Source organism: Sesamum indicum, linkage group LG8 (assembly GCF_026168435.1).
Source record: "Sesamum indicum cultivar Baizhima isolate 11 linkage group LG8, ASM2616843v1, whole genome shotgun sequence".
NCBI lineage: Eukaryota > Viridiplantae > Streptophyta > Magnoliopsida > Lamiales > Pedaliaceae > Sesamum > Sesamum indicum.
Genome location: NC_142664.1, coordinates 6,481,307 through 6,553,395, shown reverse-complemented (window position 1 = coordinate 6,553,395; position 72,089 = coordinate 6,481,307). Strand labels below are relative to the sequence as shown.

The 72,089-nt window shown below is 35.2% G+C and overlaps 3 protein-coding genes, 2 long non-coding RNA genes and 1 pseudogene across 6 annotated transcripts; 4 read left to right on the top strand and 2 right to left on the bottom strand.

Moving 5' to 3' along the window:
- Window positions 1-14,895: 14,895 nt before the first annotated feature.
- CICDH (cytosolic NADP+-dependent isocitrate dehydrogenase) lies at window positions 14,896-18,890 on the top strand. Its single transcript, XM_011087630.3, has 16 exons — window positions 14,896-15,144; window positions 15,643-15,686; window positions 15,771-15,880; window positions 15,984-16,021; window positions 16,129-16,206; window positions 16,304-16,357; window positions 16,437-16,538; window positions 16,692-16,783; window positions 16,873-16,976; window positions 17,187-17,255; window positions 17,366-17,481; window positions 17,637-17,671; window positions 17,907-18,049; window positions 18,183-18,305; window positions 18,419-18,509; window positions 18,616-18,890. The coding sequence occupies exons 1-15, from the start codon at window positions 15,096-15,098 to the stop codon at window positions 18,498-18,500; spliced, it is 1,239 nt and encodes a 412-aa protein (XP_011085932.1). The 5' UTR covers window positions 14,896-15,095; the 3' UTR covers window positions 18,501-18,509; window positions 18,616-18,890.
- A 1,100-nt stretch (window positions 18,891-19,990) lies between these two features.
- LOC105167816 (uncharacterized) lies at window positions 19,991-30,066 on the bottom strand. Of its 2 annotated transcripts, none has more exons than XR_016066702.1 (3): window positions 20,436-26,645; window positions 20,180-20,357; window positions 19,991-20,113 (listed from the first exon to the last, which is right to left on the bottom strand). It is a non-coding gene; the product is annotated as an uncharacterized LOC105167816 (long non-coding RNA). The 2 variants fall into 2 exon arrangements; XR_016066703.1 differs by adding an exon at window positions 29,891-30,066 and having other exon boundaries at window positions 20,080-20,357; window positions 20,436-21,729.
- A 627-nt stretch (window positions 30,067-30,693) lies between these two features.
- LOC148787149 (uncharacterized) lies at window positions 30,694-32,948 on the top strand. Its single transcript, XR_016067030.1, has 3 exons — window positions 30,694-30,940; window positions 32,201-32,268; window positions 32,480-32,948. It is a non-coding gene; the product is annotated as an uncharacterized LOC148787149 (long non-coding RNA).
- Window positions 32,949-33,176: 228 nt separating this feature from the next.
- LOC148787148 (uncharacterized) lies at window positions 33,177-34,597 on the top strand (annotated as a pseudogene).
- Window positions 34,598-50,936: 16,339 nt separating this feature from the next.
- Window positions 50,937-51,302, bottom strand: LOC105167820 (uncharacterized). Its single transcript, XM_011087638.1, has one exon. It carries the CDS (start codon window positions 51,300-51,302, stop codon window positions 50,937-50,939), a length of 366 nt encoding a protein of 121 aa, XP_011085940.1.
- Window positions 51,303-56,619: 5,317 nt separating this feature from the next.
- Window positions 56,620-57,663, top strand: LOC105167821 (uncharacterized). The gene has a single exon (XM_011087639.1). The coding sequence runs from the start codon at window positions 56,620-56,622 to the stop codon at window positions 57,661-57,663; it is 1,044 nt and encodes a 347-aa protein (XP_011085941.1).
- The last annotated feature ends 14,426 nt before the right edge of the window (window positions 57,664-72,089 follow it).

The window sequence follows — 72,089 nt, the reverse complement described above, 5'->3', positions numbered from 1 at the left end:
GTACATCAATGGCAAACGCCGTCCTTAGCTCACCTTACTTCTAGCTGATTAGCCCAATTAATCCAAAGTCATATACTAAAATTTTTATAATTTTTTGTAAAATTCTTTTGGATAATTAATTGTGTGTCTATATCTATCTATCTATATTATTAAAAAAAAAAAAAAAACTCTTTTATCGTACAAACTTTTGAATACCTATATTTACCCTTTAGTTTAGAGTAAAATATACTTTGCCCCCTTGAACTATTCCCCATGTAACAATTACCCCCATAAACTAATAAATATAACACTTACCCCTCACAATTAAATTTTTAGACAATATTGTCCTTATATAGTATATATTTTTAGTTCAAAGAATTTTTTTTAGTAATTTTGCATTTTAAGTTTGATTAAATTTTCTTACTTGTAAAAAATATCTTTTACTTATAATATAGGAAAATATAATTAATGAGTTAAATAGTTAGAATTTAATTTTTTTTTACAGACTCAAAGTTAATTAATAAATGATACAATAAATACACTAAAATAATTCATGAAAATATTTTATTTAATTTGGTAATAAAACTAAGTTATTAACTATTTATTCTTTTTGATAAAGTTGAATAATAAAATATCAATTTTTTAACATATTTTCTTTAAAAAATATAATAAAATATATTTATTTATTTTTTTATAAAAATATTTAACCTTTAGTTAAGTATATATATATTTATCAATTCCTTTTAACAAGTATATATGAGTTGTTGGTTATATTATATTTATTATGTATCTACTATATATATATGTATATATATATATATAAATTTATACTCCACTCTTAATGTAAATTCTTCATTCTTTAAAAAACTTAATTAAAAAATAATTTGATGATGATATAATATGCAAAATACTAAGATATAATGAAAATAATATAATTGTTCAAGGCATGAGGGGTATTTTTGTCTAACCAAGGGGGTAAGTGTTATATTTGTTAGTTTAGGGGGGTAAATGTTACATGACAAATAGTTCAAGGAGGCAAAGTGTATTTTACCATTTAATTTATTTCTTCAATTAAATTTTTTTTTCTCATAATAGTAATTTTAATATTTTTGAATGATCTCATAATTATATTTTCTTGGTTTAAATATACTTTGTACCCCTAAACTTTGCATAAAGTGCATTTTCACCCTTAAACTATAAAACATAACAAAATAGCCCCTCATGATATACACTAATTTTTTATGATGAAAATGCCCTTAATTATTGACACCCCTGAAATATCTCTACAACCATTCTCCTAAATATAATCTGAATTATTATAAAAACTTTTATTTAAAATAAATACTATCTCAAATTTATAATTTTTATACTGAGTATAGAATCTGTATAAACTCCATAAATTTGCAAGTCTTATATTTTCGACACAACTAGTAAAAAGTTTACATAATCTTTGTCTGTTTTGTTATATATATTAAACTTTTTTTAATATCAATACAAATTTAAAATATTACATTGAAAATAGATACTGTAAAATATGCAAATGTATAATATATTAATATATAATATTCTATTTTTTTAAGTGATACATTTTTATTATGTGCACACATAATTGAATAAAAATTTATAAGTTATATAAAAAAAAATTCTATAATATTATATGCAGTATGTATTGACACATATTTACATGTATTTTTTTAACATAATTTGTTTATTTTGTAAAATATATTTTCATATAGTGAGCTTATAAATATTTTTTGTGTTACATAATTTATAAAAAAAATATAAATTATAAATATTATTTTTAAAATAAAATGTGAGTAAAATTCTAAATTATTAAAAATAGTTTAGGGGAGATAATTTAATAAAATATATTTTGGGTAGTAGAATAAAATAGTATAGGGATAAGTGAGAAGGGCATTTTAATCTTTTCAATACTAAATTATTTTGCCAGGGGTGTTTTTATTACTTTTCATACTTTAGGGGTGTAAATGAGATAAAATGCATAGTTTAGAGGTGCAAAGTGTATTTAGCCCTATTTGTTCTTTTCTTTCTCACAACCCACTACTCTATGTTTTTCCTCTCACATTCTCAAGATATTTTTTTTGCTCACAAACTTTTATACTTTTAATAAATCCACAATCACAGTTTATTTTTTTGTCTCTCACCTTACGCTTTCTCACTTTTTTCTTTTCACAAACTTATTTCTTTCTCCTCACCTTATACTACGTTTATATTTTTTTATAATTTTATTTAATCTCACACTATGATTCTTTTTTATATGCTCGCAGGAATCCCATACAACAATTACGAGTAACTTATAAAATTAAACCACCCCCCAAACCCCAACAATGTTTGCCACCCTTGCCCCCGAACTTCCAAACCCCGCCACCTCATGACCCCTTATTCTCTAAAACCTTACACATCGTTTTCTCCCACCCCTTGACCCCTACCTCCTAAAACTCATCGTCACTTGCCCTTTGAAATCCTACACACTGTTGTCGCCTACGCGTGTCCCCGCCCCTTAAAATTCCAGCCCCTGTCATGGCCCTCGCCCTTTGAAACCCTAGCCACCAGGCGCTGCCTAGCCCTTGACCCCCCTAATATATATATATATGTATATATATATATATATCTGTTTGTACAATTTTTGGTGCATTTGGATGACATATACTTAGACAAGGAATTTCTTTAATTTCTATTTTTAATTTTTTCACTAAATCTGTGTGGATTTGGGTCCAAGGAGGTGGTGGAGTTTTTAATCTCTCATATAATGGTTTACATATTTGTCTAAGATTTGGATAAAAATCTGAAACATAATTTAGACTTCCTAAGAATCTTTGTAATTGAGTTTTGTCTAAGATTTGATCTGGAAAATTTTCTCCAAAAGTTAGAGATCTTTGAATTGGGACAATGGTTCCCTGATGGATTTGGTGTCCTAAAAATCTGATATTAGTTTGGGAGAGTTTTATTTTAGGGGCTGATACAACTAATCCATTGTCTTTAATAAGTTTAAGAAATATTTGTAAATGTTTCCAATGTTTTTCTATATTTTCACTAAAGACTAAAACATCATCAATATAAACAATGGTAGATGAAGTATATGGAGTGAAAATTTCATTCATAATTTTTTGGAATTCTGAAGGAGCATTTTTTAACCCAAATGGCTTAACATTCCACTCAAATTGGCCAAAAGAGAGAGTGAAGGCTGTTTTATATCTATCTTTTTCATCAATTTGAATTTGCCAGAATCCAGATTTCATATCAAATTTAGAAAATATTTTTGCATTATATAGTTTTTTAAGAAGATCTGTTTTATTAGGTATAGGATACCTAATCCATCTTAATGCTTTATTCAAGGATTTATAATTTATAACCAGTCTAGGTGTCCCTCTTTCCAATTCTGCATTTTTCTGAACATAAAAAGCTGTACAAGACCAAGGAGATTTTGAGGGGCGAATCAATTTTTTATTAAGAAGATCTTGAATTTCTTTTTTGCAATATTCTAATAATTCTTGGTTCATTTGTATTGGCCTAGCTTTAGTATGGATTTGTCTTTCATCAAAATCTGTTTCATAAGGGAGAGTAATAACATGTTTTTTTCTTTCCCAAAATGTATTTGGTAGTTCTGAACAGATTTGTTTTTGGATTTGATTTTGAAATTCAAGAATTTTCTTTTGAATGAAAGGTGCAGAAATTTGTTCTTCGATTTTTTTATGAAAAATTTCATCTTTTAGGAAGAGTATTTGTTTTTCTTTATTACTAATTTCTTGAAATATAAAGTTATCTTGTACTACTTTAATATCTCTTTGGGTTACAGGGAATTGGAATTGAAATAGAAAATCTTTTCCCATGGTTTTAGTTCTAATCCCTTCAGAACTTACATTAATTGGATAGAGCATTTGGAGAAAAGGATTTCCTAAAATTATTGGAGTATTAAGATCTTTTACTAACACAAAACTAGTTTTCAAACAAATTCCATCATTGCACACATGGGCTTTGGAAAGTTTGAAGTTGATTTTAAGACTAGCTGAATTAGCAGTTGAGAGTTTTTCTTTAGTTTTTTCAAAATATTTAGTGGGGATTAATCCTTCTTGAATACAATTCATTCTGCTCCTGAATCCATTAAAGCTATACCATTTAATTTAAAATCTTCAATAACTAAATTAATTTTTACATATTATTTCTGATAAGCAATCCTGGATATTGTATTAACGAATGTTTCTTCTTCTTCAGAAACTTTAGATGGAGATATTTTATTAGAATTTTCTTTGGAAATTTGATTGGAGTTTTATGATTAAAATTTCCTGTTGTAATTGATCATGGTTTTCTTTTAAAGTTTTAACTTCCTTTTTAATTGTCTAACTTCATGTTTAAGGTCAAATATTGAAACTTTAGAATTAGAAGAATCAAACATATTCATAATTTCTGAGAAATCTGTTTTAGGAGGGAGCTTTATTTTCTGAAGATTTTCGTTTGAGATTAATTCTTGAAGTTTGTGGAGGTAAATTTCTTTATCTTCAGGATTTTGAATTTTATCAATAAGATCTAAGATTAAGGAAAATTGGTTAGTTAAGGTAGCTATTTGTTTATTACAAAGACATAATTCTGGTGAACAACTGGTACATTCATTATTGTTTTTTGAATTAGAGTTTTGTGATTCTTCTTCTGAGGAGGAATATCCTTCATCTGTTTGTATTTGATCTAATTGTTCTTCTAGGCTAGAATTATCAATTTCAAATATTTTTAAGTCTTCTTCATCTAGAATTCTTAATAATTGATTTGTTAATTCTTCTCCTAAACTTAATTCATAAATTTTCTTTCTCATTCTACAACTACTGGCATAATGACCTGGTTTTTGGCACTTATGACATATGACTGAGTTAGGGACACTAGAATACCTTTTCTTTTGGAAATTCTTCTTTTGAAAATTTGGTTTAGAAAAGGGTTTATTAGTAGATTTAAAAGGAGTTTTCTTTGTTGATCTATGTCTATGATTGTTATAATGTTTTGGCTTTGATGAAGATGATGGTGACCTTATTTTTTGAAATCCAAATTGTTCACACCAACTTCCTAATTCTTTTCTAGTTGTGAGATTTTATTTTTTCAATTGGGCTTTTAGGGTAAAATCATTACACAATTGTAATCCTACTAAATTAACATGATTTATAATTTCCCCATAAGAAAGGGATGCAATATTTTCGTATTTTTCTTTGATTTTATCACGAACTTTTTCTGCAAATGATTTTGGTAATCCTGAAATAAATTTTTCTTTCCAAAAATAACTATCTGCATCATTTCTTTCATAGATTTTGGACAAGAAGACATCTTTATACCATCTAAAATCATGGAGTTTTCTACATTTTAAATTTTGTAAAAATTCTGTATTCCTTTCTTGATATATTTGAGGATTTCCTATAAAATGAATAATAATTGTATATATTAGAGAAGATATTGCATTAGAAATGGGTCTCCCTTCATCATTATTAATGATATTTCCTTCTTGATCTTTTTTAACACTAGAAAGAATTTGATTTTTGGCTTCAGGTGTTATAGTATTATCCCACCAACCCTTTAATTGTCCATTGAATCCTAATATAAGATTTTTAGCAGCATCTTCATCTGTTAACCCTGCTCTTTCTTTATAAATATTTGATACCATAACCATTTGTTTACATAAGCTAAGAATTTGATATTCGGACAATGTATCTAGATTCCATTCATATATTGAATTTCCATTAAAAGACCTAAAATTTTGGACTTCCTCTATTTTTAGATCTGGGGGAGTTGGTTTATAATAATTTTTATAAGGTGATAAATGTTGGACAGGGTTAATAAAATTAAAATTTTGTTCAGTATCAGAATTTTCATGATTTTGTTCAATTGTATTAATGACTTTATCTTTTCCTAGGTCTCTCAATCTCTCTTGAATTCCTAAGAGAATAGATTTTTCTGAATTTAATTTTGGTATGTAATCAGAAATTTGGAAAGGGAGATTATTATCATTAATATGAAAAGTTTGATCTTTAGATGTTATTAGAGAAGATGATGAAGGCTCTTTCTTTTCTAAAGTTTCTTCAATTTTGTTTTCTATTCGATCTAACTGTTTTCCTATGGAATGGAGGATTAAATTTAAAAAATTAGTTTGGTTAATTTGTACAGTGCTTGCTTCATTAGTAGATGGTTCACTAACTGGAAGACTTTTGATGATTTGGCCTTTTATAGAGATACCGGATTCCTCTAAAGGTGAATGCTCACTCGAGATTATTGACCCATCAAGCTTTGTCCATTTTTTGAGAGTTTTTTGAATGACTGCTAGTTTGTCATCTCCATATGTTTGGAATAGATAGGTGAAAAAAGGAATATTTTGTTTAGTATATGAAATGTACTCATACCATTCAGATTTGATGTTTGCTCTTTGGGGTTCAGAGAAATTACTCATGAACCATTTTCTATTAGAAATATTTTCTTCAGAAAGAAAGTCTGTTTTAAGAAATTCTTTATCTATTAGAAATTCTTTGGTAATAGTAAGAATTTGCGATGGTGCAGAATTTGGGGAACCAGTTTCCTTATAATCTTGATATATTGGTTGTGCAAGGTTTTGATCTATTCTTATTCCTTGAAATTTTGAGGTAGTAGGTCTAATTGTTTCAGATGTTGAGTGTCTGGAGGGGGTGATAGGATGAGAGAAGGATGTTCTATTTGTTTTTAATGAATTTTGTCTACAAAATTTTATTCCTACAGATCCATCTTGATGTTGGGTAATTTGATCAATTTCAGAATTTTCTATGGGTTGAATCGGGGGAATAGATCCTGGTGGTAAATTCCATGTTTCTGGTAAAGTAACATTTTTCCATTCTATAGTTTTTGGAACTAAAAGATTAGATTTGGCTCTATTGATTTCCCAAAATACTGTTTGACCTGGTGATTTAGTGTGTGATATGGCTTGAATATCTAGGCCAGTATTAGTAATTTTGTAGTGTAGCCCATAGAATATTTCATAGATATGAGATCCAGATTTCATTTTATAATTGTAATTTTTTACATTTAAAGTTAAAATATCCAAAATGTGAGGATCGTTAAGAGAAATAGTAAAATTTGGAAAAGAATTGAAATAAATTGGACCATTACAAAGACTAGTTTCTACTAGACCGAGTAAGAAATCATAAAAATCTAAGTGTCGACAGTCTCTTAAGGCTAGAAACACACCGGTGTCTAATCCTTCTCTTGTTAAAGGTTTTATAGCAATTTGAACAAAACCAATATGTAGAAATTTATATCCATTTTTAATATGTTTAATAATAGAAGATTTTGAAAATAAATGTAATGTTTGTTGGTCAGATACTAAGGGTAAAACCTGTTCTTCTGTTTTTATAGTATAGGCTGACTTAAAATCAATAAATGATTTTTTATAAATTTCTTTAGTATTGATTTTGGGAGGTTTCCAATCGAATAGATCTCTGTCTTCCCACGGTGTCTCTCCTGTGGTAATTATATTCGAATTTTCTTGGTTGTCCCCTGATGATGAGGCTCCAGAATTCATGCTTTTTATGAATTTATCCATAGTATTAGATTTTCATATTTTGATCTTTCGAATCAGACAACGATTTATTGCGGCACAATAAAGTCAAGTAAGCCAACTTATAACGTGTCGAAGTTCGATTCACAAACTATGAATTTCTATATATGGATATGCTCAAGATTTGCATGGCTCTGATACCATTTGTACCAGGATATCACAAACCAAGAATAATTTGAATATAACAACCATATTTGAAACTATGTAAGGAAATATAAAGATCCAAAAAGATTGAATTATAACAATAAATTATATAAAGTAAGAAATTATACAACAACAGAATAAATTTATGAAGTAGAAATTAAGGCAATTATGAGTTCAAGGAAAACTTACTTGGATATCTGAATTTGTTTACAAAGAATCTACAGAAACTTTGTTGGATGTATAAAGATACTAATCATCCAAGACATCATATTTTTGTAAGAAGTGAATGAAGAGGAAATAGATGAAGTACAATAGAAGGAACTTGAAAGAAGATATGAAGAACAAGAGAGAGAACTTGAATGAAGCAAATGCTAGAAAGAGGGTGAGAATGGTTCTCAAGAATAAGTTGTATCCTTCTTCCCACAAATGCCTCCATTTACAGAAATGTTTGGCCTTCATCATATAGTTGAATTATTGTTGTTTGTGGCTGTCCATCAAACCTCCATAATGCCGCAAGTTGTCTGGAAAAGCTGATATGAATTTTCGGATTTTTTATTTTTGATTTTTTGATTTTTGATTTTTGATTTTTGATTTTTTTTTTCACATCATGATTACATCATTTTCCTAAATGGAATTTGTTACAACAATAATAATTTTTACATTAAACTAAACTTTTACGGAATTGGACTAAAAATGCCAAAACAATCATCTTCATTTTCATCTCCAAGGTGAATTGGTGGTGGTGAATCTTCCTTGTCACTTTGAATTTTCTCAAGAATTCTCTGCATTTCTTCAGTTGTTGTTGCTTTTGCAATTCTTGCGGACAAATTGTTTTTTCTCAATAAAAATTGTTCCTGTTTTGAATTGAATTCTTTGCCAAGAATTGTTGACGTTTTGCACATTGTAGGATTTTGCTTGAACCACTCCAATATTGTTGTTTGTTCAAATGTTTCGGTATTCATTTTGTCCCACCATTTTACACAATATTTTTTCCCTAAGGAAAATATGATTGTATCTTCATCAATTTGGATGGGCTTGAATTGGGGCTCAATTTTCAGAATCCAGGTCAGATTAAATTGGATATAGAATTTGAGTAAGTTGGGGAGATGTTTTCCTGGAAAACATACTGGTTTTGAGATATTCTTTGAAGAATTTGAATGCATCTTGGACTGGTTGAGGAAGAATATGTGGTTCTGGACCAAAATAGTACCACCATCTGACAAACCAGTTTGGAATTTTTTCGGGAGAAATTTTGGTGCCAAAAAGAAAATAGAAGGACATGGTATTTTTTTCATTTTGTTTAAGAAGGAAATGTTGGAAGGCTTTGATATAGTCCCAATAGGATATCAAAGGATATTTTTTATTTGCTATGTTTTTGAGCTCATAGGGACTTTTTCCCCAATCGGTCAAAGAAAGGATGGAGTTTATGAAAATTTTTCGGTAGCCAATTTGTGAGGAGTTGGCTGGGGCTCCTTTGGGAGGCATATTTTGAATAAAGATGGATCTGGTAGAGACAAGAATGTCTTCATAGAATTGTTGGGTTTTTTGAGGATCTTCATAAATCCTGTTGTGATCTTCATCAAGAATCATTGTTGCCATCAAGACAGGATTATCTTGAGTTTGGTCATTTATCCACTCATCCTCAATTACACAATCGAGGTGGAAATCTGTTTTCTCAAAATATGGGGAAATTGGCGAATTTGATTGGGAACTGGTAGGCCTAGCAGTAGAAGTACCTGCTATGTCTTTATAGGTTTGAGTAAGTTTGGAAGGTGCCAAAGGAATTGGTTTTTCCAACGGGGTAAATCTGTTGACAATTTGAATGGGGGTTTGTGATAATGATGTTGCTTTTTGAGTTGTTTGGGCAAGACTTTGTATTTTTGGTTGGAGAGATGGGGGTAAAACCCGTAATGATTTTGGATTTTGTGGGACTTGTGACTTTGAAATTTGAAGATTTTGGGGTCTCAATTGGGTCTTCTCTGGTGTTAGAGAAGGGTATTCTAATTTGAGAATTTGGGTGTTGGTTTTTGCTAAAGGACTTACCTTTAGCTTTGCATCTTCTCCTGATTTCGACATCCCTGCAAAAATTCTCTTGTCAAGTAGTCAGGAATGTGATTATGAACTCCTTTAATATATTCAATATCAAAATCAAATACAGATAGTAAAGCTTGCCATCTTGCAAAAATTTGTTTTGAAACTAGATTTTTAACATCTTTTGTAAGTACATCTTTTGCAGCTCGACAATCAATTTTTAGAAGAAATTTTTGATTTAAGAAATCATCTTGGAATTTAGAAATGCACAATACAATAGATAATATTTCTTTTTTTATTGTAGGATAATTTTTCTGAGCTGTAGTTTTCCAAACTCCAGAATAATATCTTATTATTGTTTCTTTATATATGTTATTTGTATACAATAGTAGTACTAATACTAATATATGTATAAATATATCCACTTTATTTTAATATTATATATTAATTTTTTATATTGATATTTATGTTGTTTCAATTTATATCATATAATTTTTTATTTAATATGTATAATAATTTATTCTAACTTGATAGCACTGTTACAAATAAATATTTGAAGAAGATATTTTAAATTTAATTTTTATATTAAAATTATTTTTTATTTTAATAATTTACTAAAAAATTAAGAATTTTTTTTTTTGGTATCGGTCTTATACTATGTGTTTAAAAGTATTTTCAAATCTTTATACTTTGTTCATATGTAATTTACTTTATTTTTTAAAAATTATAAAGAAACATATTTAAATTTAACAACTTTTTTGTATATTTATCTTTATAATCCTACATTTTAAATTATATTTAAATAGGCATATTAAAGACAACATATAATGGAAAAAAACACTAAAAAGAGAAATAAAATTCATATTGCTAATTGAGCTTTGTCATTAATATCAATTAGTACTCGAGTAATTGCAAAGAACTCGATTAATACCCAAATTTCACTATTAATCATATTGGTATATGAGGATTACAAATAACTCAATTGATACTCGAGTTTCACCATTGATATCACTTTAATATCTAATTAATATTTTTTATTTATTTTTGTATTATCTTTTTCATGTCAATGCCTATAAAAATGGGCTGGCCCAAAGAGGTCTAAGGGTCCAAAAGGAAGAAAGAGCCCAAAGGACGCAAGGCCAAAGGTGCCCTCCAGGAGGCCCAATTCGGGTAAGGGTACAACCCAGTCTAGGTAGAACACTTAGGGGTTCGATAGAAGGTGTCCCCAAGAAAATAAATTGGACAAAAGAAGCCCAACCGATCCAAGAGGACCTCATAGGCCCACAAGGAAGCTTAGGAGCTTAAAATCCTTCAACCAAAGTCAAAGTTCATATTAAGTCGAGTCCATTGGTAGCTTAAATAGCATTCATGTAGGACCTCTAAAAGCATACCCCACAGAATCAGATAAGAATCAATTGTCTCCTCAAGGACATGTGGCACCCCCAGCCAAAAGTAACCTTTAAACATTAAAAGTTTGGACTCCAGCTTAGGGAAGACGTCTCCTCAACCACCTCGCTGAACTTGGGAAAGGAATCCTTATCCCCAGAATATGCCTCATCCGTAGTAGACTTAATCCGCCCTCGAGAATCCTAGTTCCCCCAACCTTTAGAAAATGACCTTTAACTGAATCAGTGTGGGATTCAATTTATACTACTTTGAGATCATGCTATACCAAATTCATGAGACTCCTCCACCAAATTTGTAGTGTATTCAGTCTTCTCCAATCCATTGATAGTTGTCTATAGATAGAGAGTTCCCCCAGCAGGGGAGGACAACTTGAGCTTGATACTACACATTTTATCTTTACACTACAAGTTTCACCTTCATGCTAGAACTATAGCTGAAAGGAACAATGAACTTTATTTCAATCACTATCTTTTACACAAAAAATAAGAAATAATACTCGTAATTTCATTCAGTTACACTCGTTTATTTTCTAGCATTTTATTTCATTACTTTCAACCACAACTAAATCGGAGCATAATTTTTTGCTCGCATCAAGTGGTGATGCCTGTGAGAAGAAAGAACTAGGACTTGAGATAAATGGAAACTACCAACATTAGAGTTAATACCTCCTTAGATACCTCATTTGGGATGATGTTCCCTCTCCCACTGGAAGACTTCCAACAGATGCCCACTACCTCTGCTCAGGGCTTGACTTTAGTTGGCCCGCTATTGTCATTATCTAATGTTAGTGTCCCTATTAGCCCAATTTTTAATGTTAGGAACCTTGCGACATGATATCCCCACAATAAGGTGCCCCCAGAAGGATGCAGATTGATATGCTTTAGTGGGGACTTTTAGACCTGAAGATTCGTGTCTTAGGGGGCCCCCTAGTAGAGGAGGAGGGCCCCTCTTTAGCGAGAAAGACGTAAGATACAAGCTTCCTCTAAGAAATATATCTAGTATTTCACCTTAGTGGCCTTGGAGGTCCCTTTTGATGTACTAACATGTACCTTCTTGTAGGAATTTTAGAATGGATACTTCTCCAAACTCTAGTGAAAAGCCGTCATTCTTGGAGGCATCTTAGGCCTCCTCCATGGACACATGTAAGCCCATTCTTCAAAGATGTTCAGAAGCTCTAATCTATACAAACACAAAAAGTCTTGTCTTGCACAAAGGCAAAAAAGCTTTGTCTTCCACATAGGCACAAAAGCCTTGCTCTTGCCTGACACCTTATCTCTCCTCTAGAGGCCAATAAGTCCTGCTTCGAGCAGGCACTTTCAGAAAAGCCTGCTCTTTGCAACCATAAACTAGGCTTTTCTTTCTATAAGCATGTTTATGCTACTAATATTTTAATGCAGGAAAGCAAAAAAAGAGATGGCTCCCTCTTCGGGCCAATCTCTTGCCTCTACAAGACGAAGACACCTATTCTATAAGTGGCGAAGTCTCCAGCTATTAGAGTCGAGGGGGGGGGGGGGAGCGGGGGCTGAATGATGCCCAAGATTGTGGATTAGCCCAAAGAGGCCTTAGCATTCAAAAGAAATAAAGAGCCCAAACAAAGCAAGGCCCAAGATGCTATCTAGGAGGCCTAGTTTGGTAAGGATCCAAGGTTTTCCCAGAAAACCTATTCCAGGTAGAGGCTCTAGGGAATCTGGTAGGAGGTCCCTCCAGGAAATAAATTGGTTAAAAGAAGCTCAACCGACCCAAATATGAGGAGACCTAAATCTAAGAGGGCTACACGGGTCCACAAGAAAGTTTAGGAACTTGGAATCCTCTAATCAAAGTCAAAGCTCATATCACGTCGTGTCCACGGGTGTCTAGGTGGTATTCATGTAGGACCTCTGAAGGTACACCCTAAAGAATTAGATAAAGACCAATCGCCTCCTCAGGAACATGTGGCGCCCTCAGCCAAAAGTAATCCTTAAACCCTAAAAGCTTAGACTCTGGCTAGAGGAATGTGTCTTCTCAACCATCTAGTCGAAAATATAGAAAAATATCCTTAGGCTCAGAAGATGCCCTCATCTGCAACAAACTCCAACCGTCCCCTAGAATCACAAAACCGCTGACCACTAGGAGATGACCTTCTATCGAATCTGTGAGGGATTCAGCCTTATTCAACCACCTTGAGATCATGCTCCTGCAAATTTGTGAGAATCCTCCATCGAATCTATCGGGGATTTCGTCTTTCTCAATCGACTAATAGTTGTTTATAAATAGAGAGCTCTCCCAGTGGGGGAGAGAATTTGAGCTAGATATTACATATTTCATTTTCATACTACAAGTTTCACTTTCATGCTAGAACTTTAGCTGAAAGGAGTACTTTAATTTCGTACTCATAATTGAACTTTAATTTCAATCTCTACCTTGTAAGCAAAAAATTAGGAATAACACTTTCATATTTCATTCACTTGCACTCTTTATTTCCTAGTATTTTATTTCATCACTCTCTACCCTAACTACATCTAAGCATCATTTCTGGCTTGCATCATATGTAATGGCTATTTCACAATTAGATAATAAATATACCAAAATGAAAATAAATAAAATATAATCAATATATTCTGTCTTTATATGAAGTATCTGACTTTTATTTTTTACATTTTAGTATTATACCTGATAATAATATTTCAATAATTTATTATTCTCTATTCACTTTATTTATCAATATTTATAAGATAACTCGTTACATAATAATTAATTCTATTAAAAATCAAAACGCATTGCAACCATAGAGAAGTTGAATTTGCATGCCACATTTTGAAAATTTCTAATCCAAAATTGAAACTATTGAATCTAAATTTAAGTTTTGCAATCAAATTTTAATATCCCAATTAAATTATAAAAAGTATTTTTGACAATGAATTTATATAGCTTAGGACTTGAATATTAATATATAAGTTATTTGATGATGAGTTTTTCAATATATATATTATAAAATAAAGCTAGCAGAAAGAATAAAACTAGAAATAAAAATATAATAATCTTAATAATCAAATAAGAAAATGAAAGTTAATTGGTTCAAATAAAGATAAAATATATCGTTAGGAGTTTATGCAATTTTTGTATAATTTTTTATTTTTTATTTTAATATCTAAGGGTAAAATGGACATTACATAAAAGATAATATCAAAATTAAATTAAAAAATAATAAATTTGGTACCAAAGTGATATTAATATTGAAATTCGAGTACTAATTAAGTCATGTATAATTATTCAGGTACCAAAGTGATATTAATGACGAAATTCGTGTACTAATTGAATCGTTTATCTTAGGTACCAAAATGACATTAATGAGAAAATTCGGAGACCAAAATAAATTTTACTAAAAAAAGTTCAAAATAATTGAAATAAAGATAGGTTCTTTTATACACAATAAACAGTCATTTTATTTAAATTCAACTAAAAAATGGGTCAAAATATGCTATAAAACTCTTATTTGGACTCGTATTATATCTTTTCATTTGTTTCTAATGGGGTAAGGGTTTCGCTCAGGATTATGAATACAGAAGAGGGGTATTTTGTCTATTTTCCTAACACATGGGTTTTCTTTAACATTTTTGCTATAATAAAGAGGCAAAAATAGAATTTAACAAAAAATGTGATTTATTGGTGAGACAGCTAAGAATCGACATTATGCCAAACTCAAATATCTAAAAAGAACAAAAAGAGCAATTAAAAAAAAAAAAAAAACATTGAAGCTCTACTATTTAAGTTGCGTTTGCATTTGACTCTTGAACTCTACAAGAAACCCTCAAAGCCCACTTCACCTACTACTCTGCTTTTCTCTCTTGTCCGCGTACTTTTCATTCAGTTGCAGGCGGAGATTTTCTTCGAATTTGCATCCCCTTCAATTCAAGAGTCCCTTTTTTCTATTTCATCTTGGAGGTGAAAGAGCAAAGGAAAACACCGAAAGAGAAAAGACATGGCATTCGAGAAGATCAAGGTGGCCAACCCCATCGTTGAGATGGACGGTTAGATTCAGATCTCCTTATGTTTTTGTTGATCTGTTTAATCGAGAACGTTTTATGGTTGAATATATGCTTGCATGGATCTGGGTTTTTCTTGATTTTTACTGGTTTGCTGGTTTTTTTTTTTTTTTTTCCGGTTGTGTGTGTGTGACTGATTGGAGTGTAGATCATATTTCTATGCAAGTTTAGCTTCTCAAATGGATAGCTGGTATATAGGAGAAGAAATCATTAATAAAGATCTAAACTTTATAGTTCTGACGTGAGTATCTCCGTATCTTTCTTGATTTTTGTGAGTTAAAGCTTGGGGCCCATGTTGTTTTTTTGCTAGATATTTCGAGTCTCAGTGTTTGATCTATTCTATGCATAAACTTTTTGAGTACACTTTGTGTTTGACTTCATTCTTGAATGTCTGATTTGAAGTTAACTTTACATGACACGATTACTGCTTTGATCTTATTCTTATACAATTATTTGATTTCTCAAGATCTCTGCATTTTTCAGGAGATGAGATGACAAGGGTCATCTGGAAATTTATTAAAGACAAGGTAATATTTCAGCTTAATCTTTATCTGTTTCCCACTAAATCCGCTAGTATGAATGCGAAACTGTTCTTTGTTTGTTGATTGCAGTTGATTTTCCCTTTCTTGGAGTTGGATATAAAGTACTTTGATCTTGGCCTTCCTCACCGTGATGCCACAGATGATAAAGTTACCATTGAGAGTGCAGAAGCTACTCTCAAGTACGTGATATTAAGTAAAGTTGATGCAACTTCTTGCCCCACATGGGGTTGCAATTCATAGTTTCTTTTCTACTTACAAGTCTGTATGTGTTTAAATTTTCAGGTACAATGTGGCCATTAAGTGTGCAACAATCACTCCAGGTAGGCAGGCTTGGAATCATCGTTTGCAACTTTTTCTGCATATGCCTAAAATATAGTTAACCATGGAATGGACTAGAGTATCAAGATACACATTTCAATATTTGCAGATGAAGCTCGTGTGAAGGAGTTCAACTTGAAGAGTATGTGGAAGAGTCCAAATGGTACTATTAGGAATATTTTGAATGGTAAGTGAAGTTGGCACATCGATTTTTCTACTAGTGAAACAATGTTTGTTGGAGATTTCCAATTGCTTTGGTCCTTTACAATTGGCTTCCCGTGCAGGTACGGTTTTCAGAGAACCAATTCTCTGCAAGAATGTTCCTCGTCTTGTCCCTGGTACTACTCATGTACTTCAATTCTTTTTGACCTTTTCTTTAGTTCAAAATTGTTGCTAATTTATTTCTGGCTACCTTAGGATGGACAAAGCCCATTTGCATTGGAAGACATGCTTTTGGAGACCAATACCGAGCAACTGACACTGTAATTAAAGGAGCTGGAAAGCTCAAACTGGTCTTTGGTACGACTTTCTGCTATCCATTTTAGTTGTATCTCATGTGACGTCCATATTGTTTTTCCTTGTTATGCGTTGGGAAGCAACATTTTGTTCCATCTTTCTTTGCTTTTTTTACATGTTGAGGAGTTAACTGAATGATGTCCAAATTGTATGCAGTGCCAGAAGGGAAGAATGAGCCAACGGAAATGGAGGTCTATAATTTTACTGGTGCAGGTGGTGTTGCTTTGTCAATGTACAACACCGATGAGGTTTGCTGTGCCACATTCTGTTGGAGTTTTGTTAGGAATTCTGTATTTGGTGATTGACTTGTGCTTTATAATGCAACATTCTGTTACAGTCCATTCGTGCATTCGCTGATGCTTCAATGAACACTGCTTACCAGAAAAAGTGGCCATTGTACCTTAGCACAAAGAATACAATTCTCAAGAAGTATGATGGGAGGTAAGTATCCAGTAAAGTAGAGCTCTGTTCCATCTCATGGGCTTGTCAACTCATCCTGCGTATCTTCCTACTCTGTAGCCTGTTTGTCCATCTCTTCCTGCAGGGAATGCTAGTGATATACTTTTTCCTGTCATTTTCTGTTGTCTATATTTTTTATAGATTGTCTTCACTATTTTAACATCTGAATTATTTTTCTTTATCTCAAATAAGATTTAAGGACATATTTCAAGAAGTTTACGAAGCGAACTGGAAATCAAAGTTTGAGGAAGCAGGAATATGGTGAGCTTCTCTGCTTAATCTTGGCTATATAATTCTTTAATCGATTACATTGTTCGAGATGTATAATTGTATATGTTAATTGTTGCAATTGTATAATATGGAACTTTTAGGTATGAGCACCGTCTCATTGACGATATGGTTGCATATGCTCTGAAGAGTGAAGGAGGTTATGTATGGGCCTGCAAGAACTATGATGGAGATGTACAGAGTGATTTCTTAGCACAAGGTATGGAAAGCAATCCTTCAAATCTAAGCTTCCCTAATTTCGAGATTTGTGCAATGATACTGCAGAATGCGACTGAAGTGGCTACCATAAGTATTTCTCATGCTTTTCACTTTTGGGTATTCATTTTAACTTCAATTTTCATTACAATTTTACAGGGTTTGGTTCTCTTGGGCTGATGACCTCTGTTTTGGTATGTTTGCGTCACTTCTACGGATATTTACTTCTAAGTCTCCCTGGTTTCTTTCCTCATCCTTTTGTCTCATGATGTGTTTTATGTTTAGTCAAGTTTTCCTTTTGTTGCGCCTGTAATTACGTCTGTCAACTACTCGGCCGCAGCATCTATGTCAATAACAGAAATGTGCTGGCTTAGTATCATTGTCAGTTTTGATTCTGATGGATATTGAGTTGGTTTGATAACATTTTAGGTGTGCCCTGATGGTAAGACAATTGAGGCTGAAGCAGCCCATGGAACTGTTACGCGCCACTACAGGGTTCACCAAAAAGGAGGGGAAACCAGTACTAACAGCATTGCCTCAATCTTTGCTTGGACTCGTGGTCTTGCCCACCGGTAACGGAATTTATTTTTTAAGTAGTTATTCCGCACGAAGTTACTTGTTATATTCCTGCCCGCACAATTTAAACCTCTCCGTGAGGTATCACTGCAAAAATTACAAAAGATGATGAGCAAGCAAATCTTGTAGGGCCAAGTTGGACGGCAATGCCAAGCTCTTGGAGTTCACTGAGAAATTAGAAGCAGCTTGTATTGGTGTTGTGGAAGCTGGAAAGATGACCAAGGATCTTGCCCTCATCATCCATGGATCGAAGTAACTAACCATCAAACACTTCTCATCCAATAATCTCGTTGCACATCCATTTTAAAGCCAGAAAGTTATGTTGTTTTATTTAATCAAATTGCATGCTTTTTTCAATGGTGTAGGCTAACCAGAGACCAATATCTGAACACCGAAGAGTTCATTGACGCGGTCGCTGCTGAACTCACAGCCAGACTTTCTTCTTGAGTGTAATTTGTATGTGCATACTTGTGGAATTTGATACTCTGCTAACCAGTCACTCAAACCACGTATTCATCTTTTTTTTTTTTTTCTTTTTCCTTTTTTGCTCATTTGTTTGTAGGTCTGCATTGCTTTGGAAGACATTTTCTCGGCACTGCTCAGAATTCACCGAAACAATATATGTTCACTGCTTGGGGTTTATTGTTGGGAAATCATTCCTGTCAAAAACTACTAATTTCAAATAATTCATCTACCTTTTTATATGCTGCAGTTCTCATGGTTTTCTCGTTGCATTTGGTTTTAATTGTTCAATTGAACTCAATGTATTGCAAAGACATAGGAGGGGTTGTTACAGCATATACATGTCCGTCAATGGAGGATACACTTTATCTAAAATTCCTTTTTGCATCCGTCCCCCTTTCTTACCACCATTTCTGAGAGCCGAGCAAGCCCATTATTTTGCAACTGCTATTTCATAATATCCAGGTCTAGTTTCCGATTTTTCTTTGATGGTTCTTATTTAATGGTCCAACCCCTTCGATGGGTTCATCTGAGCATCAGATTGTAGGACCATCTGTCTTTTTCTTGAATTTGTCTGTCCACAGAGGATTTGTTTCTGTTATTTTCTTGATATGACATGATCTTTTCTGGAACTTGGATTGGATGTCTGTTCAGTTAGATGTAAGGACCACCAACAATGGGTTTGGATGATGCCTATTCAGTTAGTTGTAAGGACAGGTGAGTGGTTCATTATGTAACATTGGTGAGTATAAGTCGCTTTCTCTGAGCGCAGGATTCTCAAAAAATGATCTTAGGGCGTCCCAGGGGACATCAATGATTCAAACGTAGACTAACTTATAGGTGGTCTCATGTTCGAACTTGGGTTATACATGTGTGTTGGGTGCGTGAGTGTAAAAACAAAAAAAAAAGAAAATAGAAAGAAAGGCCATGTTTACTTTAACCTGTAACTAGTTTGGGTGATTTTAATAGGGAAAAAGTTTTTTTAGTTTATTAACTTGATTCTCGTTTGATTTTGGTCCACTAACTACGATAATTATCAAATTTTGTACAATATGAAAAATGTTTCAATTAGGCATTTGGGTGGTTGATTTGTCCATTTTTGGCTGGAAACTTGTACATGTCAAAAAATTTGGGGATTTTTTATATGACGTGTCCTTGAAACCTGACGTGGCAGATGAAATGAACTTATTTGTTTTCAGTAAATATAATTTTTAGTTCACTCGTTTTATTTTGGTGTAATTTTAGTCCACTAATTTTGTCCTAGTGCAATTTTTGTCCAGTATTCGGTTTTATATAACTTGTATTCAAATGCAGAAAATGCACAATTATTTTGGTAGAACCTGCCTACTAAGATAAAACACCAATAATCAAAAGGCACACTAAATTCACATTAAAAGGCATACTCATTCAATTAAACCCTTCAGTTTTCATCCACCAAAATAGAGCCAAAACTAAGGCATTTTGTACAGTTTTGCCCCACCAAAATACATACATTCAACAATTAGTTTAAAAAAAAAGTGTCCAACAGTAAGTAAAAAAAGTGTTCAGTTTTGTTCAGTTTCTGGTTGTACTTTTATCCCCTTGCCTTTTCTTCTAACCTATTGATACAATAATTTGTTAATTCATGTACAATTCAAAACAACAAAAGATAAAACAGTTCATACCTGCATTTTTTGTGGTTGTTCACCTGGCACATGTCCTTGTAGAAAAACATAAAACCAGTCACTTTTAAAAGGGGGAAGTAACAGTTGCATTGATAAGCAAAACAGGTCATACACTTCTTGTTCTAGTCTGCAATTGCACTTCAGGTTCGTGCACAATTCCTTTTCCTTATGTTGAAACCTATTACACAAAAACAGTCATTGTTAGTTATAGGAATTCATTGAGAACATCAAAATGAAAATACACTTCAAGATGTACCTGTGGCACTTGGATGCTGGCATCTGGTATAGTGGTTGCATTTGTACTTCGATACCCCCTGGCATTGTGTCCTTGTGCTCCATACTTACCACATTTGACAGTGGTCTGTTCCCTCTTGATTGTGGATGATCCTTCCCTCATGATTGGTTTCAGGCCTTCTTTTCCTCCTTTTAGGAACAATCATCAGCTTCAAGTCTTGTAGCTTTTGGAGACCTATCATCTCTCTTGACAGGTTTTGGTGGGAATGGTGGGTTCAAATCTTTTTCCATTCATTTCTTCCATTAATTGGGATGATTGCATGTTGATAAGTCTTCAAGTAAGTTTCAACCCTGTAACACTGGTGCGTGTATCTTTCTATTTTCCATCCATTACAAAACATTGCACACACAACATGCTTACATGATATGCCACTCAAATCCCATTTTCTACACCCACAAGTCTGATTCTCTAAGTCAACACTATATTGATTGCCATCAAAGCAAGAATTTGATAAATGCTTCTCATTAAATTTTATTGGAATACAATCTCCAAGCTTCTCAAATATTATTGTCTATTATTTTTTGAATTTTAGGACACGTTATCTTTTTCTATTTCTTCTTTGCCTATCGCTGCTCTAGTTGGAGTCTTTTTATCAAGTATTCCATCAACCGCTCAAGCATGGACAAGATTGGCTTTCTCTTGCTTCACGTATGTTGCTGTTGAAACATTCACAAGCATTGTTCAAGAGAATATCACATCTAGGGTGAGTAGGAAAATGTGATCTTGACAACACTTTTGGAGGCTTGTCACTAAACCAAGCAAATGCCCCCTCATTCAAATCTTTTAATTCTTGCATTCTCTTATTAAATTGATTAAATGTTATTTCTCTTGTAGCCTTCCAAAATCCATTCTTGAATGCCAACCCTCTAAACCCAAAAGTCTTAAAGTTGGAATGCAATTGCCTAACACAAAACCTGTGCTCTGAATTAGGAAACAGTTCTTGCAATGCAATGCACCTACAAGTCCCTTTTGTTTATCTGACATGAATATCCAAGTAGAGTCTAAAAGAACCGATATGGGCGGGGAACGCGATGGAAGCGTAAAATAAAAAAATAAAAAAGGTTCAAAGGGGTGTTCCCTTTGAAATTTTCGGATGTTCAGTGTTTTTCAAAAGCATCATAACAAATATCTAAGCATGCTAGACATTGGCTAAAGGATAAAACAAAACCATAGAAATACAACATGAAACTTTGCCTTTTGTTTCTTTAGATGAGTAGTAACGTGCGTTGTTTTCCTTTTCGTTCCTCTTCGTTCACTAGGATCCAAATTAGAATTCCTTCAATTTTTCCAGACCACACTATGGAATAGATATAGCTATTTTTCTATTACTAAATAGAACAAAAAACAAGAAGAAAAACGACTCCAAACAAACACTATTGATTAGTGTTTTTGGATTGTTTTATGTTCTAAATTGAATCAAATTCAATATAGAACAAAAGGAGAATATTGTGAGAGAGAAATTAGAGGTAAATTTCATGGCTTATTGGTTAGGCTATAGGATATGTGTATAGTGTACATTACATACAATTGAATTCAAAATTCAATAACTACCAAGTTTGCCTCCAAGACAATCTATACACACACACACGCATATAACCTTCAACCATGATGAAATAACCACTCCATTATATTCATCATGGTGAAGAGTTTCAACTCCTTCTTAACATGCTCCAACCTCCCCCAAATGGGCTTGGACTTCAAATATGCACCGAGTTTGATTTAATCAAATTAAATCAAGCCCAACCAAAGTCTAGTGGACAATAATTAATTAAATTAATTTTAGCCCAACTATGTCTAAAGATTCATTTAATCCAATTAAGTCTAAAGATTCATTTAATCCAACTAGGTCTAAAGATTCATTTAATTTAATCAATGAATTAAGCCAACCCTAATAAATTAATCTAATTAATTTAAAGATGTTAAGCCAAAAAATTAGTTAATCCAATTAATGAATTCTTGAGCCATCAGTCAAATAGATTATTAAATAAATGATCCAATGTTTTATATATTCTCCTTGAATTAATTTAATCCAATTAAATTAATTCATTTCTTCTTGAATTAATTTCAAATTAATTCCATCAATTCCGTAGTGATTTGTGTATGACTTTGTAGATTCACCCTCTGCTAGTCCCGGGCATTGTGTTCAACATAAATAATTAATTAAATCTAATTAACCATTAATCGAAAACGCCAATCACCATGGGTGACTGTCTAGCAACGATTCATGATACTAGAGAATATGTGAATGATGACATGAATATTTAGGCTCTCGAGTTTCATACAGGTATGATCCTTCCGTCAACCATCTCCCGACCTTAGTGTAAGGCATGAAATTGGGCGTCGGTTCCCATCTTGGACCAGACAACTATGATCAATACTTCAGATGCGTTAACTCTATTGATCGACAAAGAAAACCATTTCTTATTCGACCAATCGCTATGGCCATAGACTTCGAGACTCTAAACCATCTCAGAGCCCATAGGAGATATAACCATTATATACTGATAGGGGACAAATTCTATCTTGAAATCCACCGTCTTCATTGCATAATCTGACTACACTGGACAAGGTTTATAACGACTACATCCAAGACACAATCATCTCTTGCTAGATCCAAGATGTAGTCATCATATGCATGCGACTGCCATGATTCATCAAGTCCAAAAACTAAATTTGTATTATCGGAGCTGAGAATTCAGGTGATGCCGACCAAGCCTCCAAGGCTTCTATATGACGATTCCAACGAGTTAGTTCAATCAGTTAACAACCTTGTCAACTACTCCACTAAAATTGCATAAACATCGCATGTCTGTTGTCAATGAAACACGACACTCATCAAATGAATGCAATTTTAGTGCAAATCTCAATAGGACTCTTGATGCCCCGTCTCGAGGTCCTCGACTTGAAACGTTTCAAATCTAATCTTCAAAAGTTCGTTTCGTGGCCACCATCCAATGCGCAACCTTACTACATAGGTTGTACAATTTGGTTTGTGGGTTTTGTTATGATGTTAAGCCTATAAACATAATCAGTGAGCACAACAAATACAATTGTCAGATAATGAATATGATAATAAAACAATCCAAAAGCACTAAACAATAATATTTTGTTTGGAGTTATTTTTCTTCTTATTCTTCATTCTATCTAGCAATAGAAAAAGAACTATACCTTTTTTATTTTGTGGTGAGGACAACTTAGAGGAATTCTAGTTTGAATTCTCAAGTGAACGGAACGGGAGAACATAAAGGGAACAACGCACGTTGTTACTTTTCTCATGAAACAAAAAGGTCAAGTCTCATGTTATGTTTGTAACTTTTTGTTTCATCCTCTAACCACTTGTCTAGCATGTTTATATATTTATTATTATGCTTTTGACTAACGCCGAACGCCCGGGAATTTCAAACGGAGCACCCCTTTGAACCGGTTTTAAAATTTTCTTATTTCATGCTTCCATCGCATTCCTGGGCCATACCAATTCTTTCAGCCTCAGGAAGAGACCTATCCAAAACATAGGCCTGGTTCTCAAAATCTAGGGACAAGATTTCGCAGTGTAGTTTGTTCCATTAAATTTATTAGCCTTAAGAATTGAAGTGAGTGAATTCTTAGACATCTACATCAAATACAAACAGAAAGTTAGTGAATTATTGTAATATTAAATATCAAGTTTAAGACTTGGTCTTCAATCATTAACTCGTTCCACTCTTTCTTCGAAAAGCCCACCACTCTCAAGTGGGGTTTTTGGGAAATTATTTCCTAGTGGGCTTGGAGTCCACAAACCCAATTCTCCATGCCCTGCTTTTACGATTCACATGAAAAAAGGCTTTGTTGGAGGTAATCTATATTATTCTCATCTAATGAGATCCCCAAGTTATTTTTCCTCGCATCTTCACATAATCCCGAGGACTCCAACCCATCAACCAAACAAATATCTCAACTGCCGCCCCCCACGACTCGTGAGACAGGAAAACAGGAGTATATTCCAATCGTTCACAACAATAGTGTAGCTTTCTTCCATTCCAAACGTACCACGACTCGTGATACCACAAATGGGTGAAAGTAGCATCCATACGACATTGTTGTGGATCGAAGGCTTGGTTTAAATCAAACTATTTGAATTTTAATCCATGATGAGCTTAATATTTAACTTGGACCATCCAAATGAGTGTTAAGTTTGTTGTAAGATGCATTCCAAATACAAACATACTCCACATGCAATAACAAGCCTAGCATGCCCCTGTTGGATGATCACAAGCCCAATCCTAAAGGACCCATTGAGCTCCCAGTGAGTCTATGTTCAATCTTGGGTGTGGCCTAATTATTACAAAATAGTAACCCATTATCATTCTAATGGGCCTTCATCTTTGTTCTTTCGTCGTGAGCTCTGTCAAATAGCCTAGGCCTTCATCTCCTTGGAAGCTTACATTTATTCAAAATAAATGAAACTTCACATTCCTAACTATACTCATTACAACTGAAATTGAAAATCCCAATCAAAAGTTGGGGGAGTACAAAAAGAGGGAGAAAGCAAGCCTTTTCAAGGCTAAAAACGAAAAAAGGAATTAAAACAAAGAGGTACACATGCCTCACCCAACATAAAATTAAACCATGCATTCGGCCAATGGACTTTGTGATTATCCCCATTGTCTATCCAATAAATAATAATTAACACATTTATATTAAATATAAACATCTTTATTAAAGAAATAAATACAATCCATGTATTTAACAATAGATATCCAATATCAAATATTAAAAACATAATTAATGCAGAAATAACATACTAATAATGTAATTAAAAAATGGATATCAACCATATATCCAATATACAATTTTTCTTTTGTTTGTTTGGAACCATTTTCAAATTAATTTACGGTGCAATTTAATTTTAAAAAAAAATCCAATAACTAAAATTTAAATTAGCCAAAATAATAATTTCAAAAAAGTTATAGGAATCAGAAAAATTCAAGTTTTGGAAAAAACAGCACAAAACGACCCAGTCTGCTGCCGGTCGCGCATCCTGAGGCTAATGACCGGCCGGCAGGGCAGCAACGGCCGTACTGCTCTGTTTTTTAATTTTTTTTGGAATTTCTATAATAAAAACTGATATAAAACCATGCATTTACAGAAAATTCAATTTTAAAAAATGCATAGATATACATAATTTAAAAGCAAAATTAATACATATTTCCTAAACACATAACCATGCTTTAAAAGTCGTAAAACATGCTATCAAAAGCAAATTAAACATGTTGTTCGTGTTCAACACATAATAACATGGTAATTCTAAAGCCACAACACCGAACCGGGCTCTGATACCGTTGAAAAAATCAGTATGGCCCAAGAATAAGGCAAAAGTGTGAAATAAAAAAATTAGAAAATTAAAATGATTCAAAGGGATGTTCCTTTTGAAATTTTTGGGCTTTAGGCGTTTCTCAAAAGCATAATAATAAATATATAAACATAATAATAAATATATAAGCATACTAGACATATGGCTAAAGGATGAAACAAAGCATAGAAATACAACATGAAACTTTACTTTTGTTTCTTTAAATGAACAACAATGTGCGTTGTTTCCCTTTTCATTCCTCTTCCATTACCTTAGAACCCCTCTAATTTGTCCACATCACACTATAAAATAGATATAGTTATTTTCTATTGCTAGATAGAACAAAGAAAAAGAAGAAAAACAACTCCAAACAAACACTACTGATTAGTGCTTTTGGATTGTTTTATGTTCTAACTTGAAAAAAATTCAATATAGAACAAAAAGGAGAATATTTTGAGAGAGAAATTAGAGAAAAATTTCGTGGCTTAATGGTTAGGCTATAGGATATGTGTGTAGTTTGTATATTACATATAACTGAATTCAAAATTCAATAATTACCAAGTTTGCCTCCAACGCAACCTATACAAACACATGCATATAACCTTCAACCATCATGAAATAACCGTTCCATCATGTTCATCATGGTGAGGAGTTTTAACTCCTTCTTAACTTTCTCCAACCTCCCTCCAATGGGCTTGGACTTCCAGTATTCACCGAGCTTGATTTCATCAAATTAAGTCAAGCCTAACCAAAGTTCATTGGACAATAATCAATGAAATCAATTTTAGGCTAACTAAGTCCAAAGATTCATTTAATTCAATTAAATAAATCTAAGCCCAAATACTAATTAATTGATCTAATTAATTAATTAAGCCAAACCTAATAAATCAATCCAGTTAATTTAAAGGTGTTAAGCTAAAAAATTAATAAATCCAATTAATGAATTCTTGAGCCATCCATCAAATGGATTATTAAATGAATGATCCAATCATTTATTTATTCTCCTTGAATTAATTTAATTCAATTAAATTAATTCATTTCTTCTCGAAGTAATTTCACCAATTCCATAGTGATTTGTGTGTGACTTTTTAGATTCACCCTAAGCTAGTCTTGGGCATTGTGTCCAACATAAATGATTAATTAAATTAAATTTAATTAATTATTTTCAATTAAGCATTAATCGAAAACGCCTATCACCATGGGTAGCCGTCTAGCAACAGTTCATGATACTAGAGAATATGTGAATATTAACATGAAGATTTAGGCTCTCGAGTTTCATATAGGTATGGTCCTTCCATCGACCATCTTCCAGCCTTAGTCTAAGGTATGAAATTGGGTATCGATTTCCATCCTAGACCAGGCAACTATACTGAATACTTGAGATGCTTAACTCTATTGATCCATAACTTATTCGACCAATCACTATGACCATAGCCTTAGAGAGTCTAAACCATCTCAGAGCGCATAGGAGATATATCCGTCATATACTGATAAAGGACGGATTCTATCTTGAAATGCACCGTCCTCACCGCATACTTTGACTATATTGGACAAGGCTTATACGACCACATTGAAGAAACAATCATCTCTTGCCAAATCTAAGATATAGCCATCATATGTAAGCGACTGCCATGATTCCTCAAGTCCAAGGACTAATCCTGTATTATTGGAGGCGGAAATTCAAGTTATACCGATCAAGCCTCCAAGGCTTCCATATGATGATTCCCGCGAGTTAGTTCAACTTAAAAACTTTGTCAACTAATCCACTAAAATTGCATAGACATCCCATGTCTGTCGCTGATGAAACACGACACTCATCCAATGAATGCAATACTTAGTTGAAGTCTCTATAGGATTCTCGATGACCAGTCTCGAGGTCCTCAACTTGAAACATTTCAGACAAACCCTCAAAAGTTGGTTTTATAGCTGTCATCCAATGTGCAGCCCAAGAAAACACCGTTCAATGTAAATAATAAGCACAACAAACGCATAGTGCCACAAATGAATGCTTACTACATGCATTAAGATAATATCACATTTATAAAGATTGCTAAATGATTCCCAAAACTGCCAATCTAATTAGCTTTCTGACCACATATTCTAACAGAGTCATCTTGAATCATCAAATCCTTTTTCACAAGAGTTGAAAACAGTCATATGTTTCCCTGTTTTCTATCATAACCATATGATAGCAAATTAGGAAGAAAATATTGTTAGGGTCAATCCCAACAGTACATCAATAGCGCTGCCCCATGTGGCCCCTTCAAATGCGCACATCTACACATATAACAGGTCTACACCCAGACAAAAAGTTCATTTCCAGTGCATATAAATACACATAAAATCTGTCAAACTTATTTTTGCCTTCAGTGCCCAATATGACTGTCAATCTAGGATTACTTCTTTTGATTTCTTCTTCATAATCCCACAATAGTTTATACTGTTCATTAGGTGCCATCAATCACAAGCAAAGCAAGTTTCTTGGCCGTAGAAGCTTGATATCTTGAAATATAACACCTTGTATCTTCAATTGCATCAACTCTAAACACTGTAACCCCTCTTTTAGGATCAGTTTTTAACTTGTGAAGACATTTCTTTGACAACCATTTTGAACTCATATTTCTCAGTTTAAAAGAGATATTACATGTGTGATTAGGAACAAAATCCCTAATCTGAAAGGTACATTCACCTTTCACCCGACAAGCATGTATTCTCCATTTGCATTCTTTATCAAACCACTTAGCATGAACTTATTTTCTGTCATTGTTTGTAAACTTGATGTTTCTTTTGGTTTGGATTGTAGTTCTGAATTCATCTTTAGTACTAAATATCAGCCTTAACTCAAACTGTACTGATAGGAAAAGTCACTCTGGTTGGTTCATCTGCATCTGAACCCTTATTTGAATTTAATTCATCATCACTCCAAACCAAATTCTCATCTGTAGACCAGCCCTCTCCATTAGTATCTGATACCCTACCCTCTTCTAAGTCTGTATCTTCAACCCTGTCCTTCCCCATTTATTTATCATTTTTCACAATATTTTCAACTAGATCATCTCCCTAAAATTCCCAGTCATCATCAACCCTCTCTCCCTCTTCATCTTTTTCTTCATCCATCTTATATTCATATTCACCATCACTATCACCAAAATTTTCACCAACTGAAGATGACTCATAATCATTCACGCCACCCTGTAACCCTCATTTTCTTCACCCTCTTTAGCTACCACTTGCCCATTTATGTACATATCTACCTCCACATGATTCACTAATTTGTCAAACATATCCTGTAAAGTTGAATTTGAAGTGATACTTTTGAAGACATTTTCATCTTTAATGACATAGTTCTTTTCCCCACTAAATTAGTGAATCAAAAGAAGGGTAAAATTATCACTTCAAATTAGTTCATATCCTGTAAAACATAATTGCTAAGTTCATTCAAGCCCCTAAGTCCAACAAACTTATACTCCACATATCAACTTATAGGTATACCCCCCACATTGTCTGATTCTGTGAAATTACCCCCATAATGAATACCCATAGTTATAAACCTACTTTTTTTTAGCTAGAAATAAGAAAGAAAAACAGAGGATGTGTCAACTCAAGGAAAAAAATAGAACATGAACAGAATAAAACAATGAAACCACATGAATTACACAATAAAGCAACAGAACATAAGAATAGAATAAAGAAGCATAACAAAGCACATAAAATACACAAAAACATGAGACCATAATAAAATAAGTACAGCAAAAAAAAAGCACAAATAAGCACAAAAAATACACAAAACATAACATCAGAATAAGAAAAGCACCATATAGCACAAAAAAATACTTCAGGGATCACATGTTCTCATTTTTCCAACAGAAATCAAATAAAAAATACAAGTGACAAGAAACCGAGGGAGGGACCACTACTTTTACTTACATGAAAACAAGATTACAGTACAAAGCCATAGTTTTTTTCTTTCCATGTTTGGGTCCATCAAGAACATTATTTAAGATTTAAGTACGAAGCCATACTTTTACTCAAAACAAAACAAGATTATATTTCATTCTTTTGATGTACTAAATTAGAGAAAACTAACCGTATTCTGGGGGTGGGTCGCCGTTCAACTTTGGGTCTCTCATGACGACCATGGCTGCACCTCAAACCAAGCTTGTTATCGCCTCTTTTACTGTAGCAGTTCGCAATCGTATTGGGGGTGGGAGAAATTAGGACACAAACATTCGGGGGTAGTGGGAATGGGGAAGTCATTTCTGAAGAAGGGGGGATTTGGCTGAAGAAGAGGCATGTGACCTGTGTATGCCTCTTTTTCCCCTCCAATACCTACCACGTCGGATGCCAAGTATGTTTCTTAGCCACGTCAGATTAATGACATATCCATTTTGCCGGACAAATAAGGAATTAAATGACACGTCATCAATTTTCGTTAAATTGATCGAAAAATTGCAACAGAAATTCTAAATTGGACCTAATTGAAGCGTTTTTTGAAGTTAATATACAAAATGTGATAATTATCATAATTAGTGGATCAAAATTGAACGAAAACCGAGTTAATGGACTAATTTTTTTTCCATTTTAATGTCTAGCATTCGTCTATGATTATAAGGACAGTTGGCCCACTATTATGTGATTTTTTTTGTTGTCCATTTTGTCCTCAATTGTTTATTAAAAAAATGGGTTAATAGCAAAATACCCCCTTGTGTTATTGATAAAGAGCAAATTACCCCCCTGTGTTAAAAAAAAACGCAAAATACCCCCCTGTCAATTAAATATTATAGCACACTGCCTCCCTACATGAATTAAACGTTGGTGAGAAGGGTAAAAGATGAAAATACCCCTCATTATATTTGAAAATGCTGACTGTTAGTCAAACTTAGGGTTTTATTTTGTTTCTGGCGAGAGAAAAAGAGAGACGACACAGGCGACTGAGAGAAGACGAAATCCACTCAAATCCACCACTGTCGGCGGCGAAATCCACTCAAATGTTGTTGCCCGCGGCTGCAACATCATTTTTTGCTATTTCGAGCTCTGGTTTTCGCTATTTGGAGCTCCGATTTCCGCCGGCGAACTGTTTCCCTTTCCCTTTATCCCCCGCCAAACGCCGTCGCTCGCAACTGCGACACCGAACAAGGTTAGTATCGATCTTATTTTTTATTTCCGCTTCTTCTTCTCTTAACCCATTATTTTGCTTTTAACCCATTACATAATTATTTTGTTTTCTATTCTGCTTTTAACCCATCAAATGCTTTATTTGAGATAGATATCCAAAGTATCTCTAGGAAGTTGCATTGATACTAGTAATAGAATGTTTGGAGGAAGTACTCCTGAATTGCTTCTGATAAGCTTCTTAAAGTGAGGTCCTCGAAATATTATCGGCTTATCGCTCATGACTACATTAGTAGAAAATCTAACTTTGTACTCAAAAAGTTCACTTGAGTGGTCTGTAAATTAGAACGTTTAACATTCTCTTCTTTCTTTTAATAAATGAAATTCAGTCTCGAAGTACCTTTTTTGTATAGTAAACAATCCTGGATGGTTTCACCTTTAGCCCTATTTTGTTCTTTTGTTTACTCTGAGAGAACCGAACTTCATTTGATGAATATGTCTAGACCCATAAACCAGAGGTGCTTTACTTTTCCTGACATTTTCCATTGGCAATGCTTGCACTTGCATATTTGGTATTTATATTTTTGAATTATTTATTATGTTTGTGTAATTTCATTTGGGGAGTGGTGTGGCAACTCCAGCCTAGTAGATCATGTATGTCTGTTGGCTCCTGACGAAAGATTTCTGTTTGTTTCCATGACATGACATAGCTAAGGAATTGCAGTAGCTGCTAATGGGTTTGTTTACATGGAAATAAAATTATGTACTTCAGTGAGGGCTTTGAACTCCTAGATTTGGCAAACTACCTGTTCCTCACTTCATCTTTCTTACAATTTTCTGTGGCTAATCCATATGAATCGAGATTCTTATACAAATTTGGTATCGTTACCAAACAAAAAATCTTCTTTTTTTGTCTGCTGTTCAAGATTTAATACAACAAATTTACCAAATTTTCTTTTGTGTGTAGTGACTGATCGAATGAGGTAAGTAGTCCAATCTATATTATAACAATTGATTTTTACTTAGTATACTTTGTTATTCATCATACACAGCTTTATGGTATTCCTAGGAGTACATTAGAGAGAATATGAATAGATTATGGAGTTTGAGCCAAGGCACAAAATGGCTATCTCTTGATGTTGAGATGTGGTCTAACTATGCTAGCATCATTAATGGTTTATTGCAATTAATTAATGAGCTTGTTATTTCAGACAGTACCATTTGAATCTCAGGAATTGGATCAAATCTTGTTATATTGACATCTGAATTTATATCCAATCAATAGGTCAGTAGTATAGGAGGCTTTTTGTGAGGGGAAAAGCTGACAAAGCATCTAATTTGGAAGCAGTTAAGGTAGGCCTTTCTATCTATACTGCTTTTATTCTTATGTGCATGAAAAACACCCTGTGTCAGGGTTTTGCTTCTTGCTGAAGCATTATTGATTGTTTTTCTTGGTTGGGAAGTTACTGTGTTTTTACTGTTATGTGTATTTGTACCCCTTGTGTTATGGTTTTGCTTCTTGCTGAAGCATTATTTTTTTATGGTTTATTTTATTTATGTGCAGATGTTTCGAACACATGATATAAATTTTTGGTGGGGTGAAAAATTTGTAAAACATCCTAAACTTAGTTATATAAGAGGGCATAAGAAAGTATTTGAGAAATTGGATTTGGATTATTTGGGTTTATATGAATTAGGAGAAATGTATGAACAGTGTGGGGGGGAAAAGTCGGTGCTTAAATTTTATTATAAAGATCCCACTCTACCATTAGAATGGGGCATAAGATAAATTAAAGAAGACTGCCTTGATATTTGTTTGGTTGACCTACAAAATTGTCATAAAAACTTGGATGTTCCAGTAAATATTTATGTAGAGGAAGAGGATGTTGAACCTATTCTAGTCGTAGATAGTCAAGGTAATCCAGTTGAAAAGGAGCAGGAAGAAGAAATTAGATACTTGTTAGATGGAATAGATTTTGATGAATTGGATGGGGATGAGAATGAGAGTGAGGGTGATGGGAGAAAGGACTGTGAGGGGCACGGGGTGGGGGGTTGAGTGTGAGGGGCAGAGTATAGAGAGTTAGGGATTGGATGGGGTTGAGTTTGAGAGTGTTGACTGTGAGGGGCAGGGGGCTGTGGCATTGGGCGATGATGTTCCAATAACTGAAAATGAATCAAATCCATCTGAAAATGAACCAAATTTCACTGATGTTCCAATAACTGAAAATGTTGAAATTCCAGTTCAAAACAATTATGAAAATATGACTGAAAAGGAAAAAAGAAAGATGTATGAAAGATTTTTGAATGAGTTCTCATCGGAATTTGACGACTCATCTGATGAGGGTTATGTGCAAGGTAGTGAGGGGAGTGATAGTGAGGCCCCTAGTGTGGTTTTAGAAGATATTGAATGTGAATCTGATGATGACATCTTTCTGTCAAAAAATCCAACAAAAAAAGACTTGATGAAAAAATTGAAAAGAGTGATACATGACAAAAATAGAAAAAAATTGCCTGAAAGAGTTGAAACTGAAGTTGGAGAAAATGAATGGGCTAGTGATGATGTAAATGAGGACGATTTGGTTAGCTTAGAAGGTAGTGATGATAATGAAAATGAAAAGCACCCTGTTTTTAAAGAATCTGATTCAATGAAAAATGTAAATCTGATAGTCGGGATGAAATTCCAAAATGCTGCACAGATTAGGGTGGCTCTGAGGGATTGGTGCATACGGAATGGGGTAGATATTGAATTTTTAAAAAATGAAGCTGCAAGAGTGACTGCAAAATGTAAAGTGGAGGGTTGTGAATGGAGGATCCATGCCTCACCAATACAAGGTGGACCTACATTTCAAATTAAAACAATGAAGGACAAGCATACATGTGCAAGAATATATGAAAATAGGCTTGCTAGTGCATCTTATCTTGCAAAAAGAATTGAAAATGCAATAAGAGATAATCCAACAATTCCTATTCAACAACTGAAAAATAATATTTGATCAAAATGCAATGTGGATGTGAGTAAATTTAAGGTGATGAGAGCAAAAAAAGAAGCTTTACAAAGCATTAAGGGGGATGATGCAAAGCAATACGAATTGTTGTGGGATACTGTGAAACTGTCAGAAATTGTAATCCAGGGTCTAAGCTCATACTTAAAAAACTGGAAAATTCTGATCCCCCAATTTTTGATAGAATGTATTTCAATCTGCATGATTTAAAGAAGGGGTTTATGGAAGGGTGTAGACCAATCATAGGTCTTGATGGTTGTTTCTTAAAAACTATTTATGGGGGTCAACTGCTTGTCGCTGTGGGAAGGGATGGAAATGATAATATATTCCCAATTGCGATGGCTGTAACACAAGTAGAAAACAGGGACACTTGGGGTTGGTTTGTGAGTGAACTTTTGGATGAAATAGGGGGTTTGGGCACCACAAAATACTCTTTTATTTCTGATAGACAAAAAGGTCTTGTTGAGGCCTTAAAGGATTTGGTGCCAGATGCTGAACATAGATTTTGTTTGAGACACATGTATGAAAATTTCAAAGTGAAATTCAAATCTGTTGAACTGAAAGAATACTTTTGGAAGACAGCCTCAACTGCAAACATAAGGGAATTTGAGGGTTTTATGAAAAAAATTGAAGAACTTGATCCAAAAATAAAAGTTGATGTGGAAACAACTTCTGAATAGCTAAGAAAGATAAATCCACAACATTGGGCAAGATCACATTTTCCAATTCATAGCAAATGTGATAGTTTGGTGAATAACTTGTGTGAAAGCTTTAATAATTACATACTTGATGCAAGGGACAAACCAATTATAAGTATGTTTGCATGGATTAGAATAAAATTGATGTCTAGGTTGCAATTGAAAAGAGAGGGAATGGAGAAGTATGGAGGATCAATTTGCCCTAATATCCTAAAAAAGATAAACAAGCAACAACATGTTGCAAGAAGTTGTTTCATTAGGTGGTGTGGTGGGGGAGAGTATGACCACTTCTTGAACAAGTATGTGGTTGACTTAGAGAAGAAAACATGCAGTTGTGGCATGTTTCAATTGACAGGATACCCATGTTGTCATGCTTATTCAGCAATTATTTCAAAAAGGGCTACAATAGATGATTATGTGGATGATTTTTATAAGAAGACAGTTTACCTCAAAGTGTATAATGACATGATAAATGCTGTTCCTGGAGCACAAGATTACATAAAAACTAGTTTTCAGCCCTTTAAACCTCCTAAGATTAAAAAGAAAAGGGCCAGACCTAAGAAACTGAGGAGAAAGGGCCCTAATGAGCTGCAGTCAAACACATCAACGCAAAAAGGATTGACGCATACCTGCAGTAAATGCCTTCAAATAGGCCACAACAAGGGCAGCTGCAAGAATGAAATACATCCAAAGTCGAAATTTTTCAAGGTTTGTGTCAGTTTTTTAATATGTCATATAATAATTTTTATTTGTTATGTAACAAAATTAATTTTTTTGCAGGCAAATATTGTTGTTCCAGAAGAAATCCAATATGGATCTCAAGCACCCCCCCCCCCCCCCCCCGCTTTAAGTTAGGAGCAACCAAGTAAAAAGGTAACATCAAGCATGCTCAATGAATTATGCTCTTTCTGTTTTGTCCCTTCATCTTTTTTTTAAACTCAGTTTTTATCACAATTTGCAGGCTACATCAAAAGGAAAAAGAAAAAGCAGCAATGTAGTACAACCACCTGCACCTGCACCAGACTTTGCAACCCAGTTATGTTTTTCTTTATTAAAATACTTTTAAACCAACCCAACTGCAGCTGCAAGAATGAAATACATCGAAAGTCGAAGTTTTTCAAGGTTTGTGTCAGTTTTTTAATATGTCATATAATCTGTTATGTAACAAAATTAATTTTTTTGCAGGCAAATGTTGCTGTTCAAGAAGAAATTCCACATGGATCTCAAGCCCCCCCCCCCCCCCCCACTTTAAGCCAAGAGCAACCAAATAAAAAGGTAGCATCAAGCATGTTCAATGAATTATGCTCTTTTTGTTTTATCCCTTCATCGTTTTTTTCAAACTAATTTCTGATCACAATTTCCAGGCTACATCAAAAGAAAAGAGAAAAAACAACAATGTAGTACAACCACTTGCACCTGCACCAGACTTTGCAACCCAGGTATGTTTTTCTTTATTAAAATACTTTCAAACTAACCCAGCTGCAGCAAATATTTTCTAAATTCAAATTTAATGCAGCAGCAGGTAGGCTATCAAGGCCCTAGAAATGCATCCTTGTTGGGGAATGATACTCCAACAACTTCTTCAATACCTGCAACTAGGAGATACAACAAGATGCCAACTATTTCACAAGTTTTGGACAAGATGAAAGAGAGAGAAAAGAGAAGACAACAAGAGTAGTTTAGACTGCATGTTCATCTTGTAAATGGCCTTTATTTTTTTTTGGGTAAACGGCCTCCTTTTGTAAATGTGAAAAAAACTATCTATAATATGACACTCAATTCCTTTTGTAATGTGGCAGTAAAAAAAATATCAAGTTTCAATCCTTTCTAATGGAATTCAATTTTATGTTTTTGTCAATCTTGTTTAGTGTTGGTGTTTATTTTTTCTGTACATTTTCAACTTCTATTTCTGAAATTTAAGCATGAGGAATCCAGCCACAAAAATGCCAAAAAGTTAAAATACAGTATGAGGTAGATGACCTTGAAATTTTCTCTGCTTTTAGAGAAAAAAACGTGAGAAACAAGTGGAAGAAGGAGAAATTGCAATAACATATGAGCAAGTTGCTGCACTTTTATTTGGGAAAAATACAGGGGGTAATTTGCTCGTTACACTAACACAGGGGGGTATTTTGCACTTAATCTCTTTCGTTTGATGAAAGAAGGGCAAAATTGTCAAAACAAAAATAGAAATATAGCCCCCAGTCGCAATATTGGCTCGTGCGCCACACCTTCCACTCGCAAGGGTCTAATTGCTCCAATAAAATTTTTACAGGGAGGTAATTTGGTATTTTTTATATCACAGGGGGGTATCATACACATTGTCCATATCACAGGGGGGTGCGCTGCATTTTTCCCTTAAAAAAACCATCATGCCCATAAATGTTTCTTATTTTACCACCTAACATGTCAGTACATTTATTGCTTTCAAAAAACCTTTTTTCCTAATTTTCTTCTTCAACTAGTTTTCTTCTCCAACTAGTTTCCTTCTCCCTCATTTGGTCATTGTAACTAGCAAGATGAAGCTGCTGAAGCTACTGCATTTCACAGGAACAGAGCCTGATGAGGAAGACAACTGCACAGCAAGTCGCACTGCCCAAAGTGTGTTCAATAAACACTGGAGCGTTTTTAAGAAAAGCACAATTCTTTTAGTAATAAGTCGCAGTACGTTTTTATTAATGATAACACGTTATCTCCTGTTCTCAAACACATCTTGTAAAGTTGCTTCTTTAAAAAGAAAGGAGGGAAAAGTAGTTACAGATAGTTGTATATATTCCCTTCTTCCAAATGCTGTAACAAAACAATTAATATTGAATAAATCCAACTGCTATTGCTTCAAGAACTCGTTAATGGAGTTTTTCTATTTCTTCACATATCTTTCTACAAATTTTACATGGTATCAGAGCCATCATTGATGGTCTCCGATCCTTGCCTTAGCAATTATTCGCTTCCCTTTCAACACAAATCAAATTGCCAGAAATTTGTAAATATCAAGAAATGGTAGATGATCAAGAAGTGTTCAGACTTCAAGCCAGTGACCATCCAGGACAGAGCTTTGTGACTACCTTATTGGATGGTTCAAATTATCTCTCTTGGAGGAGGTAAATCAAAATCGCTTTGGGGGCCAAAATGAAGCTATGCTTCATTAATGGAGATGGTGCAAAACCCGCAGAAAACAGTAAAGAAATGGAACAATGGTTGAGATAAGATTACATCTCACGAAACATTGTTGAGAGTTTCCTATACACAAATAGTGCTAGGGAACTTTGGATAGAACTGGAAAATCGTTTTGGCCAAAGTAATGGCCCTATGATATATAAATTGAAAAGAGAGATAGTATCCTTGACACAAGGTTCAATGACAATTTTTGCATATTTCTCAAGGCTCAAGAAAATCTGGGATGAACTTTCTTACATTTCGTACACTTCACTGTGCACCTGTGGAGCTTCTAAAGATGCTGCAGATAGCAAACTGACAGATCAGTTGATGGAATTTCTGGTTGGTTTAAATGAGGAATATGATCATGTGCGGAGTCAAATACTGATGATGGATCCGTTGCCTAATGTGAGCAACGCCTACTCCATGATCCTAAGGATCGAGAAGCAAAGGGAGATCAATTCAGGCAATGCAAACATCATACCAAACATGGCTGTGCAAGTTTTTAAGAAACCAGACACTCAAAGGAATTTCCAGAAAAAGAAAACATTTATAGATAAAGAAATCAAATCTGTAAACATTGTGGTAATTTAGGACATTTGAAGGATGTCTGTTTTGAAATACATGGGTACCCGAAATGGTATAAAACGTTGATGGATCAAAGGAAGAAATCAGAACCTGTTAACAACAAATTTGCAGCAACTGCTCAATCTAAGGAGATAGGCCACAATGTTGTAGATGGGAGATCAATGAGTGAGATCATAAGTTCTGAAGTACAGAAATATTTGGCAGGATTAGAGTTACAAACTTCAAATTCAATCAATATGGGCAACCTTGAGTTTTCAGGTAAAATCACAAACAACTCCACCTCAGATTACTGTGATTCTTCTACCTGGATTTTGGATAGTGGTGCAACGGCCCACATGTGCAATAATCTTTCATTATTCCAAGAGCCTAATTTCAATATTTCTAACACATACATACACCTAGCTGATGCTCCAGACATCCTATAAGATGCTATGGAAATATAACACTCTCAAATAAAATCTGTGTTCAAAATGTTCTATATGTGCCAGACTTAAAGTTTAACCTATTGTCTGTTAGTAGAATATGTAATTCATCATACATTAGATTTAAATTTTCAAAAACTTGTTGTGTTATGCAGGACCACAAGACTAAATAAGTGGTTGGAGTAGCAAGCATGTTAGGAAAATTGTATGTTCTCAGTAGACAATCCTTTGAGAAGAACTATATAGAAGCTATGTTGAAAGCCAGCTAAGATGTGCCCTTAGTATTCCATGTACCTCATCAGAAATATGGAACAAAAGATTACGACATGTTTCGTATAATGTATTGAAGAATGCCGGATTAGTTAAAGACTGTAAACAAGAACCTACATTGTGTGAAATCTGTCCTAAAGCAAAACAACAAAGATTACCTTTCTCTGTTAGTAAAACACTGTCTTCAGGTTGTTTTGATTTGTTGCATGTGGACATTTGGGGACCATGTAATGAAAAATCTTTGTCAAAATGTTCTTATATGCTAACCATAGTTGATGATCATAGAAGAACTACTTGGACCTTTTTGATGAAATTTAAATCACAAACTGTTTATCTACTGATAAACTTTCATAAAATAACACTGACACAGTTTGATAAAAGAATCAAGGCCATAAGAAGTGATAATGGATCAGAATTTATGAGTCAACAATGCAAAAATTTTTTTAAGAAAGAAGGATTAATACATCAAACTACATGTGTATACACCCCCAACAAAATGGTGTCGTTGAAAGAAAACACAAACATTTACTTCAAGTAGCTAGATTCCTAATGTTTCAATCAAATTTGCCTAGAATATTTTGGAGTGATGCCATCCTTACAACAACCTATATAATAAATAGAGTGCCATCACTTGTATTAAACTTGAAAACACCTTATGAAATTTTACACAACAAACCTGTTAATTATGATTGCTTTAAGACTTTTGGATGTTTGTGTTTTGCTACTGATAAACTACCTAATAAATCTAAATTTGACACTAGAGCCTTTAAATGCATCTTCGTATGATATGCCTTAAATCAAAAGGGATACAAACTCTATGACTTAGAAAAGAGAATGATAATTGTTTCAATAGATGTCACATTTCATGAAAATACTTTTCCCTACATAGGACTTCAAAATGACCCTATCTCATGTTGTTTACCCCAAGTAGATGCTGGAATAGATGAAAAAACTATTGATAGTACTGAGACTAACACAGACATAGATGGGAATTTTAATACAGAGGATTCACATGAGGAAGAAAATACAAAAACTGCAGCTAACCACAATGAAGTGTTAAGAAGATCCACTAGGATAACTTCTAGACCTGCTAGACTAGAAGATTACATATGTTCCAACATTTCTGAACATACACATATACCTATAAAATCCCCGTCTCCCTCGACTCATGCATGCTTTGTCTCTGCTTGTTGTTTACCCCAAGAACCAAAAACATATGCAGAAGCTATTAAGAAAGAAGAATGGAGAAATGCTATGAATACAGAACTTGAAGCACTTGAGAAAAATCAAACATGGGAAATCACAAAGTTGCCTAAACATAAAAGAGTTATAGGTTGTAAATGGATCTTTAAACTGAAAATAAAACCTGATGGTTCTATTGAGAGACATAAAGCCAGACTTGTAGCTAAAGGGTACAACCAAATAGAAGGCATAGACTACATTGATAGCTTCTCACCTGTGGCAAAAGCTGTCAGAGTTAGAACCTTCTTAGCTATTGTTGCTAAATTTCACTGGCATTTGCATCAATTAGACATAAATAATTCTTTTTTACATGGTACTATAGATGAAGAATTATACATGCAAGTGAAGGGTCTAACATTCCAAAGTGATAGGTGTGTAGATCAAAGAAATCACTATATGGCTTGAAACAAGCCTCAAGGAAATGGAATCAAGAATTTACTTCAAAACTAGAGGTTTATGGATTCATTCAATCTAAACATGACCATTGCTTGTGTACCAAACTAACAGCTACAGGATTGTTTTGTTTGCTTGTATATATGGATGATATCTTACTTGCAGGACCTTTCAGAGCACATTATCTCAGAAATTAAGTATTATTTGGATACCTTATTCACTATAAAGGACCTTGGACAGGCTAGATTTTTCCTTGGTCTTGAAATTGCTAGAACTACTGAAGGTATATCTCTTACTCAGACAAAGTACATAAAAGACATTGTGGAGGATGCTGGCTTTTCACAAGCCAAGGCAGCCACTACCCCTTTTCATGCAGGTACAAAATTGGTGGCTTGTGAAGGTGAACGTTTGACAGACCCTGAACAATACAGAACACTCCTAGGAAGACTTCTTTATCTTGGGTTTTCTAGACCTGATATATGTTATGCCATGCAACAGTTGATCCAATTTATGCAACACCCTCGCAAAGGGCAATGGAACGCAACACTCAACATTGTCAAATAGCAAAAGGGGACAAGGCACAGAGGTTTGTATTTTGCTGCAGACACAAATTTTAACTTAAATTCCTTTTGTGATGCAAATTGGGCTGCATGCAAAGACACTAGACGTTCATTAACAGGCTACTGCATATTCCTTGGAGATAGACTGATATCATAGAAAATTAAAAAGCAAACAACAGTAGCTCGTTCAAGCGCAGAACCAAAATATCGCAGTATGGGATCTACCACTTGTGAACTCATATGGATACACAATTTACTAAAGCACTTCCACGTTTTGGCACCTTCTCCCATTCCATTTTTTTCAAGCAGCCATATATATTGTGGCCAGTCCCATTTTTCATGAGAGAACCAAGCATCTTGAAATAGATTGTCACCTAGTTTGAGAGAAGTACAAGGAGGGGTTCTTCCTATCCAAACATATAGCGTCCGAAAATCAACCACCTGACTTATTTACGAAGGCCTTACCAGGACCACAATTTTCATCACTACCAGTTAAGTTAGGACTCATCAATGTCTTGATAAGTCCAACTTGAAGGGGGCGTGTAAAGAATACAAAAGTATTTCTAACAAGATGAAGCTGCTGAAGCTACTGCATTTCACAGGAATGGAGCCTAACGAGGAAGACAACTGCACAGCAAGTCGCACTGCCCAAAGTGCGTTCAATAAACACTGGAGCGTTTTTAAGAAAAGCACGATTCTTTTAGTAATAAGTCGCAGTACATTTTTATTAATGATAACACATAATCTCTTGTTCTCAAACACGTCTTGTAAAGTTGCTTCTTTAAAGAGGAGGGAAAAGTAGTTACAGATAGTTGTATATATTTCCTTCTTCCAAACGCTGTAACAGAACAACTGATATTGAATAAACCCAACTGCTATTGCTTCAAGAACTCGTTAATGGAGTTTTCCTGTTTCTTTCACATATCTTTCTACAAATTGTACAGGTCCTTGCCTCCATTGTTGTAAACACAATTAAGCTCTGGTCTACAACTTCTCTATTTTTTCTAACCAAATATTGAGTTTTAATGTTGTGCCATTTTGCTAAATAACATCATATCTAGCAGAAGGAAATCTACCACTCCGATTTCCCTTTTGTTTATTTCTCTAGACATTTGTAAAATGTTGTGTAATGTTGTTTGATGTCCAAAGAAATTTGCCCAGCTTCTTTGTGGAGATGAGGAGCAAAGATGTCTTCAAAGATGGAAGAAGAAAGAGCTCAATGCGTACTATCTGAAAACTTTATTTATTTGATTTGTCGTGCTCTTTTGTATTATTCGTGGGCAAAGTTATTGATGAACAATGGAATCATTTATTAATCATAGCAAGTAAATATTGGACGTAAACAAATATGAATATTCTCTTAAACATTTTAAAAATAGTAAATAGGTTACTACTTAATCATATCCCAAATAGTCATCTTTACAATCACAAATTAATAGTTAGGCCCTTTATTCCATACTGAGAAGTAAACATAGCCTCAGTCTATTGGATCGGATTTGCTCAAGAGTCGTTGGATTATTTTGCAAGTACATTAACTGCTAATGTATTTCACATAATCCAACAATCGTAGGTGGATCTAATTCAATAATCTGACATGATGTAGATGTTATGAGTGCGTTTTCTTGTGAAATAATTCTCAATCGAATATTGTAAGGATTTTTTCAAATTATTAGATCTCAAATATATTTTATTATTTTAAAACTATATTTTATTATTTAACTAATCATATGTACATTATATAGTGATATTTATTAAATAAGAATACATATAGAAGAGGTTTTTCTATAAATTTATGTGCAGTGGGGCTGAATTAAAAAGGGACCAATTTAAAGTAATGGCAGGGGGAAGAAGGGATCTTGCAAATGTTAGGACCGGTTTAATATACTAATTAGTTAAACAATCGTTATATATTATTATTATTTGTTATGGGTAAAGTCGTCTATGCTAAGGTGAGGATTCGATGTCGACCACTGCTCGTTTACTAAAATCCAAAATGAGAGATTTTGTTATAAGACAAGACTCGAAGCAACTGAAATAAACAAAAAGTACTTACTCTCTTATCATTTCAGAAAGCATAAATGAGAAGTAAAACTCCATTTACATCAACTTCTAAAGTTAGAAAAGCTTAATCTGAATATTCGCTTTGGTGTTCCATATATCTCATGTGTGTGCCATTCCCTTGAGCCTTGTTACGTTACAAGCAATCTAACAAAATAGTCAGCTAATTGATTATCTTCACAATAGACGTGCATGGATCATAAGGTCAAGAGTTGATCGTAGCTTGGAGGTGGCCAAGCAAGTGTTGAGCGTACAGTCCCCCGTGCGATCGGTTGAAATGATGTGCAACAACTTTTGTTCATCTAGCTCAACCTGTAATCGGAATGTCCCTCGTGCCACCGCATATTTAACTCGAGTACCATAACAGTTGGCCAATACATCTGTACATTCACCTAAAGCCTCTTGGAATACTATCAAGATTTGACCGTTAGTCCCACTAATGACTCACTAGCATTACCCATGCCCGAATTTCCAAGACATGAGGGGACCTTGATCTAGTGCAGACCATTTAATAACCCATGGCTGGCGCCACACTACACCTCGAACATCGAACATAGACATAAAGTTGCGCAGCAGCTACAACATATCCGTGCGAGTTTGCTGCTAGCCACAAGCCCACCTTGCCCGCCTAAGGGACGCTTCTGTCACCAAGAAAACACTCGTTGAGCCGAGGGGGTTGTTCCCTATACTTTGTTGCATTTCTATCTAGCCACAAAAACCAAGAGACAATACCAGAACAAAATTTTGGATATGGGGGCCATAGGACATAAATGGTGAAGCAAATTTCCTTAACCATGAGGATTTGTCGTATAGTGTGTCGATGAGTCACAAACATGGGAGTATTTGAAAAATAGCTCCTTATATGTCAGTGGCCGAGTCCAAAGACATGGTAAATGGTTTCTATTGGCGTATAACATTGGCCCTTAGATGGAAATAGCACCCCTTTTGCCTACATGACAAAGCTCGCAATAGAGGTATTTTAGAGAAAGAAAAGTTGTTGACTGAATATTCACCGTAAATAGCCATACAAGGCAAACAAAAAATATGAGAAGTAAGAAATCTAATGCTAACAATGGCCTATTCTAATGCAAGAATCCCAAATAATATGGGACATTACTTATTGGCTGATATTGACTAGGTCAAAACAATTCCTCCCTTTAAACTAAATGCTGAGAGAATTTAGTTTACACTGTTCTTTGCACAAACTCCAAGCAGAGCACATAGCTTCAGAAAGACATCTAGGTTGAGCGGTTTTGTCATCGTATCAGCAATTTGTTCCGAGGTGTTGCAATGAATCATTACTATCATTCCTACTTGTGCGAGTTCTTGAGAAAGTGAAACCGAACATCTATATGCTTGCTACGTCCATGCATTAATGGATTTCTTGATAGCTTGATTGCAGAATTACGTACTATCGCAGTGGATAGTTATCTACTCTTCCTCAGTTTGATCAAGTGTCATGAGTAACCTCTTTAAGCAAATAGCTTGATAGGAACTTGAAGCCGCCATGATGAATTCCGCCTCTATCATAGACAAACTTACAATCGGTTGTGCTTTAGAAGACCACGGTACAACTCCAAAACTAAAAAGAAAGACATTTCCTGAGGTATTTTTCCTAGCATCCAAATGACTAACGTAATCACTATTAGTGTATGCTGTAAGTTTATTGCTTCCTCCCTTGTAGAAAGTTCCAAACTAAGTTGTTCCTTGCAAATATCTCAACAAGCTCTTTGCTAATTTTATATGAAGTTGAGTAGGATTCTCCATATATGTGCTTAAAAGACCTACGACAAACATCATGTTCGGATGAGTCTCAGTAAGATACATAAGATATCCCAAAATTTGCATGAAGTAAGTCTTTTCCACCTTTTCCCTCCCTCATCCTTCCAAAGCTTAAAACCAAGAACAATTGGAGTTTGAACAGAATTACATTGATTCATCCCAAATTGTTGTAACATCTCCTCAGCATACTTCCTTTGACTAATAAAGGTCCCACCAAATTTCTGTAAGACTTGAAGACCCAAGAAATACTTCATTTTGCTAAGATCAATCATATCAAACTCTTGTTCTTAAATTCAGTAAACATCGACTCTTCGTTTCCTGTAAAAAGAACATCATCAACACATAAACTTACAATGAGCATGCCACCCTCTATGCTTTCGTTTCACAAAAAGGGTATGGCCATATCACAGTTTTGAAAACCTTTCTTAAGGAAATAGGCTTTAATACGACTAAACAATAGGCTTTCTTAAGGTCACATATACGACTATGGCCATATCGGTTTAAAGGGGTGTTCCATTTGAAACTTTCAGGTGTTGGTGTTTGTCAAAAGTATAATAGTAAATATATAAACATGTTAGACAAGTGGCTAGAGAATGAAACAAAAAACATAGGAACAAAACATGAAACTTTACTTTTTTGTTTCTATAGATGAACAACAACATGCGTTGTTCCCTTTACGTTCTCCCATTCCGTTTACTTGAGAATTCAAAGTAGAATTCCTCTAAGTTTTTCATACTACAAAATAGAATAGATATAGTTCCTTTTCTATTGCTAGATAGAACAAAGAACAAGAAGAAAAATAAGTCCAAACAAACACTATTGTTTTATGTTTTTACTTGAATTCAATTCAATATACAACAAAAGGAGAATATTAGAAAAAGAGAGCAAACTTTGTGGCTTAGGAGGTAGGTTATGTTGGATATGTGTGTAGTTTTGTATATCACATATAATTGAATTCAAAATTGAATGTCTACCAAATTTGCCTCCAAAGCAACCCATACAACCACATGCATATAGCCTCCAACCATAATGAAATAACGACTCCATCATGCTCATCATGGTGAGGAGTTTCAACTCTTTCTTAACTTGCTCCAACCTCCCTCAAATAGGCTTGGATTTCAAGTATGTAAGGGACTTAATTTAATTTGATTAAATCAACCCCAATCAAAGTCCATTGGATAATAATTAATTAAATTAATTTTAACCCAATTAAGTTCAAAGATTTAGTAATCTAATCAAATAAATTTAAGCCCAAGCACTAATTAATTGATTCAAATAATTAATTAAGCCAAACCTAATAAATTAATCTAATTAATTTAAAGGCCGCTAAGCCTAAAAATTAATTAATCTAATTAATTAATTCTTGAGCCATCTATCAAATGGATTATTAAATCAATGATCCAATCATTTATATATTCTTCCTGTATTGATATAATCCAATTAAATTAATTTATTTCTTATCGAATTAACTTCAAATTAATTCCACCAACTCAATAGTAATTTGTGTGTGATACTTTAAGTACACCCTTAGCTAGATTTGGATTTGTATCCAATAGAATAATTAATTAAATTAAATTAAATTAATTTATTTTTAATTAACCATTAATCAGAAATTCGTGTCACCATGGGTGGCCGTCTAGCAACGGTCCATGGCATTATAGACTAGGTGAATGTTGGCGTGAACATTTAGGCCCTCGAGTACCATACTGGTATGATCCTTCCATCATCTGTCTCCTAATCTAAGTTTAAGGCATGGAATTGGGCGTCGCTTCCCATCCTAGACTAGACACAATGCTCGATAACTCGAGATACGTTTCCTCCATTGGTTGATGACAGAAACATTCCCTACTTAACCAATCACTGGCTACAAACTTTAAGAGCTCGAACCATCTTAGAGCGCATAGGAAACTCTACTGTTATATACTGATAGGTGACGGATTCCATCTTGGTACCAACCGTCCTCACTACATATTCTGATTGCACTGAACAGGAGTTTAAATGACCACATCCAAGATAAGGTCATTTTTCGTCAGATCCAAGATACAACCATTATATGCATGCAACTGCCATGGTTCACCAAGTCCGAGGATTAATCCCGTACTATCGGAGCCAGGAAGATCTAGTCATACCGACCAAGCTTCCTAAACTTCCATATGACAACTTCCCTCGAGTCAATTCAGTCGGCTTGACAACCCTGTCAACCACCCACTAAAATTGCATCGTCCAAAGTTTATCCCAGATGAAACACGACACTTATCCAATGAATGCAATTTTAGCACAAGTCTCAATAGAACTCTCGATGCCCAGTTTCGAGGTCCTCGACTTGGAACATTTCAAACCTGACCATTAGAAGTTGGTTTCATGGCCATCATCTAATGCGCAGCCCAACTACATAGGTTGTACAATTTGGTTTGTGTGTGATTTTAAACATATAAACGTAATTAGTGAGCACAACAAAAAAAATTGCCAAATAATGAATACTCACTTTATTCATAAACAATGTTACAATTACCAAAATTTTCAAAACAAACTACATAAAGACCAATCCAATTGGCTTTTTGGTCACCTATTCTAACAAACTCCCACTTGACCCTAAAGCCAATCACTCATTATCCTCAAAACCCATCATTCCAAGATGCTGAGCATGAGCAATTTACGATACCGGCTTGGTCAATGGATGTTATATTTTCTGTTGATGTGGCTCGGTCTATCCGAATGTCACCTCTTCCCACCATCTCTTTAAGCAGATGGTAGCGTCTAGAATGTGCTTGGATCTGTAATGAGATCTCAGTTTCTTTGCTTGTGCTATAGCCCCATTGTTACCACAAACGATAACCACTGGTTCAGCAATGCTAGGCACTACACCCATATCTTGGATATAGTTTTTCATCCAAACTGCCTCCTTAGCTGCTTTTGAAGTTGTTATGTACTTAACTTCAGTTGTGGAATCTGCTGTGGTATCCTGTTTAAAACTTTTCCAAGCCACTACACTACCATTCAGCCTGAATGCAAGCCCTGATTAAGACTTGGCATCATCCTCATCAGACAGGAAGCTAGCGTCACTATAGCCTTACAGAATTATCTCTCCACTACCGTAAACCAAGAACATATCTTTAGTCCTTCTCAGGTTCTTAAATATGGTCTTAACTGCAGTCCAGTGAGCCTTACCGACACATGTACTGTACAATATATTGTATGTTGCCTACGGTTGAAGTATAGGGTATGTCAACCATTTTCCTAAGCTCCTCCTCAGTCTTAGGAGACTGCTTCTTGGACAACTTAATCAAAGTAAAGACTGGTGAAAATGGTCAGTCTGGTCGATCCAAGGCTCACGTTCGATGCCATGCCTCATAGGAAGGAATCCACGTTTGGAGTTTTCCATCTTGAACCTCTTCAAGACTTTCTCAATATACGAGGTTTGGGTCATTCCTAATATCCCTTTTAGATTTATCCCGGATAATCTTGATACCTAGGATGTAGGAACCCTCACCCAAATCCTTCATGGAGAATTGTGTGGACAACCATGCTTTAGTGTCACCTAACCTAACATCTTAACATTATTCCCAATGAGCAAGATGTCATTTACATAAAGCACGAAGAACACAACTAAGCTCCCACTGACCTTCTTGTAAACACAAGAGTCAAAGTTGTTCTTGATGAAATCATAACCCCGTATGACCTCATCAAAATGGATATTCCAGCTTTGGGAAGCTTGTTTGAGACTATAGATGGACTTTTGGAGATGGTAAACCTTCTGCTCTTCTCCAACAAATGCAAAACCCTCCGGCTGATCCATATAGATGTCTTCCTCAACAAACCTATTAAGGAAAGCCGTTTTGACGTCTATTTGCCATATTTCATAGTCATACCATGTAGTGATAACAAGCATTATCCAAATGGACTTGGCCAAGGCTACAAGCAAATAGGTTTCCTGAAAATCGACCCCAGGTTGTTGAGTATACCCTTTCGTCATAAGTCTGGCCTTAAAGGTAGTAACCACCCCTTCAGCTGCAAACTTACATTTGTAGACCCATTTACACCCAACAGGTTTAACACCCTTAGGTGGGTCTACCAAGGTCCAAACCTTATTTGAACTCATGGAGTCCATCTCGGATTTCATGGCCTGAACCATTTTTCCCAATCGATGTCCGACTTTTTTTCTCCATAGGTCTTTGGATAATTATCCAATTGATCAGTCAAATCCAGAAATTCATACCTCTCAGGCTGTTGACACTCTGGTTGACCTTCGGAGGACAAGATTAAATAGGTGGGACCTATAGGCGCAGATGATGTCACTACATCCGTTTGAGGTATTGCCTCACTGGATTTCTCAAGGAGCAATTCCTCACGTCGGGTATCTGCTGGAAAACCTTTTTTCAAGAACATTACATTTGGCTAGACAAAAACCTTTTGTTCAGAGGGATCATAGAAATAATACCCCACAATTTTCTTAGGATAACCCACGAACCTACACAAACTAAAGCTCAAGTTCAGTTTGTATCCCACTATTCTCTTGAGGTATGTAGGGCTACCCCACACTCTCAAGTACTTGTAGGATGCAGGCTTGCTGTGCCATATCTGATATGGCGTCTGAGCCACAGTCCTAGAAGGCGTCATGTTCAACAACTTGGCTGCCGTCTCAAGAGCATATGCCCAGAAGGATAAGGGTAGTTCGGTAAAACTCATCATGGACCGAACCATGTCCAACAAGGTTTGGTTCCTCCTTTCAAAAACACCGTTAAGTTGTGGTGATCCAGGAGGAATCCACTGAGAGAGAATTCCATTCTATTTTAGATAATCTAAGAATTCCCCACTTCAATACTCACCACCTCGGTCTGACCAAAGGGTTTTAATTTTGCGACCAGTTTGGTTTTCGACTTCAAGTCTAAACTCTTTAAACCTTCCAAAGGCCTCAAACTTGTACCTCATTTGATAAACATAACTATATCGTGAGTGATCATCGGTTAAGTTTATGAAGTAGAAAAATCCACCTCTAGCTTGTGTATTCAGTGGCCCATAGATGTCTAAATGGATCAAATCCAACAGACCACTATCAAGCGTGCTTTGTCCTACAAAAGGCTTCTTGGTCATCTTTCAAACAAGACTCACAGGCTGGTAGGTGATTCAAATCATCTGTCTCTAGACGTTTTGAGTCTACCAACCTTTTAATCCTATCTTGAGCGATGTGACCTAGCCTAGTATGCCAGATCTATGCTTTTTCTTGATTTTTCCTTTTACATTTGTTTTGAACAGTGATGAGAAAATCATGCTGTTGGAGAATATAAAGACCATTATGAAGTTTGCCTAGCAAATGTGAAAATCCATTCTTCATCAAATAAAAATAATTTTTATTGATCATAAACTCAAAACCAACATTGTCCAACAATGAAATGAAAATAATATTCTTGATCATGCTAGGTACATAATAGCAATCTTTCAATTCTATCCTAACTTGATTGCTGAAAGATAAGTGGAGTATCCCTACAGCTTCAGCAACAATAGCCTTGCCATCGCCAAGCTTCAGGACCACCTTATCTCTACTTAGCTTTCTGCTTCTTTCCAGCACCTGCAAATTATTGCAGATGTGAGCTCCACAGCTGGTATCTAATACCCAAGAAGTAGAGTTATCATGTTAACCTCAATAACAAATGTACCTGCACTGGGGAGGAGCTTAGGGCACTCCCTCTCCCAATGACCCTTTTCCCGGCAATGCATACAGACATCATTTGCCCTTATTGACTTGAAACCCACCTTTCCTTTAACTTTGCCCATCCCCACCGTGGCAATAGGAGCACTCAAAGCGCTTGCAACAGCTTTTGCCTTTCTCTTCTTTCTCTTCCAGCATTTGGCCCCCTAGCCTTTAGCTTTGGAGCTCGAAGCCTCCTCGACCAAGACCGACGGCACACACTTTTTGGTCGTTGTCTCGTATTGGACCAACATGTTTATCAGCTCGTGCATGGTCTTCTCAAGCCTATTCATGTTGTAGTTTACGACAAACGACCCGTAAGAGGGAGGAAGTGACTGCAGGATCACGTCAATGTACGTGTCATTATCAAGCCCAACTTGAAGATCCTCAAGCTTTTCCACGAGAAAAAGCATATTGATCCCATGCTCTTGCACAGAGGATCCCTCAGTCATCTTAGTACCAAAAAATGCTTTTCTGGAAGCATATTTAATACACCTATCTGAAACTGCATAAACATCTTTCATGAGGAGCATTATCGATGCGACATCATCGTGCCTATCCTACTATTTTTGGATATCGTTTGTCATCGATGCCAGTACGATGCTGCGAACCTTCCGGTTGTCCTTGTGCCACCTTTTAAATGTCACACATTCTTCAGATGTGGATCCTCTCGCAAGGTACTACGAAGAGACTTATCCTGAATGTAAGTCTGGTTCTCAAAATCAAGGACAATCCACAAATTTCTAAGCCAATCATTATAGTTTGTTCCATTAAATTTGTTTGTCTCCAAAATCATGGTTGATAGATTCTTTGACATCTACATTCAAAATGTAAATTAGAATGTAGCACATTGATTATAACATTAAATACATTAGTCATTAACCGCTCCCACTATTTCTTCAAAAGCCCATCACTCTCAAGTGGGGTTCTGAAAAATCATTTTGTGGGCTTGGGATCCACGAACACAATTCTCAATATCCCGCTTTTACGATTCACAAGAAAAAAAGTTATGTGGGAGGCAACCATTACCATTCTCATCCAATGATATCCCCAAGATATTTTGCCTCGCCTCTTCACGTGATCTCGAGGACTCCAAGCGAATCACATGACTCAGGATTAGGCCTGACCCATCACCCAAATGAATATCTCAATTGTCGCCCCAAACGACTTATGAGACAGTGAAATAGAAGCATATTCCATTTGTTCACAATAATAGTGTAGCTTTCTTCCATCACAAATGTGTCACGACTCGTGTGACCACAAAAGGGTAGAAGTAGCGTCCACACTACTTTATCGTGGATGGAAGGCTTGGACATATCAAACCATTTGATATAATTCCAATTTGGGCCTAATACTTACTTGAACCATCCAAGTGAGAGTTTAAGTTTGTTGTGACCGAGACCTCATCATTATAACATTTTGCATCATAAAGTTTTAATGATTGAGTATCAATGCATTCCAAACGCATCATACATAAAAAATTAAAATATTTACCACATGCAAAAACAAGCCTAACACACTCCTGTTTGATGATCAGAAGCCCAATCCTAAGTGACCAATTGAGCCCTAGTGAGTTTATGATCAATCTAGGGTGTGGCCTAACTATTACAAAATAGTAACCCATTATCATTCTAATGGGCCTTCCTCTTTGTCCTTCTACCGTCGGGAGCTCCTTCCAACAAGCCTAGGCCTTCATCTCCTTGGAAGCTTACATTTATTAAAAATAAATGAAACCTCACATTCCTAACTACACTCATTAAAACTGAAAATGAAAATCCCAATCAGAAGTTGGGGGGAGTAAAAAAAGAGGAAGAAAGCAAGTCTTATTATTTCAAGGCTGAAAATGAAAGAAGGAATTAAAACAAAGAGGGATGCAAGCCTAACCCAACATAAAAGTAAACCATACATTTGGCCAATGGCTTCGTGATCATCCCTATTTATCTAATAAATAAAAATTATCACATTTATGTCAAATATAAACATGATAAACAAATAAGTAAAATCGTATTTAATAATTGATATCCAATATCAAATAACAAAAATTAAACATAATTAGATCCAAAATATAACATACTAATAATGCATATTATCCATATATTTAATGTACAAATTTTCATTTGTTTGTTTGAAAAATATTTTTAAATTAATTTAAGGTACAATTTAATTTTAGAGAAATTTAATTTAACTAAAATTAAAATTAACAAAAATTAACAATTTTAGAAAAATTGTAGAAATCAGAAAAATTTAATTTTTGGGGAAAAATGGCACAAAACTACCTAGCCGTTCAGAACCACAGACGACTGTCTACAGTCGGCCGCTCACAAGCAGGCGCCCCTGCTTGCACGCCGCACACGCGCTCGCACAGGGCGTGCGCCTGCACCATGGCGCACTGCCAACAAGCACGCCAGTGACCGACCAACAAGGTATCAATGGCTGTACAACTCTGTTTTTCAATTTTTTTTTTGAATTTTTGCAATTAAAAAACTGAAATAAAATCATGTAGTTACAGAAAATCCAATTTTCAAAAAATGCATAGATATCCATAATTTAAAAGCAAAATTTATACATATCTTCTAAAGATGTAATCATGTTTCAAAGCCATAGAACATACTTTCTAATAAATTAAACACATTGTTCATGCTCAACACATGTTTATCTTAAAGCGACAACACTGAATCAGGCTCTAATACCACTGAAAGAATCGGTATGGCCTAGGAATGCGATGGAAGCATGAAATAAAAAATTAAACCGATTCAAAGGGGTGTTCCCTTTGAAATTCCCATGCGTTCGATATTTGTCAAAAGCATAATAGCAGACATATAAACATGCTAGACAAGTGGCTAGAGAATGAAACAAAAAATATAGAAACAAAACATGAAACTTTACCTTTTTGTTTCTATAAATAAACAACAACATGCGTTGTTCCCTTTATGTTCTCCCATTCTGTTCACTTGAGAATTCAAAGTAGAATTCCTCTAAGTTTTCCATACTACAAAATAGAATAGATATAGTTCCTTTTCTATTGCTAGATAGAACAAAGAACAAGAATAAAAATAAGTCCAAACAAACACTATCATTTAGTGCTTTTGGATTATTTTATGTTCTAACTTGAATTCAATTCAGTATACAACAAAAGGAGAATTTTTTTAGAGAGAAAAAGAGAGCAAAATTTGTGGCTTAGGAGGTAGGATATTGGAGATGTGTGTAGTTTTATATATCACATACAATTGAACCTCAAAATTCAATAACTACCAAGTTTGGCTCCAAGGCAACCCATACAACTACATGCATATAACCTCCAACTAGGATAAAATGACTCCATCATGTTCAGGATGAGGAGTTTCAACTCCTTCTTAACTTGTTCTAACCTCCTTGAAATGGGTCTGGACTTCACGTATCTACTGGCTTGATTTAATCAAATTAAATCAAGCCCAACCAAAGTTCATTAGAAAATAATTAATCAAATTAATATTAACCAATTAAGTCCAAAGATTTATTTAATTCAATGAAATTAATCCAAACACTAATTAATTGATCCAATCAATTAATTAAGCCAAACCTAATAAATTAATTCAATTAATTTAAAGGTGCTAAATCCCAAAATAATTAATCCAATTAATTAATTCTTGAGCCTTCCTTCAAATGGATTATTAAATAAATGATCCAATCATTTATATATATTTTTTGAATTAATTTAATCCAATTGAATTAATTCATTTCCTCTCAAATTAATTCTAAATTAATTCCACCAATTGCATAGTGATATGTGTGTGCCTCTTTAGGTTCACCCTCAGCTGGACTTGGCCTTCTGTCCAACATAATAATTAATTAAATTTAATTTAATTAATTTATTTTAATCTAACCATTAATCAAAAATTCGCGTCACCATGAGTGGTCGTTTAGCAACGGTCCATGACACTAGAGACTAGGTGAAAGTTGGATTGAACATTTAGGTTCTCGAGTACCATACAGGTACTGTCCCTTCATCATCTGTCTCCCGATCTAAGTTTAGGGCTTGGAATTGGGCATCGATTCCCATCCTGTACTAGACACTATGCTCGATAACTCGAGATGTGTTTGCTCTGTTGGTTGACGTAGGAAACCATTCTCTACCTAACCAATTACTGTGGCCATAGACTTTTAAGGCTAGAACCATCTTAGAGCGCATAGGAGAATCAATTGTCATATACTGATAACTGACGAATTCTATCTTGGAGCCCACTGTCCTCACTACATATTCTGATTGCATTGAACAAGACTTATCCAAGACACGGTCATCTTTCGTCAGATCCAAGATACTATCATTATATGTATGAAACTGCAGTGGTTGCTCAAGTTCGAGGACTAATACCGTACTATCGGAGGCAGGAAGATCTAGTCATACCGACCAAGCCTTCAAGGATTCCATATGATGACTTCATGCGAGTTAGTTCAGTCGACTTGACAACCTTGTCAACCACCCACTAAAATTGAATAGATATCCAATGTCTTTTGTGATTAAACATGACACTCATCCAATGAATGCAATTTTAGCGCAAGTCTCAATAGTGCATCGCTCAGTTTCCAGACCCTCGACTTGGAATGTTTGAAACCTAACCATCAAAAGTTGGTTTCATGGCCACCATCTAATACGCAGCCCAACTACATAGGTTGTACAATTTGGTTTGTGGGATTTGTTGTGGTGTTAAGCATATAAACATAATTACTGAGTACAATAAATACAATTGTCAAATAATGAATACTCACTTTATTCATAAATAATGTTGCAAGTACACCGAAATTATCAGAACAAACTACACAACGACCAATCCAATTAGCTTTTTGGTCACCAATTCTAACATATATTGCAAAGAATGCTGAGTAAAATGTTGTATATCAGACAGACCTTCACCTGATACATAAGCCTTTAACAAAGTTAATTGTTTCCTACTCCTTCCTTCCACGTGATTGGAAGAAGTTTCTTTACTAATGATAAGAGACTCCTTTGATTGTGTATCAGTAGCATCTTGTGCTACACGAGGTTGTTCAGTCACAATCGCTTCATCATCTTACCATTCCAGCTCGCACAAAATAGCTGATTCATGCTGCTTGTCCCATTCCCATTCTTTATTTTCTTCAAATACTACATCTCTGCTTACTATAATCCTTTGTGAGATAGGATCATAGAGCCTGTATGACTTTGATTCCTCACTGGTTCAGAGTAAAACACAACTCAGGCTTTCCTCATCTAGTTTATTCTTGAACTATCAGGTACGTGAACGTGGGAAACAAAAACAAAAATTCTAAAATGCTGGACAGATAGCTTGATTCCACTCCATCTTTCCTCAGGCATTTTGTCCTTTACAACCAGCGTTGGACTATGACTTAAAACATGCACAACACACTTTACTGCCTCTGGCCCGAAATTGTTTGGCACTTTCTTCTTAGATAGCATGCTATGGAACAAATTCATGATGGTCCGATTCTTCCATTCTGAATCGGCATTTTATTGCGGTGAATATGCAGTTTATTGAAAATATAAACTAGATTAATTAAATAATTAGTCAAAGTTCATAAATAATTTTTTGGATCAACATTGGAGAATGCATGAATAACCTTTGAACTCTTGGTCAATACATACACTTGATTTATTAGTTGAGTTAATTTTGATTCATGAATGTGTGTAAGATACATCTTGGGTATCACCTATAAATTCCCATGTATCCATCATTTTGTAAGGAGTGAAGAACTGAAGTTAGAAGATAATTCAAATTAGTTTTCTCCACTCTTAGAATTTCATAAAGATTTATGCTCTCCAATTTCTAAAACATTGGTATCAGAGCCAATTTGTTTTTGGAGACAAACTTGAAGATGTCGAAAGGAACTCTATTTGTTGTTCCATCTCTCACCAAGGATAATTATGATAATTGGTGCATAAGAATGAAGGCTTTGCTTGGAGCATATGAAGCATGGGATCCTGTGGGGAATGGTGTAGATGAAAATGATGCATCCACCAAGAAGAAGGATCCAAAGACCTTCATCCATCAAAGTTTGGATGAAAAGATGTTCGAAAAAGTTGCTGCGGCAACTACTTCCAAGCAAGCATGGGAAACTCTTCAAGCTTCCTTCAAAGGTATTGATAAAGTAAAGAAGGTGCGTCTCCAAATATTGAGAGGGGAGTTTGAATCTCTATGCATGAGGGATTCTGAATCTATTTCGGATTGCATTTCAAGAGTCTTGACTATCACGAATCAAATGAAACGATATGGAGATGATATGAAAGATGATTGCATTGTTGCAAAAATTTTGAGATCATTGGATCCGAAATTTAATTACATCGTGGTTGCCATCGAAGAATCTAAGGATTTAGACAATATGATCGTTGATGAACTTGTCACATCATTGCAAGCTCATGAAGAAAGAATGTTGAAACCGATTCAAGAATCGGTTGAACAAGCTTTAAAGGCAAATCTATCTTTGAAGGAGACAAATCAAGGAATATCCCATAGAGGTCGAGGACGTGGAGGATATCGAGAACAAAGTCGAGGACGTGGTCATGGAAGAGGAGAACGAAGTGACAAAAATACCTCATATAACGAGATGAGTCAAAATTTCAATCAAGGAAAAACCCGTGGAAGAGGAAGAAATTGCGGAGGTAATAGGCCAAATCAAATGAGGTATGACAAATCTGAAGTTGAGTGTTTTTCTTGTCATTATCTTGGCCATTATGCTTGGGAATGTAGAAATAAAGTGGAGGAGACAAATAATTTTGTGGAGAGCACTAATGTAAAAGAAGATGGAGATTCTACTTTGCTTCTAGCATGCAAAACAAATCAAAACGAAAATGAAGATCGATGGCATCTCGATTCTGGTGCAAGTAGTCACATTTGTGGAAGAAGAAAATTGTTCAAGTAACTTGATGAAACAACAGGCAGAGATAAAACCTTTGGAGACTCTTCGAAAGTCCAAGTAAAGGGAAAAGGTATGATCTTGATTCGTTCAAAAGATGGAAGTCATCAATTAATTTCAAATGTGTTTTATGTGCCGGCCATGAGAAGTAATATTTTAAGTTTGGGACAATTGTTGGAGAAGAATTACGATATTCACTTGAAGGATAAATGGTTGACAATGAAAGATGAAAATGGGAGAATGATTGCTAAGGTGCCTATGACCAAAAATCGAATGTTTCTGCTTAACATTCAAAGTGGTGTTCCTATGTGCTTGAAATCTTGTTACAAAGATCTATCTTGGCTATGGCATATGAGATTTGAGCATTTAAATTTTGATGGGTTGAAATTGATAAGCAAATGAAGAATGGTGAAAGGAATGCCTTCTATAGACCATCCTAATCAACTTTGTGAAGGATGTCTTTTTGGCAAACAAGCAAGAAAGACTTTTCCGAAGGAGTCTTTGACAAGGGCTCAACATCCTTTGGAGTTGATACACTCGGATGTATGCGGACCAATCAATCCATCATCATTTGGTGACAATAAATATTTTGTACTTTTTATTGATGATTATTCTGAAAAAACATAGGTGTATTTTTTGAAGGCAAAATCGGAGGTATTTGGAATCTTTAAAAGGTTCAAATTGATGGTGGAGAAACAAAGTGGTTATCAAATCAAAGCTCTTCGATCCGATCATGGTGGAGAATCCACATCAAATGAATTTAAAGCCTTTTGTAAAGAGCATGGGATTCATCATCCCATGACAACTCCATACTCACCACAACAAAATAGAGTGGTGGAAAGAAAGAATCGTATCATTTTCAACATGGTGAGAAGCATGTTAAAAAGAAAGAACATGCCAAATAATATTGGGCTGAAGCTGTTTCTTGTGCTGTCTACTTGATGAATCGGTGTCACACTAAAAGTGTTAGTGGTATGACTCCTCAAGAAGCTTGGAGTTGATACAAGCCTCGTGTTTCACACTTGAGGGTGTTTGGAAGTATTGCTTACACGCATATTCCTGATGTGAAAAGAACTAAACTTAATAATAAAAGTGAAAAGTATCTCTTCATTGGGTATGATCAAAGCTCTAAAGGCTACAAGTTGCATAATCCAATCACTGGGAATATTGTCATCAACAGAGTGTAGAGTTTGATGAAGAAGGTGTTTGGGAGTGGAGTACTTCAAAAAGGGAGACTGAATATAGTACTTTCTTTGTTGATGATGAGGAAGAAGAAGACTCGGCAGAAACTAACACTCCACCACCAACACAAAATGCACAAGTTGATGAAGAAAGTTCGAGTGAAGGGCCTCGGAAATTTAGAAGCTTGAGAGACATTTATGATGCTCTTCAAGATGTAAACTTGAGTGATTTTACTCAATATTGCTTAATTGCAGAAACTGAGCCCCTAAGTTATGAAGATGCTACTCATAAAAGAAAATGGAGAAAAGCTATAGATGAAGAAATAAAAGCAATCACAAAGAATGATACTTAGGGGCTTGTACCATTACCAAAAGACAAGAACACCATTGGAGTAAAGTGGGTGTACAAAATAAAGAGAAATGCAAAAGGCGAGATTGAGAAATACAAGGCAAGATTGGTGGAAAAAGAGTATAAGCAAAAGACAGGAATTGACTACGACGAAGTATTTGCTCCTATTGCTCGCCTGGAGTCAATTTGGTTGATCAAAATCACTGGAAAATCCATCAAATGGATGTGAAATCTGCTTTTCTAAATGGAGTTTTGAAAGAAGAAGTATATATTACTCAACCGCCAGGTTACGTGGTACAAGGCCAAGAAAACAAGGTGCTAAAATTAAAGAAAGCTCTTTACGGCTTGAAGCAAGCTCCGCGCGCATGGAACAGTCGAATTGATCAATATTTTCGATAAAATAATTTTGAAAAATGTCCTACGAGCATGCTCTCTATGTAAAGATGAGCAAAAATGGTGATATACTACTTGTATGCTTGTACGTGGATGATTTGATTTTTACAGGAAACAATCCAAAGATGTTTGATGATTTCAAGAGAGCTATGTCAACAGAATTTGAGATGACAGATATTGGTTTGATGTCCTACTATCTTGGCATCAAAGTGAAGCAACAAGAAGATGGAATATTTATTTCACAAGAAGCATATGGGAAAGAAATTCTCAAAAAATTCGAGATGGAGAATTGCAAGACGGTGAGCACCCTAGTGGACTGTGGAGTAAAGTTGTCCTTCCATGAAGATGGTGAGAAAATTGATCCAACATTTTTCAAAAGTCTCATTGAAAGTTTAAGATATTTAACTTGTACGAGATCGGATATTCTCTTTGGTGTTGGACTTGTTAGTCGATACATGGAGGCTCCTACTTCATCACATTTAAAGGTGGCAAAAAGAATTCTTCGTTATATTAAAGGTACGATTGATCTTGGAATTTTTTATGGTAATTCTCAAGATTTTAAGCTTGTTGGCTGTTGTAATAGCGATTGAGCCGGTGATGTTGATAGTCGGAAAAGTACTACCGGGTTTGTTTTTTTTATAAGAAATTCAGCATTCACGTGGAACTCAAAGAAACAGCCTATTGTGACACTTTCAACATGTGAAGCGGAGTATGTGGCTGCAACATCGTGTGTTTGTCACGCTATTTGGTTGAGGAATTTGTTAAAAAAACTCAAATTTTCCCAAGAAGGTCCCACGGAAATTTATGTTGATAACAAGTCGGCAATTGCATTGGCAAAGAATCCGGTGCTTCATGAGAGGAGCAAACATATTGATACTAGGTATCATTTTATTTGAGAATGCATATCAAAGGAAGAAGTGAAGCTCGAGTATGTGAAGTCTCAAGATCAAGTTGTTGATATCTTCACAAAACCGTTGAAGTCCGATGTCTTCAAAAGGCTGCGTTGTTTGCTCGGAGTAATTAATCTAGTTTAAGAGGGAATGTTGAAAATAAACTAGATTAATTAAATAATTGGCAATATTGCATTTTTCGTCCTGTATGTATAGGGGTATGGCAAATTTGGTCCTCTAACTATCGCGGTGGCAATTTTGGTCCTGTATCTTTCGAATTTTCGCAATTTTGGTCCTTCAGCCTATTTTAGGACCATTTTGCCCTTCTAGCGAAAAATGAACCTTAGCCCCTATCATGCTTCAAGTTTGGCCCAACATGCTTCCGAATTAAACTAAGCCCTCATAAATTCATACCTTTTTTCGACCGCCTTGTTCCCGGGTATTCCAAGTCCTCGGTTTTACGGACTTCTTCCAACCACACTACCGCAGTAGATGGTTCGCAGATACTTGGCTCCTTCAGCAACAAACAGCACAGCCCTATTTCGTTTCCTACCTTAGGGCGTGAAAGGGACTCCAATATTGGGACTTAATAAAGTTTTGGATAAACAAATTGAACAGAAGCCTAACTTTTTATTGAAGAAATATAGGAAATATTACATAGATATTATTCCTCCGTCGGAGGAGACAACTGTTTAGCCTCTCATAGGATAGAGGACTAGACTCGTTGGGGAAACCCCCATAAACTGAAAGATTAAAATACTAGAACTATTGAAAACACTCAGAATAATTCTTTTGAAGAGTAGGAGAAGTTTTTTCTGATGATCCCCTTCTGCTTCATTGCCACATTATTTATAGGGGTCCGCGGACTTCAAACCCGGACTCCAACTTGATTTTTTGACGACGTCATTGCTTCCGTTATCACCTTGTCCTTTTCAAATGACGTCATTGCATACGTCATCGCCCCGTCCTTTCCAGCTATTGGTCATTATGGTTTGTCGGCCATGTGACTTCCAGCTGTCTTCCTTGTTTTGTTGACTGTTGGCTTTTGTTGTTTTCTACCGACAGTCTTATCCTTTCGACCTTTTACATCGTTTAACTTTTACCTCTCTTGGTAAAAATTTTTCTCTTTCCCTTGTCTTGGTCCGGTTCGGGTTTATTTTTCGTGATCCGAATCTTTGTCCCGAACAGGGGCTTTTCTTGTTTCTCGCAGCAAGGGCACAGATGGTTATGCCATTGCCCAACATGCAACATGTTGCACGTCTTCATCCTTGTGGCTTCGGTTGCTGGCAGCTTATTTTCCCAGATTAACATCCTCTTCTTTTCGAATAAGCTTTCCGCAAACTCCGTGCTTTTTCCTATCATCGAATTTAACAGGAATGATCCATTCACTTTGTTTGAGAAAATCTTGAATGGATATTTGACTTTGTCCATCTCTGTGAGACAGACCCATAGTTCCCAAGCTCTCCTGGTAGAGATACTATCTTCACTAATGGCTGATACCAAGGGAGCTTCTCCTGAGGCAGCTTTGATTTTGTTAAAAGCTACCATATCTGGCCTCTGCAGCTTCATGAAATGGAATGATGGATGAGACCCCTTTCCTGCAGTTTCTGGAGCAACTGAAATAAATTTTATCTCCAGAACATCGCCTCTTTTTAAGTGGGGGTTGTTTTGCCACGAATCAAAGACCGCCCCACTAATCCATTCCGGGAGTTTTGAGATTTCCGAAAAATTCGGTGACATAGTATGAACTGAAGCAAGAGCTCCAAAATCATACCATTCTCTTACATCTTCTGGTTTAGACCCTTCTAACATCCAGACTCTATTATATTTTCCAGACGTTTCGATAATGGTCTTGCCCGGATTGACTCCTTTGCAGGAAATTAATTTTTCCCACATACGTTGATAATCCTGCCAAGCAAAAGAAGATATTGATTCGTTAGTATTAGCCTTAGAGGTGCCCGTCATTGGCCTAAGGCTAATCTCTCCCTCTTTAACCCCAGAGGTGTTGGGTTGACTTGAATCAACAGGAGTTTGCACTTCCTGAGACTCAATTGTTGCCGTTTCACCAGAGTCTGGTGATGGCCTTGTACAATCGGTACTTGAATCCGACGCTACAGGTGTAGAGCCCTGTACTCTAAAGGCATGTTTTGGGTCATGCTCCCTCAACTCGCGAGTCATCCCCGAAGGTGATGCCTTTCAAATTGGTTCTCGTAAGTCGTTCCATAGCGAAGTGGATGCTAATAAGGAACTCCTTATTGCGACCTGGACCGTGTCTAGATCAGCTCTTTGGATTTGTCCGGCAACCTGAGCATTAACTGCTAGCTGACCGAACTTTCTGTCAAGCTCCTCGAGGTTTTCCCGGAGGTGCCTGAGTCTCAGCATGATGGAGTTTGCTTCAGATGCCTCCATCTCTTGTCAGGAAATCTGCAAGAACATTCTCATGAGATTTTATAACGATAATAGTATAACAATAATATTGGCATTCTGCTTGCCATCTGATAATACGAGCTTTCTCTATTTTTGATTCTAATTTATTTTTTAAGAAAGCCTTGACATTAGTATTATCAACTTTTAAAGTAAATTCTTTCGCAAGTAAAAATAAAGGCCATTTTTTGAAAGCCTTCCAAACCGCAAAGAATTCTTTCTCATTTATGTGCCAAACTTTGGCTTGTTGTTCTGAGAACAACCCTCCGGTATATCTACAGGGTTCTTCCCCTGTAGTTGTTTTCTTCATGAGCACTGCTGCCCATCTGTAATCATTGGCATCTGTGTAGACTACCAATTCGTCCCTATCTTGCGGTATAGCAAGTTTTGGAAGGTTACTGCAAACTTGTTTCAGCTCACGAACCCTTTTGGTGTGGATTTCTTCCCATTTCCACTTTGAACTCTCCGTTTCTTTTAGAAGTGGTCAGAAATCCTTTCTGTATCTTGCAAGATCCTTAATGAAGATTCCTGCAAAATTAACGACTCCCAAGAAGCTTTGCAATTGCTTCTTATCTTTGAGTACATCTGGAAAATTGCGGATTTTTTCCACAATATGGTCCTGCAACTCAATTCCTGTTTCGTCAATAAGGATTCCTAAAAATTCAATCTTATTGACTGCAATAGTAGCTTTCTTTTCAGAAAGTACTAAACCTTCCCTATAACATGCATCAGAAAATATTTCAAGATGTCTAATATGTTCCTTCATATTTTTTGATGCAATCAATATGTTGTCAATATAGACAAACATGAATTCGAAGTAATCTTTAAAAAGATTATCCATTTTTCTTTGAAATATCTGGGGTGCATTTGCTAAACCCATTGGAAGCACATTCCAGATATATTGTCCCTGTGGTGTGGAGAATGTAGTAAATTTCTTTGATTCGTTCTCCATTTTAATCTGATAGAAACCAGATTTGCAATCGAATTTAGAAAACACTTTTGCTCCTTTAATGCAATCAATTAAGTGTTCTCTACTAGGAATGTAATAACCATCAAACTCTAAAATTTTATTAATGCCTTGATAGTTAATTACCAACCTGGGTTTACCTCTCTTGATCTCGCCATGGTTTCTTACCAAAAATCCAGGGCTACTATAGGTAGATATTCCAGGCTCGATGAGTCTAAGACTGATATGCTCTTTGATTATCATCTGCATATCCTTCTTATCTTTCATGTTCATCTGGATAGATTTGTATCTAACATACTCGTATTTGCATTCTTCTTTGACCTTCAAAGTAGCTTCGATCTTGTTCCTATCCCACCAAGCCAGAGGATTTTCGCTGAAGTTCCTCTGGATAAGCCTCTTGACATTCTCAAGAGAAAGTCTGCTCTCTTCACTGATGTCGAGTGCTTTCATTCCCAATAGTGCTTCTTTAAGGTTCAGGATTTCCTCCTCGGATTCCTTATAGAAGCTATCGCTGTCTATGAGTCCCTGTTGCCTGAAAGACAAAAGGACCTTACCAAATTTTCTCTTATCTTGCATTTTTGGATGAGTTAATTTGGCATCAAAATCACCACGTTTGCTGCGAAAATTTATTGGCATTATCCTATTAAATGCCTTTTCTCTTCGCAACACCTGTATCTCACTACCACAGTTAGTAGTAAAGATTAACAGATTCCTTTGATTATCCTGCATATATCTTGCAAATGTATGAATAAAATTGTTACCTAACAAGATATCGACACCTGTATCATGAAAGTATATAGGAGGTGTTTTTACCCTGAACCAGGGTGATCCGAATGCTCCTCCAATCATGATCTTGGCTTCTCGTATTCCCTTATTGAGTATCAGGTTTTTTGTGAAAAATCCCTTCCTGCAATGACGGGTAAGGTTTCCCTTGCTTCCTTAGGGAAAACTCCAGGTTTTGCCCTGCAAATACCTGATCCTGAATCAATATAAGCTGCAAAATACTCCGTCTTATATTGATCATACAACATACCAACAGATATGTATATAGAAAAGGGACTCGTCATTCAATCTTTATGGTGACACCATCAAGACTGAATTCCATTCCATTACCTTTTCTTCCCCATGGTTTATGATCTTCGAGGAAACTTAACCCCAAAGTCATACTCCCATTTTCTCTTCCTGTAACACCTGCAACTAAAATTTCATGGCCCGCTATTTCTAGCATGCCCTCATATTTTCCAACAGCAGGTTGCTGCAAATGATATAAGTCATCACAAGGAAAAAGGTTTTCTTTCTTAGTGATGTCAAATATAACTTGTATTTCTTTCCATCCTTCAGGGCATCTAAGTTTTACGTTATCAACCCTAATCTCTTGAGGAGTTAAAGCTTTTAGTAACTCTTTCTCCTTTCCTTTGTAGCCTATAATCCTATCTTCCGAAAATGACATTCAACTATTAAACTCAGTCCTAGAGTTAAGTGTCCGATCTAAGACTGGGTGATCTTTTATAATAATATCAACACCACCTATTCTAGGTATTCTAATAGGGTCTGGTGTCATGACTTTGGCGAACTCCTTGAAAATTCTAGGAATCTCAATATACTCTTTCCTAAGAAATAAGTCTGAATGATGCGTATTGGAAAGGGCATATGCAATTCTATAAGTTATAGAATACGGTCTATTTCCTTCTCTCATTAGATCTTTTCTTTTAAAATCTTGATGAAGGGTTAAGACTCTACTAAAATCTTGGTCTGCTAGGTTGTATGCAATCCTAGGATGAATGTCAAACATCAGTTTTCCTGCATACAAGTTACCTATCATTGTTCCAAGACAACCATCTCTTAAGTTATTGATTCTTCTATCCATTATTGATAAATGTATTTCTGAATCAATTCCTTCCTTAAAAGTTGCTTTTATTACTACTTCAATAGTTCCTATGTGGATCCATTTCATAGTAATGGCTACTTCTTCTCTAAGCTTACTTAATTCTTCAAGAATTTCTTCTTTAGGAATTAACTGCATTTCCATCACATTACCAGTAAGTTCCATAGGTATAGCAAACTCACCTGAACTTACTTTGTAGATTATGTGATGCTTCCTTTGGTTTAGTCCTATCTGGTTCAGGACTTTCCCAATTCCTCCAATCCTAAATCCATCATATGGGCTGAGGTTGGAATCTTTCCGCATGATCCTTTCCATGGTTTTGTTTGACACCGTTATTCTGGAAAAGAATCCTGATAGGCTTTCGAAAGTTTGAAGCCTATCTCCTTCGTTGTAGTTATTCTGACTCGGTTGAAGATCCATCCGAATCAGTCTCTATTTCCTCCTCATAGACGCTTTCGTCTGAAGGAAGATCTTCGAATTGGTAGATGGGTACCAAGTCACCATAGTAAACTGCATCTAGGATGTCATCCGTGGCTTCAAATTTTCTTAATTCACCACGTTTTTGCGGACAATCGGGAGATATATGTCCTTTTGCTCCGCAAGTCCAGCAATTGCAATCTTTAAAACTTTCATTGGCTCGGGTATGGGCCCGTCTGAAAGTTCTTCTTGTAGGGGTTCTTCCGGTGGATCTTGCATCTGTTCGTCTAGATCCTTGGGATGAAACCCTTGTTGGTCCTATTCTTTGTCCAGATTTGTATGTTCTGGCTTTGGATTTGGACCACCATGATCTTCGTCGGGAAAAAGTTCTTCTGGAACTCCTAGTGTAAGAGTCATTATTCTGCTTCTTCCTTTTCTTTGGCTCACTTTATTCTCCTATAATAGTTGGAAAATCATTGTTATCACAACAGAGAGGGGTTCGTTTGATTTTACCTCTCAGTCTTTTCATGTTCTTCTGGATGGATGCTTGATAACACCAATCCTTCAACCTGTCTTTAAGGAAAGACATTCTTCGTGCCACTGAATCTAGTTGTCCTTCAGGTACTTTGTATGATTGAATCAACATTTCCCTCCATGGACTGCATATTTTTGCAAAAAACATTGGAGCTGCTACTTCTGTTGCTACTCCGCTTTGGAAGAAATACTTGCGGAACCAATAGATATATTCATCTACTGCGCAAATACTTCTTAATTCGAGGCTGAAAAGAGCTTGTGCATATTCCCTAGCTTTTTCTGCCCTACTTCCTTCGAAGTATCCATCTCCAATGAAGTGTATCTTGATGAGCCTTCCTAGCCGGTCAGCTATCGCGCCTTTTGAATCTCCAGCAACGATGCTGGCTTTGGTATCTTCTGGGGTATTATCCCATCCGATTTTTACAGATCCCTCCAAGCTCAACTCCACAAGCTTTATGAAGTTTTCTTTGTCGAGTTCTAGGGTAGTCGCTGCTATCAATTTCTCAGTATTTCGGAAATCGATAATATCCAGGTTTAGTATAGCGCCATATGGATGTAAGGGCTGGAGCATGGTCCTTGCCCAAGGTGTATTCTCCGGCGCTCCTTTTGGATTTCTTCCTGGATTTCCCTTTAATCTGGTTCCCACAAATGTTAGTGTGGCATTAGTGTGGAAATCCGCACTCTCCCTCATCGGTTGATCCTGCGGAGGATCATTAGAACATGTACTTTCTTCCGGCGGTGGTAGTGCTGGAGTGAGCTCATTTGTTTGGATATTGACTAAATCCACGATCCCGAGTTGGGAAAAGGATTCCGCCAGTTCTTGTAGATCTGAAAGATCTGCTCTTGTTACCTCCATTATTTTATAGATCTGATAGATGCAATGATCAGATCTTCTCTCGACTTTGGCTTTGGAATCTCCGTGGCCTTCCCTTTCTGGTGTAGAAGGGGTACTGTTCCGAGGGCGTCCCTGATTCGCTCCTGTCTGGATCTAGATGTTTCAAGGTTCTCTCTCTGATTTTTCTTTAGATCTGTAATTTCTATCCTCAGATCTGTAAGGCCCTTGTGTAGATCCGGAAGGATCTTAAGTATCTCGTCCACCTTTTGGCTCAAAGATTCTATTTTCATAGGTATATGTATTAACCTATGTCCATAGTCTTGAACCGTCTTTTGTATCTCCCTCAGATCTTGGGAGATCTTTGATGTATCTGGCTCGAGTTCCTTCCAATCAGTCATAATTTTTTGAACTGAAATTATGTAGGAATTTACCCGTTCCATTTCTCCTGGCTGGAATTCTACCATGGACTTCAGTGGAGTGTAGACGTCTCACTGCATTTCCTGGTAGTACTTGTCGAACTTCAAAATTTCTTAGCCACTCTTGTTCTTCTTCTGGCGTGAGAAGTTTTAGATCAATCCTCTTGGGACTGTTGTCACACTTGTCAAGAATTTCCATGAGAAATTCTCTTCTTTGTATTTCCAGAATCTGGAAATATTCCCTGTTTTCAGAGCAACTCGAACTTTCGTTCGGTTCCATTTTTCTTGAAAAAGTCTCCTCCATTAGTGGATAATATCAAAATGTAATATAAACCTATATTTCTTCAATAAACCTAGGCTCCTATACCATTCTTGTTGAGCATGAGTGGAAACTATACATTAGAATGCAAAATAATGGAAACTGGACTAAACTGCACATTTTAAAGCTGGGAAAGGGTAAAATTGTCCAAAAATTGACCAGATTTGTGCGGAGGACTAAAATTGCGAACTTTTTGAAACTTACGGGACCAAAATTGCCAGTCCTATAGTTACGGGACCAAGAACGCCAACCCCCCCTTACTTACAGGACTATTTTTACAATTACGCCTAAATAATTAGTCAAAGTTCATAAATAAGTTTTTGGATAAACATTGGAGAATGCATGAATGACCTTTGAACTCTTGGTCAATACATGTACTTAATTTATTACTTGAGGTAATTTTGATTCATGAATGTGTGTAAGATACATCTTGGGTATCACCTATAAATACCCATGTATCCATCATTTTGTAAAGAGTGAAGAACTGAAGTTAGAAGATAATTCAAATTAGTTTTCTCCACTCTTAGAATTTTATAAAGATTTATGCTCTCCAATTTCTAACACAGATGTCAGTTGTCTTTACACTCTATGTACGGTACAGAATTTGTTGAATTCTTGATATGTAAACTGTTCACCATGATCCGTATGTAGCCCTTTTAGAGATATATTTGTTGCTTTCTTAACATGTGTCTTGAAGTTCTTAAAAGCAGTAAAGCATCTGATTTTGCTACCAAAAAATACATCCATGTAAATCATCAATAAAAGTAATCAAATACCTTTTATTGCTATTAGAGCATGGCGTAATTGGTCGGAAAATGTTGGCATGAACGAGTTGCAAACTGTAATGCTCTCCAAGGGCTTCTCGTAGGAAATGTGCCTTGATATTGTTTCCCCAAAAGACAATCTTTGCACAACTATGAGGGTGACTTAGTAATGGTAAACCTTTTGCAAGGTTTGTAAAGCCTTTAAAGCTTAAATACTCGAACCTACAAGGCCACAGTTGCGCCACATCTTTAGTGACTGTGTTAAAATAAGCGGGTGCTATCGGCAAAGTGATGACATGCAAGATAAATATTCTATTTGTAGACATATTCACTTTCATGATCAAATCTTTGCCAGGATGATATTTTGAATTGCCCGTGTTGAAACAAAATGCTCAACCCCTTCTTTTGCAATTGTCCCAGACTCAGCAAATTATTTTTCGATTCTGGAACATAAAGAGAGGTGTTCCAAAGTTAAGAGTCAAACAAAAAGACACAATACCTTTCCCGGGGAACCACCAACAATCTTGTTTAGCCAGTGACCAGCTGGTTAGCAATCGGTGCCACACAATGGAATGCCACCGTAAGCAGGCTTGTCTAGGGTGCATGCGCCGACAGTAACGACCATGCAAAATTCTTGCTCATAAGGTAATGCGTCTTGTCACAAAACCGTGCAAAAATCTTGCACCGACAATTATATATATTATTTATTCATGCATTTAATACACAAAATATCACATATAGTATAAATTTATTCAGAGGAAAGGGGTTGATGGTTGTAAGTTTGGGAAAAAAGTCTTCCTTGCTATTGAGATAGCCAGAAATTTCGAAACCATTCAACTTTGAGCCCTTGACAAAACGATGCGTATTTTTTATACTGAATAATAATGTTCACGCACGTGGTGTGGACAATTAATATTTGTCTTATTTTTTATTAACTTTTTTAGAAATCGGTATTTGTTTTGAAATATATAATTAATAATAATATATTATATATTGACTTATTTGTGTTTATATTATATTTTTTTATATAATTTCACATATAAAATATCAATAGGAGTATTTTATCACAATAGAGTGGGATGATGGAAATGGGGTGATGGTTCGTGAGTAGCACTCACACATTTTAATATTTTTTTTACAAGGAGTCATTTCTATCATACATTATTGAAAATATCAAATCTTGTACACTAATATTTTATTCTATTATATTATATATGATTAATAAATAATATGACATACCCAATAATTACACCTCAAATGCTCAAATTAACATTTTAGTCTAACTTACTATAAAAATATTCACTTTACATGATAAGTGATTTAATGGATTTTTATTTTTCTTTTTATCCTATGTTACTCTTTAAAATATTTGTTTTATATAACAATTGCAATTAATTAATTTTCATTTATCATCTAGCCTATTTTAATATGACAATTGATCTAACTAATTTTCATTTATATCTATGCTAGAAAATTTCTCGCCATTAAATTATTTACATTTTCATGATATTTTTTCTAAGTCATTTCGTGTTATATGTTCATAGGGATATTTTGGTCTAGTAAATGTATTACATTATGCATAGAATATACAAAAAAACTTATATAAGTAAATAAGTATAATGTGAAAACTAATTCATAAGAGTAAATATGTATAATATGAAAAGTAATTAATAGGAATTAATGTATATTTGATGCACATGGCCTTAGGAGACTCAGTCCAAGAAGAACAACGAGGCCCGATGGCCGCCTAACATATTTGCCCCAGTAGCCTAGGAGACCTACTAGCCTTGGACGGAGGTCGAAAGCCCAAGGTACCCTTGGACTCAACTTATGAATGCGGCCCAATAAAGGTTAGCAGCCCAATAAAGGTTACGATCCCAAGGGCCCAAACTTGATAATTTCCACATAGCGTACAGCTGGCTTGCCAGCGAATTACCACATCAACTTTGAGGAAGTAGTTTAGATAAGCATAGACTCTCTGGAGATCAGGGCTTCTTGGTGGCTAGGACTACTTGGCGGCTTAGACCCCTACCAATGAAGGATCTCCTTCGAAAAAAGGAAGCTCACTATGAACATATCCAACTGTAGACAAAGACGATCTCCTGCCTTTCCAACCACTGTAACCCTTCTCCCAAAAGATGAAGGCAGAGAAATAGATCCCCAGTTGACAGCGAAACTCCCTTTATAAATACAGGTTTGGTCCCTCAAGCGGGGGACAGTCTCCAGACTTTGAGGTAGCATTGTTTTAAGCATTCACTAAACACTCTCTTGTGATTTCTGCATATTATCCTTAACTACATCAACAATATTTCAATTCCTTATAACTTCTATTTACTTTTTTATTTTATCCCATCTCGGATCCAATACTAACTTGGGCGTTAGATTGCTAATGTATTGTTTTGTAGGTCTCTTCCTCAGGATCATAAGAGCTCTAGTCCAACTTTAAACTGAAAGGCACCGTGAAGTGCGAGTGGTTCAGCCTGGGAAAGCGCAAGTGGAAGTGGTTAAAACAAAGTGCTTAAATTAAAATGAAAATGTAATAAAATCATAGTTCCAAGGGGTGTGCCCTTGGAGTTCCCAGGCGTTCGATGTAGTTAATAAAAATAAACAATAATGAAATTAATGGGGCTAATGGTTGAATGGAAAATAAGAGGAACAAAAAATCATTAATCTTGAATTACCTTTTCTTAATTTATTTCGAACTTCCTTCATTGATTCATTCACCCAAGGCTTCAATGTAGAAACCCTCTAAAGTTGCGTCCACACCACATCGGAAGTTGGGATTCCTTAATTCAATTTATTAAAAAAAAATTGAGGATAAGAACACACCAAGTGTGCGTACAAGAGGGGGGTTCGGCCGAGTGGAATGATTACAGGAGAGAAAATTATTTTCTTGCTTTTATATGTATTCATTATTTATTCTAAATAACTAATATACATATATATATATATACCTTAAATGGATGCATTAAAACATGAATAGGTTCATTTAACCATCAATAAGGTAATAAAATCCTTTATTCCAAATAAAAGATGACTAACATGGAACTTTCTAAAA

Coding starts and splice junctions, on each gene's coding strand:
- LOC105167821 (XM_011087639.1), top strand. CDS start 56,620: ATGTCGAAAGGAACTCTATTTGTTGTTCCATCTCTCACCAAGGATAAT.
- CICDH (XM_011087630.3), top strand. CDS start 15,096: ATGGCATTCGAGAAGATCAAGGTGGCCAACCCCATCGTTGAGATGGAC. Junction 16,207..16,303: donor TATTAGGAATATTTTGAATG/GTAAGTGAAGTT, acceptor CTTCCCGTGCAG/GTACGGTTTTCAGAGAACCA. Junction 16,358..16,436: donor TGTTCCTCGTCTTGTCCCTG/GTACTACTCATG, acceptor TGGCTACCTTAG/GATGGACAAAGCCCATTTGC.
- LOC105167820 (XM_011087638.1), bottom strand. CDS start 51,302: ATGCTCCTCATGAAAGATGTTTATGCAGTTTCAGATAGGTGTATTAAA.